This window comes from Arabidopsis lyrata (genome assembly GCF_000004255.2).
Source record: "Arabidopsis lyrata subsp. lyrata unplaced genomic scaffold ARALYscaffold_3, whole genome shotgun sequence".
Taxonomy (NCBI): Eukaryota; Viridiplantae; Streptophyta; class Magnoliopsida; order Brassicales; family Brassicaceae; genus Arabidopsis; species Arabidopsis lyrata.
The window spans coordinates 14,618,410-14,679,357 of record NW_003302553.1 but is presented as its reverse complement, the minus strand read 5'-3'; the positions used below and the strand labels follow the sequence as shown (position 1 = coordinate 14,679,357).

The 60,948-nt window shown below is 34.1% G+C and overlaps 4 protein-coding genes and 4 long non-coding RNA genes across 13 annotated transcripts in view; 6 read left to right on the top strand and 2 right to left on the bottom strand.

Annotated features, from left to right (window-relative positions):
• The first annotated feature begins 4,879 nt into the window (after positions 1 to 4,879).
• On the top strand, positions 4,880 to 6,841 carry LOC110229735. Of its 5 annotated transcripts, none has more exons than XR_002333126.1 (5): positions 4,880 to 5,247; positions 5,675 to 5,755; positions 5,831 to 6,030; positions 6,589 to 6,642; positions 6,740 to 6,841. It is a non-coding gene; the product is annotated as an uncharacterized LOC110229735 (long non-coding RNA). The 5 variants fall into 5 exon arrangements; XR_002333125.1 differs by having other exon boundaries at positions 4,880 to 5,462; XR_002333124.1 differs by having other exon boundaries at positions 4,880 to 5,477.
• Positions 6,842 to 11,373: 4,532 nt separating this feature from the next.
• On the top strand, positions 11,374 to 12,290 carry LOC110229703. The gene is made up of 2 exons (XR_002333087.1): positions 11,374 to 11,863; positions 12,000 to 12,290. It is a non-coding gene; the product is annotated as an uncharacterized LOC110229703 (long non-coding RNA).
• A 3,452-nt stretch (positions 12,291 to 15,742) lies between these two features.
• Positions 15,743 to 16,882, bottom strand: LOC110230017. The gene is made up of 2 exons (XR_002333273.1): positions 16,431 to 16,882; positions 15,743 to 16,164 (listed from the first exon to the last, which is right to left on the bottom strand). It is a non-coding gene; the product is annotated as an uncharacterized LOC110230017 (long non-coding RNA).
• Positions 16,883 to 17,025: 143 nt separating this feature from the next.
• LOC9319802 (protein CTR9 homolog) lies at positions 17,026 to 25,052 on the top strand. The gene is made up of 24 exons (XM_021031572.1): positions 17,026 to 17,284; positions 17,411 to 17,477; positions 17,588 to 17,782; positions 17,864 to 17,964; positions 18,204 to 18,257; positions 18,370 to 18,486; positions 18,584 to 18,647; positions 18,754 to 18,968; positions 19,259 to 19,346; positions 19,633 to 19,733; positions 19,834 to 19,926; positions 20,267 to 20,335; positions 20,456 to 20,548; positions 20,622 to 20,882; positions 21,350 to 21,430; positions 21,518 to 21,676; positions 22,133 to 22,228; positions 22,657 to 22,758; positions 22,836 to 22,943; positions 23,039 to 23,263; positions 23,633 to 23,899; positions 23,991 to 24,062; positions 24,249 to 24,581; positions 24,668 to 25,052. Exons 1-24 carry the CDS (start codon positions 17,144 to 17,146, stop codon positions 24,821 to 24,823), a joined length of 3,258 nt encoding a protein of 1,085 aa, XP_020887231.1. The 5' UTR covers positions 17,026 to 17,143; the 3' UTR covers positions 24,824 to 25,052.
• A 962-nt stretch (positions 25,053 to 26,014) lies between these two features.
• Positions 26,015 to 27,251, bottom strand: LOC9321884 (growth-regulating factor 6). Of its 2 annotated transcripts, none has more exons than XM_021031575.1 (3): positions 26,861 to 27,251; positions 26,531 to 26,771; positions 26,015 to 26,436 (listed from the first exon to the last, which is right to left on the bottom strand). In XM_021031575.1, the coding sequence occupies exons 1-3, from the start codon at positions 27,189 to 27,191 to the stop codon at positions 26,112 to 26,114; spliced, it is 897 nt and encodes a 298-aa protein (XP_020887234.1). In that variant the 5' UTR covers positions 27,192 to 27,251; the 3' UTR covers positions 26,015 to 26,111. The 2 variants fall into 2 exon arrangements, with proteins under 2 accessions (XP_020887234.1, XP_020887233.1); XM_021031574.1 differs by having other exon boundaries at positions 26,015 to 26,448; positions 26,861 to 27,248.
• Positions 27,252 to 40,171: 12,920 nt separating this feature from the next.
• Positions 40,172 to 40,855, top strand: LOC9321883 (S-protein homolog 7). Its single transcript, XM_002885771.2, has one exon. The coding sequence runs from the start codon at positions 40,203 to 40,205 to the stop codon at positions 40,608 to 40,610; it is 408 nt and encodes a 135-aa protein (XP_002885817.1). The 5' UTR covers positions 40,172 to 40,202; the 3' UTR covers positions 40,611 to 40,855.
• Positions 40,856 to 48,706: 7,851 nt separating this feature from the next.
• On the top strand, positions 48,707 to 49,141 carry LOC9321882 (S-protein homolog 7). Its single transcript, XM_002885770.2, has one exon. The coding sequence runs from the start codon at positions 48,731 to 48,733 to the stop codon at positions 49,139 to 49,141; it is 411 nt and encodes a 136-aa protein (XP_002885816.1). The 5' UTR covers positions 48,707 to 48,730.
• A 10,842-nt stretch (positions 49,142 to 59,983) lies between these two features.
• Positions 59,984 to 60,948, top strand: part of LOC110229849 — a 1,213-nt gene continuing 248 nt past the window's right edge. The window contains exons 1-2 of the long non-coding RNA XR_002333209.1: positions 59,984 to 60,877; positions 60,913 to 60,948. The exon at positions 60,913 to 60,948 is cut by the window's right edge and continues 248 nt beyond it. This is a non-coding gene — a long non-coding RNA (uncharacterized LOC110229849). The remainder of the gene's footprint in view (positions 60,878 to 60,912) is intronic.

Here is a 60,948-nt window from a genome sequence, read left to right as displayed (position 1 = left end):
TAATATTGAGTACTGTTTGAGGAATGCAGCTGCAATTTGATCAAAATTGTCGATCGAATTACCTTCGAGACTCGTGAACCATTCTAAGGCGTGGCCTACAAGGTTTTCTGCGAAGAAACGACAGTGTCCTGCTTCGCTTTCCTCATCAGTCAGATATGCTCTCGTTATGGCTAAGCGGAAAGCTCTCAGGTTAGCTTTAGGGTCGGTCGTACCATCATATTCTGGGAAGCGGAGCTTCCCGGCGTAGCGTATACGGAAGTGAGCGATTCTATCCGTGAACGGAGTTCGTCTCGTCTCTTCTATCACGCGATCTATGTCGGGAGCGTAGCTCACCGCCATGTGCACCTTAGAGTGCATTTGGGCGGGCATTTGGTTTCGTATCCACATGTATCTGGGTGGCGAGTAGCCTCGTGGTAACAGTGGTGGACATGGTTCCTAGGAAAGGCAGTTGTGATTCGCGCCTCTGCTCCCGCGGATGCGTTTCCTAGAGAGGAGGGTACTGGAGCAGATGAGTGCGAATGCGACCTGTCGGTTTATGCGAGGAGTTACCTCTATTCCTGTGAAGTCGAGATGAGTTCGGGGAGTTGACTCCGAGAGAGTAGCGCCACTAGGGCGAACGGAGGTCGATACGGGATCGGGGGTTATCTGGGGGGTTGCTCCACTTCGGATAATGCGTTGGTGAGCCCGTGCTCCTGTTGTTCCATTCGCGCGACTGAGATTCGGTTTAGGATCTCTTGTGTTTGGCTTCTTTCAACCAACATTAAGATCATTTTGCGGAGCTCAGCTAGCTCGTGAGCGGATCGCCTGGCGATCTGCTCAGTGAGGCTGATTTGATTGTGCGGTGGTCGTTCGATCTGATTGGGAGATCGCAACGCGTTGCGATTCTCTCTTCCCTCGACCTGAGAGGGTGAAGGAGGTTGCTCTCGACTGGATGAGGCCGATTGTTGAGGTAGATTTTCCGTGTTATTTTCATGGAAGTTTGCGATTTGGATTTCTGAGGGGAGATCCGTAGGGGGACGTTACTCCTGGTTGACGATGTTTGAGGTCTGAGCCAAGGAGTCAGATCTCATGGAATCGGTGGATTTGGGATCCATTTTCGTTGTTTCGAAACGGAGGTGTTAGCTTCGGAGTAAGAAAAATCTATTTCTTCCCCACAGACGGCGCCAAAATGTGGGTGATAAAATCCACACTAGAAATTTGTTCTTAGATTTATGGGTAAAGAGGGCTAGATTTTCAATGATGGTTTGAGAGGTGAATTGCCAAAAGAACGAATGGATTTATTGATGTGAATCAACAGTTTACAAGTGAGAAGTATGAAAATACAAATGCTTGTAAGTATTAGGTCAAATAGTATGTAGGCGATCCCCTTTCCAAGTCGTCCTTCTTCTCTTTATATAGGTCTTCAAGCTAGGTCAGCTACCTCTGAAATCCACGTCGCCGTTCCTAGGAATCAGGTATGTTCCGAAAATATAGTTGACCTAATCAATCATTCTTATCAGGTCGCATCGCTCCTCTTCTCTCATACTAGGCTAGGCTTGTTGTGATGAAGGCCCATTAATATTTTGCTGATGGATTTGCAGGTGCGAAATCCAGGTCCAACACCAGTCACCACTTTTTCTCAAACTAGTTGCCGTTTTTTGTTTTCCAATTAAAACTTGGTCGCTTGATTGTGTTGCTAACGACGACACAGTAACGAACACATTTGGGGTTCTTCCTCTATTTAACTTTAGAGGTTCACCCATTCTTCTTTATCTCTTTGTTCTCTTTAATGCTTTGTATCCCTCACTCACTTTAACATAAGCACAAAGAGAACCTTGTTCTCTCATTCTCTCAAGTCTTTGGTTAGTTTCTTGTTTTAACACAAAGACATAAGCGTTTAGTAAGAAAGAAGAGAGAAAACATTAATTGTCTACATTTTGTTTATTGGATCAAAGGATAGTTTTCTTACAAGACACACACATAGATATAGTGGTTTTTCTACTTACCACACACACTTGCACCCATACTTCTACTTAGACCTAAACCTTACTTCTAGACATCATTACACTACGGTAAATCCAAGCTTACAAGCAAGGATTACCAACAACTCTTACACAACTACAACAACTATTATACTTAGTCCTTAGCTATGCTTTGTAGACTAACAACAACACTCTTTCTCTTTTGGGCCTAACTTAACTAATTGCCGAATACTAACATTATTACAAAACACACAAAGCCCAACTCTTTCTTCTTGTTGCAAAATATATCTACTTGTGTCTTTTTTCTTGTGTCGTTGACTTCTCTTCACGATATCTTCTTCTTCCTTCAATCACGAGCTTTTGCTTCTTTTTCTTGTTGTTCTCTTTGAAACTTTCTTTGTGCAGGTTCAAACAAGGAAGTCAACTTCAACACGAACAAGTAGATATATTTATGTCAAACACTCATACTATTTGTCTTAAAAATCCATCTGTATAAAAATGTTTAATAACACTAAATTTCGTTGCTCTTGAAAGATTAGTTATGTGATTTTGTTTGCGACCATGCATTATTTGTTATATACTTATATGTCCGGTAAAAATTTGTTAAGTTAGAGAAAATTGCAAAAATACTTGTTAACTTTCACTTTTATACATTTAATATACGAAAATACTATAGTATCATTCACCTCTTGAAAAACCCTCTAATATAATTTCTAACGTCAACAAACTGTATAACACAAAGTATAGATTACGAACAACATTGTTTTGAACAAAAAAAGAATTAAAACAACATATATAACAAAGAGAGAATCCACTCCTTAATTTTACTGATTTATACACATAAACATTACATATGTGTAAGGATTTTGGATGAAATTACAAACAAATATATCACACGAACATCACCTCTACTCTCACCACGACCGCTACTACAGCCTACAGTCGTCTTTCTCATTGCAGTGATAGTAACTATTGAAAGGTTTATATTCCACAAAGAGGACTCCGTCAAGAAGATTTACTATCTCCGTATTTTATGTATGGTGGCCCTTATTGTTTATATAAGCAAGGCATAGAGAGATAAGACGATGGCCGATTTCAAAAGGCTAGAGCTAATCTTCTATAACTCATTTCTTATTTGCATATGATAGTTTATTTTCGTACAAAACTTCAAATATCTAATGCACAATAATTATGGACTGTCTAAAACAATATATATGAGATATTTCTGGCTAACATATAAACTATTTTAAATCATTGATAACATTCTGGTAGGTAACAAAGAGGTATCGAAAGGGTCTCTAAACATAGTTCACGACAGAGAAAAATGGAAACCTACCTTAGAGATTACTTGTGAGTGATCGTATATCCGTCAGACATATTCGTTGGGGGTGTGCCAATTAACCCCACGTTTAGTTGTTTCCTGAGCACCGTATCGATCTGGTCAAACCAATCTTTCCCAGAAACATAACCTGGTGGAGAAAGACGAACAACTTTATTCTTCCTAAACTATTTTTTGTTCTTCCGATACGGATGATGCAGGGGAAGAAACCGACGATGACAATCAAACCAACATGGTTTTCTTCCATTCTTTAGCTGAAAAGTATCAGTTCGATCCATACAATATGGACACGATAATTTTCCGTGTATTGTCCACCTTGATAACATTCAATGTGCAGAGAAGTCACTAATCATCCACATTAGCACTACCCGCATATTGAAATTCTGTTTGCTCGAGTAATAAAACGTATGAACACCTTCATACCACAACTTCTCCAGCTCATGAATCAGCGGTTTCAAGAACACATCAAGCCCTCGCTTCAGATGCTTTGGCCCCGACACTAGAATACTTAAGAACATAAATTGGCTTTACATACACATATATGGAGGAAGATTGTATGGCGTCAAGATATCATGATATAGAGAATATTGTCTCCCAGACATACCGAATGGACTAAATCCATCTACACATATGCCCAGATACACATTCCTAATCTCGTTAGCAAAGTAGAATATACCGTTTGAAAGTGTTTCCACGCCTTTGCATCTGATGGGTGCATTATTTCTCCATCTATAGTTGTATGTTGTGCATGCCATCACATCTTCGCTGCAGTTCTTTCTGATTTGTATAAGCGTTTCAATCTATCTTTTATTGGCAAGTACCACATCTGCTTATATGGCACTCGCGTCCTTCCCCAGTACGCTAATATCTCGGCTTCAACAAAACTGACATTCATGCAGATTTTCACCATCTCCCCAGAAAATCATGCAATAGTCAACGCATACGCGTCAATCATTTCTAATGGTAACCCAAGACTCGAAACCAATTTATGTATTTCTTAGTAACTCTCAGCCGATATATTATTCGGTGGCAAATATTTCTTAAATAGTTCTGCCCATGAATCCATGTAATTTTCACTTAAGTTATTATTAGTTTTAATTGTCATCATCCTAGATGCCAAAGATAACTTAGATTACTCTTCTCTACATCCCTCGTAGAATGGTTGATTTGTAGCATCTTACATATCATAATAGTGTTGTGCATCTACGTTGGGTTCTTCATTAATATTTTCAGCAAATGCAGCAGTAGTTTCATGAAATGCTTTTGTAACCATATTGTGATATCTATTTTCCTAGTTATACTCATAACCAAATCACTACAAAAAAAGTGTGCATCGATAGCATATTAGGATAGCACGGATTTTGCAAATGCTATTAAAGATGATATCGAGAGATTTGTAACTATGTCATAGCATTTTTTAAATGCTAAGCCCTATAATAGCAAAGCGGAAACGTAGAATCACAGTTATAACTTATAACCGCCAAAACTTACCAAATATTTCACAAAAACCGCTCAACACTTAGAGAAAATTAAAAATAAAAGCTTTTATTAATAGACAACCCTAATTTCTATCTTCTTCTTCTTCTTCATCATCGGTCTCTCCTCCTATAACTCTCTATTCCTCGATTATTCTTTTCTCCTATCTCTTACTCTCTTCCTCTGATTATGATTTTATCAATTTCGCTTCAGATTCCAGATTTATTATCTCTTTATCACCCTCGCTTTCATCCCCAGATTTATCTTCTCCTTCTTCGATTTGATAAAATCTTCAGCCTCCATCTTCGTTGAGATAGCCCTAAACCATAGATTTGATTTTGGTGGCTGAAACGTAGGTGAAACCCAAACCATCTTCGTCGCTTGGTTCTTCGTAGCTGAAAGGTTTCTCGATTCAATTGCTTAATCCTCCTCCCTCCGACTCGCCTCTTTCTCTTTCTCTCGGCTCCACATGTATGATTTTGTTAGGATTCACTAGATTTATTAGCAACTGTAGATGGATGTGGGTTAGATTGATTTAGCCATCTCAATTGGTTACCTTAGGGTTTTTAGATTTCTTTAATTTGGAAATTGGAAGCTTGAAAATCAATAAGGTACTCTTAATTAGGAGAAATCTGTTAACTGTAAGCTTGAAATCCAACAAGAGATATCTGGAGATAGAGCTCGGGGTGAGAAACTCATCAGTAGGTGATGTTTACTTATGTTCTTTAATTTGGTTTGATTTGGTTTTATCTCTTAACTTCAGATGATCCATTGAACTGTATTCCTAAAACTTTGTTCAGGCCATCTCACTGGATTTGGTGTTAAAAGGCAGTCTTTTTTCCAATTATGAAAGTTTTTTCTATTAAATTATCATATTGATTGCTAATTGTTGCAACAGGAGTTTGTACAACGGGTTGAGAGAGACTTGTTGAATACCTTGAGTGGTGGACAGTAAAAAAATTGTAAGATTACTTCAAGTGTAAGTTCTAACGCATGATGTGTATATTTGCTCCTCTGATTTAGTAACTTCACTTATTTGAACTTTTTTGTGTAGGTAAATGAACAAGCTACGAACGAGAATGAATTATGGATACTTATGTCCCCATGATTTGATGATGTCTTCTTCGACCTTCAGATTTCAGGGGAGGATTTTGGAAGGTACTTTCTTGTTACTGCTAGCCTTTTGTGTTTGATTTCTTGTTTTTTGCAGCTTGTATAAGGGTATTGCTCCACTATGGGGACGCCAGATTCCTTGTAAGTTCTGGCCTTTATGTATAGATATATAATAAACACACATATATATACAGTGGAGAATGCAAGTTGTTGAAATGCATAAGATATTCATGATATATAATATTCTGATGTTTAGTTGGGTCTTGTTTCTGTGTGTGTGTGTCTGTTATAACTTATAGCACTATGGTTCTCGTTGTGATAATAACTGAATTTGGCATGATATTTGATTGTGTAGTTTAGCATTCATGGCCAAAAAAATTGGAAAATGAAAAAACTTAAGATTTGAGATATGGAATAAAAATGATTCAACGTATGAATTCAAGATGGTTTTTAAAGAATAGATTTATTAGTTGATTGATACGTGGAAAGAGAAATAATTGCTTTGTATAAATCTTATGAAATTATTAATCCTTAAACCATTAATATATAAGATCATGACAGCATACGTTTATAACACTTACTGAAATTTATCTAATCATCTGTTATTTTGCCTACGTTTTATTCTCCTCATGAGAAACTCACTCTACCTTGAGATTAATTTACTTAGCACTAATTTCTTTTTTTTTTTGGGTCATGAAGCATAAGTAATTCTTTAAAGGCAAAGTGGTGAATATGCTGAAGTTTCCCTAGCTGGTATATTAATCTGCCTAATGCTATTTACTTAAGTTTTATTAGCTGCTTGCCCTTTTATTGAAAAGTATATTCTTACATTGTTAACTTTGCTACCTAGGGTGGATAATGACCAAGCAATCTTCCTCTTCCAAGCTCTTCTTCTATGAACTACAATTAATTGATCAGATTCTTGATGACTATAATGCACATCCTTACTAGGTTGATTGACACCATAATTTATACTACTACTCCCTGCGCTATCTCTACAACCTATCCCATGACGTAACCATACATAATAATTTGGCATAAATTTTCTATTATATAAATGCTTCTTCACCAGATTAAACTCCAAATATTTATCATTGAGGCATTTACGACGTGGGCAGAAGATTGTACCATTCTCATGAGCAAATGATTAGTTTGTCGCTTGATACATGAAACCGCGCAATCTTTCATAAAACTCTCTCGTCACATCACTGGTCGTCGGATATCTATGATTGTACATCCATCTTCGCAATGTGTATATCTCATGCTCTCCACCCAAAGACATTTTCTAAACTATAAGTTTTTTTTTTGTGAAGTGTTTTTTTTGTAAGTATATTGTTTTGGTTTTGAGTTATGATTTATGCATCTCTTATGTTTGGTATTTATATGCATATAATTTTTTTAGCTAGGGAATTGCTAGCTATATTTGTAGGGGAATTGCTAGGAATCATAGATTTACTAGGATTTTGTTAGGGATTTTCACCTACCAACAAAGTAGTTATGTTCATTTAAAATGTACTCACCAAACTCAAGAGTTACTCGTAAATCCATCGCAAATATTACTACGGATTTGGGCGTCGCTAATCCCTCACAATTTGCGATGGTCTTGCGAGGGATATATCGGTCATAGCAGATTCTTCGCAAAGCACTCAAAAATTTGCGACGGAGAGTTCCCTCCCAAGATTGCGAGATATTAGCGACATGGAGGACACTCCTTGCAAATGCCTCGCAAATCCATTGTAATATTGCTAAGAATATTTTCTCTCGCAAAGTTTCCTTGCAATTCAACTGTTTTCTTGTAGTGAATTAACAAATGATTTAAATACCGGACCAGACAACGATTCAGTATCGCCACTGGGCGACGCTAACAAGGAGAAGGACCAAGAAGGCTTGAAGATCGGAAGAGAAGTCAACACTACTTCCCCTTAGTTTTTAGATGTTTAGTATTTTATTGTTCTTAACAAATGGTTTGAATACCGAACCAGTTAACTATTCTGTATCACCACTGGATTGACGCCAACAAGGAGAAGGAACATGAAGGCTTGAAGATCAGAAGAAAAGTCGAAAGAAACATTGTGAGAAAAATAAGTGGTTCGAGAATTATTAATCACATCACATCATCAATATTTAGCCAAAAATCTGAGTTTTCGAAGCATGTGAAGCAGTATATGATTTTTATTTTTGTTGTTTGTTTGCTTGTAAGTTCGTATATGTGTTAAACATGTCAATTTTGTAAAATTATTGTTTAGGTTTAAAGGAGATTTCTTGAATTTTAACTAATGGGTTAAATCATGAAATATTTTGTGGAGTTTTGGTTGAAGAGTTAAACACGTTTGGAGATTTATGTACTTGAAAAAGACATATTTCGAGTGTGAAACTATGAATTTGAGGTTTTGGAGTTGTGATCATGTTCTTGAGAGAGACATGTGTTGTTGAGATCTTCTTGTGAAACACATGTGTTATTGTTGTTGTTGTGTAGTTTGTTTGTTAGTTTCTGCATTGCATTGATAGTTAAATAGTCTTTGACTATATTCCTGAGCATATAGAGTTGCGGTGATTCGACTTCCCAAGACGGTGCGTAAGTAGACCTAATAATAATTTTTGAGGACAATCCATACGTACGAGGTCCCGATTGCTAGATGGTTAGCTACCATGTTTCGGGACTGCCGGCACGACGATAGTCACTATTTATTTGAGCTATATTCTGTTCTAGAATATATAGAATATGATTAATTCTATTTTTTCCATTCATTCCTTTCAGGATCAGTCGTGGTCTTACAAACTCTACCGCGGATCTGGACGAATCCTTTTCTTCATTTATAATAGTTAGTACTGGACTGGCTGAAAATCAAAGTTTATCAGAAGCTTGGGCTAAAATTCCTGAAAAATTAGCTTTTTATGATTATATTGGTAATAATCCAGCAAAAGGGGGGTTATTCCGAGCAGGTTCAATGGACAATGGGGATGGAATAGCTGTTGGATGGTTGGGCCACCCTGTCTTTAGGAATAAAGAAGGGCGTGAACTTTTTGTACGCCGTATGCCTACTTTTTTTGAAACTTTTCCGGTTGTTTTGGTAGACGGAGATGGAATTGTTAGAGCCGACGTCCCGTTTAGAAGGGCAGAATCAAAATATAGTGTCGAACAAGTAGGTGTAACTGTTGAGTTTTATGGTGGTGAACTCAATGGAGTGAGTTATAGTGATCCCGCAACTGTGAAAAAATATGCTAGACGGGCTCAATTGGGTGAGATTTTTGAATTAGATCGTGCGACTTTGAAATCCGATGGTGTTTTTCGTAGCAGCCCAAGAGGTTGGTTTACGTTTGGACATGCTTTGTTTGCTCTACTTTTCTTCTTTGGACACATTTGGCATGGTGCTAGAACCCTCTTCAGAGATGTTTTTGCTGGTATTGATCCAGATTTGGATGCTCAAGTGAAATTTGGGGCATTCCAAAAACTTGGAGATCCAACTACAAAACGACAAGCAGTCTGATGCAACCTTGCTTTTTTTCTTCTAGTTTCTGTTTATTATTTTATTTAATAGGTAGGGTACTGTAGGAATCTTGATTTAAATCGCTGCCGTTTCTTTGAAGGTTTAAAATCCATTTCAATTTGAAATTGAAATGCTTTTTCTATTTTTTTTCTAGAATGTCTAATATCTTTTTTACATCTTCTACGTGAAAATGTTCTATTTTGATAAGGTCTTCTTGACTGTTATTCAAAAGGTCCAATAATGTATGTATATTGGACTTTTTGAGACAATTGTAGATTCTGGGAGGCAATTCTAATTGGTCAATAAAAATATATTGAAAGGCTAGTTCTTTTGTTTTTTTTTCTTAGGTTAACTAATCTATTATGAAAAGGAAAAAAAGGTAAAGTAACTTGATGCTGATTGTTCTCTAAATAGAACGTTTCTTCTTCTACATGTAGAAAAGGAATAAATAAATTAATCAAATTCCGGGAGGCTTCATGAAGTGCTTCTTTAGGAGTTAAACTTCCATTTGTCCATATTTCTAGAAAAAGAATCTCTTGTTTTTCATTCCCATTCCCATAAGAATATAGTTACAAGAATGAAGAAAATGGTGAAGAGATCATTAAATAAATAAAAAGATATTAGACATTCGAAGTATATTGATTTTTCCAATAGCATTGATTACTCTAATCGATATGAATCGCTATTGGTTTAATAATACTAATGGAAATCATTTAAAAACGGAATATATATTTATCTTTCGAATTAATATATTGTAGGAAAACGTTGTTTAATTGCTAATTCGTGTAGCCGAAGTGGCTATGAATGTAGAATTACGTTGGGTGTGTTGTGGAAAATGTTCGAGATCACAGACCATTAGGATTGTTATTGCATGCATGTTAGTTTAGTGTTGTTATTGTTTCCGCTTGCGCATAATCATTGTATTCTCGAATTGTTTGTTTGATTGCTTATTGCATGTGTGTGTTTATTGTTTTGGGGGGGGGGGTAATTTTGGGGTTGTTCAATTTCCGAGTAGGGGAACCGGGCTAACTGAGTTACTAGCACTTATGAGTATGCTATTTTTTTTTGTTGCAGGTAACCATAGTTGTGGATGTCGGATTCACACACTCAAGTATTTATTTATTTGTGAGATAAAGCTCTCAAGATCAAAATACAAGACACACAATGTTTATCAAGTAGTATGAAAATGTATGCAAAATGTAGAGAGAAAATAGTATATTGACTTTGTATCAAGATTGTTGTGAAAAGTCCGAGCAAATTAAAGGGATCCAAGAGTATAATCTTGCAGAATACAATCACAAGGTTGTTAAGCCGCAATCTAGAGAGAACACCAAAGATGCTTCTTCTGAGCTTGAGCTCGAGGATTTGTCGTGAATGTTTGTTGCTGTAAGGTGGAATCTAATTTTATGAAGAACGAACTCAATACTTAGATTCCACCGAAGTAAACTAATTTTTTCCCGAAAGTTAGAACTCCGAAAAATCTCGGCTAGAATGAAATCTGTTTTAATTTGTTCCTTTCTTACAGCCGAAGAGATGCAAATACAAATGTAACAATTTAGAAACTAGTTACTAGAAAGCTTATTTTGTGTCCTATGCGATCAATCTGAAAATCAAAGATGGGAAATACTAAAAAATGAGATGGTCGACCAGAGCCGGCCCTTGGGCCAAGCTGGTCAAGCATTGGCTTGAGGCCGATAATAATAACATTAAATTTCGGCCACATTTAGTTAAAAGTTCCTTTAATCCAGTGGTTTGCATACACTTTAAATGATACACTTTAGTCCAGTGGTTTTCATTTTTTATTTTTTTTGTGATAACAGTTCAATAAGAAAAAATTATACGCAGCCCTTTTTTTTTTTTGGCTTATAGCCTTATAAAGGTTAGCGCCGGCTCTGTGGTCGACATCAAGATAATTGTGTTGTCGTTGATTTCTCGTCGTATATATATGTGAAATGGTCATCATTTAAATATGGGTGATTTACATGTTTAGGCACTTTTCATGAAAGTTCTTACACTTTAGACACTTCTGAGAGAGAGGACACTTTTCCAACTCTTTGAGTGAAAGTATGACCAATTTGCCCCTGAATAATAAGGAAGGAAGAAAACCAACGTTTGAGTTTAGTTTGTTGTCAGTTACAAAAGAACAAACACGTGGCATATGATGAGTAGTTAAGATCTGATAAGATGAAATACACATTTTTTTTTTCCATTTTTTTTTCCTTCTTCGCAGGCCTCTTCTTTTTCTCTCTCTAATTATCTTTCTCTCTTCATCTTTACTTTCTTTCTCTCTTTCCTTGCAAAATCAAACATGAAAGAGTTTGGATTTTGTGAGTGTTGAGTGTGTGTGGTAATATAGTGTGTGTGAAGATCTTGTTGAGTATGTGTGGTGAGGGCAACAATGGAGTTTGTGTACACAACATCAACCAATTAAGAAAAAGGATCAAAGCATTGTCCAAGAGATGTAATTACGAAAATTCAAAATCAAAGTAACAGTTCATATTAGCGAACAGAATTTTAAGTTTTGTTGAATTTTGTAAATATCTTATTCATATTAGCGAAATTGTGTTTGTGAAGACAATTGCAAATCTGAACTCCCTCTTCCCTTACTCTCCTTTGTTTCAGATCTGTTGCAAGAAGACGACGAGAGAGGCGGTGATGACGTTGCACGTTTCTCTCGAAGCAGCTCCATTAATCGAAAACCAGTTGTGATTGATTCCATTTTCGTCATGAATGAAGCTTTATTGTTTATTTTTTGGTCACTGTTACAGTTTTGATGTGAATTGCTCAAATTTGTTTCTTTAGTTATTTTTTGTTAACTTTGTTTTTTCTTTGTTCATTAGCTAGAATAACATGGAAGTAATCAATTCTTTCGATTAATTCTAGCTTTTTGAACACGAGATTCTAATAAGCAAATCTTCTTTCTCTTTCTCAAGCATAAATCTGAAATCACCAATCTAGAATGAATGCGAATTGATTACATCCACGAAACTAAATCAATCGGATACTAATTTGGTCATTCAAATGTAGTTGGACAACATGGTATAAGTAGACGTGGAAGAAATCAAACTTTTGATTTAAGATATACTATTTAAGCTTGAATGCTAGAGCTTTAGATGATTCTATGACCAAATTATGTTATTGATTTAGCTCTGTTGTTAATGCTACTCAACGTTGACGGTTTGGTATTAAGCTTGTGAAATAGTAATTTGATTTATCCATTTGTGTAGAGATTATTGGTCATCATAAAATTTCATATCTTACATAGTTGCATCTAAAGATTAATTATGCAGCTAATACCTAGACAAAGAGCTCTCACCAAAGTTGACCATAAAGTTGGAGTTGTATGGATAATTATTATTTTTTTTTTATAAATCTTATCGGCTGATCCGGTTAGCTCCGGTAGAAACACATCCCGAAAGGCCACCACACTTACAATTGTCTATTTACTTAATCATAGCCAAAATTGTTTATGGATTTCGTTAGACAGAGTCGACCATTTATTGTTGCCCACGAAGTTCTGTCCACCCGATTATTATAAAACATTTAGTCATTTTAAAACATTTAGAAATTCTTAAAAAACTATACTAAACAGTAAATGTAAAATCAAAATCTTTAACAATACATTAGATATTCTAAACCCTACCCCCTACCTATTAAACCCAAACCGATAATTTTTTTTTTAAATATATGACACTAAACCCTACCCCCTACCTAGTAAACCCAAACTGATATCTAACTTCGACAATAATATAAACTTAAAACGAAATGAAAATTTGGTTTAAAGGTTTAACACTAAAACCCCTTACCTACTAAACCCAAACCGATATTTCACTTTTAAAAAAATATATAACACTAAACCTTACCACCTACCTACTATACACAAACCGATATTTAACTTTTTTTTAATATACAACACTAAACCCTATTCCCTACCTACTATACCCAAACCGATATCTAACTTTGTTAACAATATAAACTCAAACCGATATTTAACTCCTTTTAAATATATAACACTAAACCCTACTCCCTACCTACTAAACCCAAACCGATATTTAACTTCTTTTAAATATATAACACTAAACCCTATCCCTACCTAGTAAACCAAACGGATATCTAACTTCGTTAACAATATAAACCCAAACCGATATTTAACTCCTTTTAAATATATAACACTAAACTCTAGATGTTTAGGGTGTCCATTTGTCTTTTGACCATTGGTTCACTTGTACATGGATACTACTTAACTAATAAAACTGTACTTTGTTTTAATTCTTTTTTCAATGTAGATAACTATACACTAGATAATACTTAGTAAACCCAAGCAATAACCATAACTACTACTTAACTAATAAAACTGTACTTTGTTTTAATTCTTTTTTCAATGTAGATAACTATACCCTAGATAATACTTAGTAAACCCAAGCATCAGAGGAAACAATTAATCATACACTCTTTCAGTGCCACCCTGCACGGCAGATTTGGGCGCTTTCACAAATTCCTAAGGCTATGGGAATTTTTCCCACGGAATCTAATTTTGCGAATTTAGATCACTTATTTTGGAGAATACCTTCAGAATTTGATTCATCAGCTTTTCCATGGATTATTTGGTATATTTGGAAAGCAAGAAACGAAAAGATCTTTGAAAATATAGATAAAGACCCTATAGAGGTATTACGATTAGCGGAAAAAGAGGCACAATTGTGGCAAACAGCTCAAATTGAGTTCCATAATGAAAGTCATGGTTTTGTGGACTTGGTAAATCAAACTCGAGTGAGGGATACTTCACTTGAGTCGAATTATTCTGGATACCGTTGTTTTGTGGATGGATCATGGAAAGGAAGTGATAAGTTCTCCGGTACAGGATGGTTCTGTACATCGTCAAATGGAGAGCCGCCAACCATGGGAGCTGCGAACCTCCGTAGAAGTCTATCTCCACTACATGCCGAAGTCGAGGCCCTTCTCTGGGCGATGAAGTGTATGATTGGTGCAGATAATCAAGAGGTAGCATTCTTTACAGACTGTTCAGACCTGGTGAAGATGGTGTCTTCTCCAACCGAATGGCCAGCGTTTTCAGTGTATTTGGAGGAATTTCAGAGCGACAAGGAGGAGTTTTCATCTTTTTCTTTATCTTTAATTTCTCGTAGGGCTAATGTCAAAGCGGATAAACTGGCACGAAAAGTTCGTACAGAACCGCTTCATATCACATATGTAAACAACATTCCTCAGGAATGGCTCTTTTGAGCTCAAATTAATTTCGGATGACAAAAAAAAAAAACCCAAGCAATAACCATAACTACTACTTAACTAATAAAACTGTACTTTGTTTTAATTTTTTTTTCAATGTAGATAACTATACCCTAGATAATACTTAGTAAACCCAAGCAATAACTATAACTACTACTTAACTAATAAAACTGTACTTTGATTTAATTATTTTTTCAATGTAGATAACTATACCCTAGATAATACTTAGTAAACCCAATCAATAACCATAACTACTACTTAACTAATAAAACTGTACTTTGTTTTAATTCTTTTTTCAATGTAGATAACTATACCCTAGATAATACTTAGTAAACCCAAGCAATAACCATAACTACTAGTTAACTAATAAAACTGTACTTTGTTTTAATTCTCAAAACCATATATATATATATCATAACTATTAAAAAAGTGATAATTTTACCAAACGATAAAACACATTCTCATAAAATTAAAGACATAACTGTCCACTGATGAGTGCCCAAGCAGTCATGTCCACTGATGAGTGCCCAAGCAGTCATGTCCACATGGTCATCTAGTAGCTCACATAGTCCTTTTATATCAATACACAAATTTATATATGAACGATAATCGTCAATTAAAAGAACACCGTCCATTTTTCTTTAACCAATATTCACTTGTGTATGGACACTGCCATCATTATAAAATGGATCCATATCCTATTCGTAAAATATGTTTATCCAGCTATAAAACACATTAACAATAAACAAAGACAGCGTTGCCCATTGATGTTTGTCTAAGCGATATTTGACTTCTTTAAAATATAGAAAACTAGACCATATTCATACCTACTAAATCCAAACCGATATTTAACTTCTTTAAAATATAGAAAACTAAACCCTACCAATTGATGTAGATGTTCCAATTGAGATGGACGACTTTGCTTTGTACATGTGTTCAACCAAACTTTAGATTTGAAACCGTAAACAAAAATTCAAAACTATAAAATATATTATAACCATAAAAAAAATGATAATTTTACATATTGATAATTTTACCAAGAGATAAAACACATTCACAGCAAATCAAATACACAATTATCCATTAATGAGTGTCCAACCAGTCAAGTCCACATGGTCATCTAGGTAACTAACATGGTCGTTTTATATCAATACACAAATTTATACATGGTCGTCTTCATTTGTGATGAACAAACCCAGATTTTAATAAATTATTCAACCTGGTTACAAAAATTCATAAAAAGACCAATGATCAAAAATTTCTGGTCACTGTTACAAAAAACAATTGTTGACATGAACTCCACATCAAGCTCTTCTCTTCTTGTTGGATCTGGAGGAATGCTTATCATCGCCTCTCTTTTTGATGGATTTATCAAAACCACTTGTTGGCTTCTCTTTCTTGTTATCAATTTTGGTGGAGTCAATACTGATAAGATCACTTAAAGAGATCTTAGACTTTTGCAAAGCCTCAGCTTCTTTGTCCCCAATAGCAACTTATTAAGACCACCAAAGAGGCTCGTAAAGATAAGAGTACCCACCAACACCTACAAACACAGTCTGTTACCTTTCATGAACCAAAGGAAACTTAAAGGACAACATTTACACACAGTCTTGAAGCAATGTGGCTATTAAAAAAGATCTAGATTGCAAACTGAATCACAATCTTAAGGAAACCTAGGACTCGCACTCCAATTAAGCTAATTTCTTCTCTGGTTTCAGCTTGAAATTAAAAAACAAAAATTAAATTTACCATACAGATTCAAAATTAAAAGAGATCGAAATCAAATCAAACCCAGAAAGGCAAACTCACAAAAACACCAGAAATTACATGAAAATTAAACGGGAGAAGATGAAAATTAAACCGGAGAAATCGAGAATGTTATGTGTTTTTTTTTTGTGTGGATGAATTCATCCCATACAAATACAATTTCACGAACGAAATTATAGGAACAGAAGATAGATTTAGAGAGAGAAGAGAGAAAACATTTTCTTTTTGAAAATTCATGTTAATTTTTTGTCCGTGATTTTTTTTTTTTTGTCTTATTGGATTTTTCTCTGAGATAATTTAAGAGACAAAAAGAGAAGTGATTGACTGAGTGAATCGTAACGAGAGTCGAGAGAGAGTTGTAGTTAGGGGCATAATAGAGAATTCAACAAGACGAAAGTGCCTTGCACTTTAAAAGTGTCTAAAGACACAAATAAGTTGAGGAAAGTGCCTAAATATGCAATAATTCCTTTAAATATCTGAAAAAAAACGTAAATCTGAAAATAACAAAAACCCAAAAAAAAACTCTATTGCCGTAACTTTATATAATTAACATATTTGACCCTAAAACTTCTTATCGGAGCATATCAAACTAAACCAGACCAAGCTCGCAATAAAAGGAAACAGATTTGTCGTCGGGTCGTTTTACTTAGCGGTATAGTTAGTTCATCGTTCGCTTCTCTCTTTGCACACACACTATCTTATTGGAGAAATTGCGAGTGCAATTACTTCTAGGGTTTGTGGTAATCGTCGCTGCAATGGCGAGTGTGTACATACCGGTACAGAATTCGGAAGAAGAAGTTAGGGTTGTTCTTGATCAGCTCCCTCGTGACGCTTCTGATATCCTTGATATCCTTAAAGCCGAACAAGCTCCTCTCGATCTCTGGCTCATCATCGCGGTTCGTTCTTTACACTCACTATTTAGGTCTTATTTTGGGTCTATCTGGAATTGGGTTATCGAGCTTTGTTAGAGTTTTATTTTGTGATTACTATTTCTTCTGATTTTGATTTCATCTCTAATGAAGAGGGAATACTTCAAGCAAGGAAAAATTGAACAGTTTCGACAAATATTGGAGGAAGGCTCAAGTTCTGGTACGCAAATATACGATGCTGATGCTTTTTTAGTGCTGCAATCATTCAGAATTATCGATAAGCAATTTTTGGGAACTGAAGAAAACTCATGCTTGTTTCTTTTTGGCAAGACATTGACGAGTACTATGCTGATGTTAAGTACGAGAGAATAGCAATCTTGAACGCTCTAGGTGCGTATTACAGCTACTTGGGTAAAACTGAGACAAAACACAGAGAAAAAGAGGAGCAATTCATCTTGGCAACACGATATTATAACAAAGCGTCGAGAATCGATATGCATGAGCCTTCCACTTGGGTTGGGAAAGGTACTCCCAGGTTCTTATTCGTTTTATACTCCTCTATGTTTACTAGATACAGAATCCTCAAATGTAATTTTCTGCTTACAGGTCAGCTCTTACTGGCTAAGGGTGAAATAGATAATGCACTTCAGGCATTTAAGATTGTGTTAGACACTGCCCCTGATAATGTTCCTGCTCTTCTGGGTCAGGTATAATGACTTGTGATTTCATTTTCTGTCACTTAGCTTAAACTTTGTAGGTGGTTGGATTATATATACAGAATCACAATTCTTAGCCTAAGGACAGTTATCAAATATTCTTATTTTCTTGAAGCATAATTACGGTTGCCAAGTTTCTTGGAGTGTAACTGTGCTTGAGAAAGCCTGACACTGTATTAGCCTATTATTTAGTTTTCTGAAATTAATAATTTGCTCTACCACGTATACAGGCTTCTGTAGAATTTAATCGTGGACGTTTTTCTGAGTCATTAAACCTATACAAGGTATGCTTCTTCATTTGGGCTGTAAATCTCATTTCTTTGTTTAGGTGATATAGTCTAGTCCATTTATGAAACAAATTATCATATTGATTTTCTATGTGTTGACTGTCTTAAGAGGGCCTTGCAAGTATTTCCTGGGTGTCCTGCAGCTGTGAGACTGGGAATTGGTCTTTGTCGTTATAAGTTGGGGCAACTAGATAAAGCTCGGCAAGCGTTTGATCGTGTTTTGCAGGCAAGTGGGACTGGGATGTTTATCTCATATTTCTTATGACACAGCCGACTGAATGCTTCAAACAAATACTGCTATTTACCGTATTCTATATCTGCAGCTAGATCCTGATAATGTTGAGGCTCTTGTGGCACTTGGGATCATGGATTTGCAAGCAAATGATTGTAAGTATACCTCAGTTCTAAATCTTCTGATAATGCCTGTATGCTGAAGAGATTCTATTAACTAAACTTATTTTTGGCCTTTGCTGATGATACCACATATGTATAGCTATAGGAATGAGGAAAGGAATGGACAGAATGCAGCAAGCATTTGAGATTTATCCATATTGCGCATCAGCCCTAAATTATTTGGCCAATCACTTTTTTTTCACTGGCCAGCACTTTCTTGTTGAGCAGCTGACTGAAACGGCATTAGCCGTCACAACTCATGGGCCAACAAAGTCACATTCTTTTTACAATTTAGCACGGTCATATCATAGCAAGGTTTGACATTTTTATCCCCTCTCGTATATTAATTCTTACCTAGTCTTGAGAAAAGTATGGTGAGGACCTTTGTGGTATACCCTAGTATATGTTAGGGTGAAAAAACTATAAGCTTGCCAGTGTTAAGGCAGTGGAGGAAAAAATTCAGTAAAGCCTGATTAAATATTTTATTTGAGTAGAATATATCTGATGCGTTTCTTTCTTCTATGGGATGTTATAGAAGAATGCATCTTTTCTTGTTTCCTTTTTGTAATCTTCCTTTTTGATGTCTGATGATGGTCTTGTTCTAGGGGGACTATGAAAAGGCTGGGATGTACTATATGGCAGCCATCAAAGAAACTAATAATAAGCCACAAGAATTTGTATTTCCTTACTTTGGTAACTTTTCTCCAATTTCCTACTGAATTCCCCTTAATTCTTTGTATGTTACCATCTGACTCATTCGCAATGAAGATACTGCACCTTCGTCATTTCTTTCCGTTTTAATAGTAGAATATTCGATATCAGACCATCAATATTTAATTCCAGTCTGTAAAACGTATGATTATGAACAAATTTGTGTATATCAACATCTCGTGCCTCAGTTTTCAGTATAGCTCAGTTTGGATTGATGTGCAGAGCTATCCTGTATGGTCATTTAGTTTGATTTTTTGTTGTGTTGCAGGTTTGGGTCAAGTACAACTAAAGTTGGGGGAGCTGAAAGGATCTGTATTTAACTTTGAGAAAGTATTAGAAGTCTATCCCGACAACTGTGAGACTCTGAAGGTTAAATGACTACGAGATTTTTCTTTATTGATCTTACATTCTGTATTTTATCCTTTACTTTTAAAAATGTTTCATGTGCATGTTTCTGTTCCTTCTTTAGGCTCTCGGGCACTTATACACCCAGCTTGGACAAAATGATAAGGCCCTTGAGTACATGCGAAAGGCCACAAAACTTGATCCACGTGATGCCCAGGTTAGTTTGGTTTACATAATTCTTAAGCCTGATCTTTCAAAAGGTGTTGATACTTGCATGACTTCTTTGGTTGTAATCGTTATCTTCTTTACCTTACTGTGGATCACCTTCGAGTGACACATCCACTTTTGTTACCTAAATCGTAACACGAGCACACTTAGCCTAAGTAAGGAAGAAAAAACATAGTAAGAAAACATAGGTCTGCCATATATCTTGAGAATACTTTTTGGGTTTGTTTCCCCCACAGCTCATAGGTATGGTTAAAGATCTAATAAGGATAATATCAACTTTTTACTATTGCTATTACTTTTTCCTTGATATATAGTTTTGGGTTTTGTAGGCATTTGTTGGCCTTGGTGAGCTGCTGATATCATCTGACACAGGGGCTGCACTTGACGCCTTCAAAATGGTAATTCTTGTTTAAAGTGGGATCTTGATAATTATATCTCCTGTTCAAGTTCATGATACCATATTGTACATTATCAAAGAAAGACAATTGTTTCTGAGAACCATAAACGAAAACTCCCAGGCACGGACACTCATGAAAAAGGGAGGGCAAGAGGTGCCGATAGAAGTCCTGAATGACATTGGTGCTTTACATTTTGAGAGAGAAGAATTTGAGGTTTGTAATGAGGTTGTTTCTGCATGTTTGCTTTGAATTTTGGCTATTGGTTCAACACTCTTTTTCCTTGCAGTCTGCGCTTGACAATTTTAAGGAGGCTCTGGGTGATGGAATATGGATTAGCTTCCTTGATGAAAAAGAAAATTTGGAACAAACAGGTGTATCTGTTCTAGGGTACAAGGATACGGGCATTTTCCATAGGCTGATTGAAAGTGGTCACTCTGTCGATGTACCTTGGAATAAAGTCACAACTTTGTTTAACCTGGCTAGATTACTTGAGCAGTTACACAAAACAGAAGCAGCGACTTTTCTGTATCAATTGATACTTTTCAAGGTCTATATTTCCTACTACTTTATTTTGATGTTTTTTTACTGTTTCACTTTATGATGAGTTTTCTAGTGGTAGACAACTAGATGATTTCGAGTGGTTACTTGGTTTTCACAAAAAAAAAAAAAACTGTGTTAAAAACCTTCTTTTGCAGATTTTTTTTTTCTTTTTCTTTTCATGTACTAAAAAGTAAAAAAAAATGGGAACATTGATTCGGCAGCATGACTTGCTTGGTTATAATTTACTGTTTTTTGCTCTCTTGGGAAGTTCAAAGCATTGTTTGGTACATGTGTTATATAATTTTCAGCTTTATGTTTCTTCTGTTTTTATAGTTTTTGTATACACTTACCATGTCTTACATTATCTGTTTGAAGGCTCACCCTGATATATGCTTGAAATTTTGTTTCTCTTTCAAAAATCTGATGCTGACTCTTGATTTCCGTCGACTTAATCTGACTGCCTATTTGGTGCAGTATCCTGGCTACATAGATGCTTATTTGAGGCTTGCTGCGAGTGCAAAAGCTCAGAACAATCTTCCTCTGGCCATTGAACTGGTCTACCACCATTTTTAACATTAATTTTATCTTATCTGTATCAGTTGGTTTGCTCTCTCTGACCGTGTTTTCCTACTTTTCCTATAGGTGAATGAAGCTCTGAAAGTGGACGATAAAAATCCAAATGCGTTGTCTCTGCTTGGTGAATTGGAGCTTAAGAATGATGACTGGGTTAAGGCAAAGGAAACCTTTCGAGCTGCTAATGATGCGACTGATGGGAAGGACTCATATGCTATTCTCTCTCTGGTATAGATTTTTATATCCATTTCTCTTTTGCGTTTCAGAATAAATAAGAATCATCATATTAAGTTCCTTTTGGGTTGTTCAAAGCACATTGCGTGATCATATTAATGAATCAATGTTATATGAGCACCCCACATCGAAAAATGGTTGTCCCCTGCCTTTTATATGGGTCCAATTTAATCAGCTATTGCTGCGATCTGGGCTCTCTTGTACAACACTTCAGTCAATATAACGATAGGGTTCTTTTTAATACATGTATGGAAGACCAGCCCTTCATTCTGTATGGTTCCTCTACCAGCAGCCTGGGGATGGCTGGTTGTCTAGCAGATATCTAACTACCTTTGAGTGAATTCTTCTTGATAATTTAGTGTGATGTAGCCTTAGATGATTGGAACTATTATTCTACAAGCTTTTTTTTTTTTTTTTGTGTGTGTGATGTTTCTTCCTGGAATGGTTTAGGGGAACTGGAACTATTTCGCGGCAATGCGCAATGAGAAAAGAAATCCAAAATTAGAAGCTACACATCTGGAGAAGGCCAAGGAACTCTATACTAAAGTATGATGTTTATTATTTCCTTTCTCTCTTCTCATTATTAGTATTTTGGGAATATTTCCTACTAAATGTGCTTATGGGGGGTTTTTGGGTGGAGGATGGTGGACATTTCAAATTCTTCTTTGCTCATGTACTTCTTTGTTACTATCTGAACTTTGTTAAGTATGGGTTTTGGAAATGGAATTATGTGTGTGTATTTAGTTAATTATTGAGGACAGGGAGTTTTAGGATAGCACAGTGCATTAATAATAGAGTGAGATGTAACAAGTAGGTTGCTATTAATTCAGTTATCTTCTTGATAAGATGCCTGGGGAAACCGGAACCCTTTGTTGGAATTTTCTATGCTAGTAGCATTGCATGCTTAAATAGGCGATGTTCTCTTTCCATCAACGCTGATCTTCTTACTCATTGTTGATCGTTGGGATTAACAGGTCCTGACTCAACATAATTCCAACATGTATGCTGCCAACGGTTCTGGCATTGTATTGGCAGAGAAAGGCCAATTTGATATTGCCAAAGATGTTTTTACTCAGGTCAGCTTTATTATTTACTGTTCATGGTTTTGGCTAGCTACATTCTTCAATTCATTGGAACGTTGTGAATGTTTTAGGTTCAAGAAGCTGCAAGTGGAAGTGTATTTCTTCAGATGCCTGATGTATGGGTGAATCTGGCTCATGTTTACTTTGCTCAAGGGAATTTTGCCTTAGCCGTGAAAATGGTTTGTCATTTTATATAGTTTTTTTTTTAAGTTTTCTTTTGGTTGATTTCTGCTTTTTGCTTATGTATTCTGTTCATTAATTATGTTGTTGGCAGTATCAAAACTGCTTGCGGAAGTTCTTTAACAACACAGACTCTCAAATTCTTCTTTACTTAGCCCGTACCCATTACGAGGCTGAGCAGTGGCAAGAGTGCAAAAAGACACTATTAAGGGCCATTCACTTGACTCCTTCAAATTACACATTCAGATTTGATTTGGGTGCTGTAATGCAGAAATCATCGTCTTCCACACTGCAAAAGAAAAAAAGAACAGCTGATGAGGTTAATTAAAGATCCTCCTTTTCTAAGAGACTAATATTTTACCTTGCTTACTTCTGACTCTAGCCTTGTGTATCTCTTACTTAGAATTTAGAAGATAGGCAGATATTAGCATGCATCGATTGGGAGTTTTTTGGATTATGAGATTGCTTCTACAGCTTGTGTATCTAGAACTTTTCACCATGATCCTAGCATAGTATGCTAGTCATCCTTGCTAAGAAATGGCTATCCTTTAAATCCTTAGTATGCACTACAACTGATCCTAGGATTTAATGTCTTGTTTTATGAGGAGATGTTTAGACAACATTAATTCGTCTAATGGGGACTAATTGATTTCCATCTGACAAGGAAATCTGCTTGATGACTCTGCAGGTGCGCTCAACAGTTGCAGAAGCTGAGAATGCTGTTCGTGTATTCACTCAATTGTCTGCTGCTTCAGACCTCCATGTTCATGGGTTTGATAGCAAGAAGATTCAAACCCATGTTCAGTATTGCTCGCACTTGCTGGAAGCAGCAAAAGTTCACCGTGAAGCAGCTGAGCGTGAGGAGCTGCAGAACCGACAGAGATTAGAAGTTGCTCGTCAGGCTGCTTTGGCAGAAGAAGCACGCCGTAAAGCTGAAGAACAGAGGAAATATCAGGTAACCATTTGCAGCAACAAAATTATTTTGGTGATGATGATTTTATATGGAACCTTTTCTAGACAATGATATGCATTTTTCTCTTGGACAGTTGGAGAAAAGAAAACAGGAGGAAGAGCTGAGACGCCTAAAGCAAGAAGAAGAAAAAATTCAACGTATAAAGGTAGGATGTCTTGCTTTTGATTGCAATGTCTATACAGATCAGATTTCTCAACGTTGTTGTGTAGCGTCAAGGAAAAAATTACTCTTTGGTAATAATCTTTAGGGTGTGTCCCTTTGTCAGTATCTGTCTTGAGAGATGTTTAGGATGACATGCTGATTTTGTTCTGTAATATTAATAATACCCTAGGAACAATGGAAGAGCTCCACACCTGGATCTCATAAGCGGAAAGATAGAGTGGAAGATGATGACGGGGAAGGTAAGCCCAGTGAGCGGAGAAGAAAGAAAGGCGGAAAGAGAAGAAAGAAGGACAAAAGCTCAAGGGCTCGACACTACGAGGACGATGAAGAAGAAGCTGCCACTATGGATGATCATAATGAAGTGGAAGATGAAGACGCCAACACTAATTATAACAGGGAAGATGAGATGACAAATCAAGAAGCTGAGGAACCTGTGGATGATGATGCTCATGATCTTCTTGCTGCTGCTGGGCTCGAAGATCCTGATGTTTATGATGATGAGGTAATACATAAACTGCAATCCAAATTATGGAACTACACAAACACAAAAGACAATGTTTTCACAGTAAGTCTATTTGGTGGGTACAGGTACCTGCTTCGGGGGTAAGACGAAGAAGGGCGCTATCATCATCAGATGAAGAAGGTGAATTGATGGAGGAGAGTCAGCCAAATCAAAGCCCCACCAGAGAGAAAGAAGAGAGCAATGGGGAAGGAGAAGATGCTAACGTGGAGGAAGAAGACTAGAAGAGGAAGAGGAAGAGGCCAATTGAGATCGTTCATACATAACAACAGATTTCTCTTGTGTGTTTGTAACTTTAGTGACAAAGATATTCCATTGATTCAATTTTTCTAGAAGTCAGAGTGTGAGGACAAAAATTCATTCACAGGCCAAGGATAATCAGTTTGAACTTTGGGTTATTTGGATTGAGCCTTGTTTTTATTTGCTATTGTTAATGGAAAAGTAATCTTTTTTCTTTTGGTTACAACAGCTTGACTCATAGTGAATGTAATAGAGAGAAGAAATATAAAAGCAAAATAGTTAACTAAAAACTAAATAAAGAAATAAAAAATACAGAAGAGTGTTGTCAGAAGGAAGTGGAAGAGTCAGAAACGTGGGTGTGTGTGGTCTTGAAGGATTTGGTACTGTTTCTGCAGTTTCTTCTGTTCCCTTTTACTTTAAATTTTTGTGTTTTTAGGTTTCATGTTTGCTCTCTCTCTGTAGGATCTCTTTCAACTTTTCAGAACATTTTGACTATAATTATTTTATAAACAAAATTACAACACACAAAGTATAATTTGCTTTGTGTCATGTGTGTGTGTGAGTGAGAGAGAGATTGCAAAATCTAAAGAAGTAATAATAATAATAATTCAGTTTGATGAGAATGAGAAGTCGTCTTTCTCTCTCACTGAGTCAGAGCAGAAAGCTTTTTGATTGGGTGTTTGGCTTTTTCAGACCTGACCAAACTCAGTCAGGGAACAGAACTCAACTCAACTCAATTGCAAAACCTGTCTTTTTTTCTCTTTTCTTATTTTCTTTATCATTTTTTCTATATTTTTCATTTATCTTTTTAACACACATTTAAGAAAAAGATATTTACTGTTTTAACCAAAACAAAGAAACCATTTACTATCCACAGTAAATAGGTTTAATGAACACGTTTCTGACGAAAATCTATCTATCTATCTATCAAGAATAATTTATGATAGAAACATTGGTTACATCTCACATCGGTATAGATAATTTTAGTTAGCAACAGAACTATTAACAACAAAAGTTTTTATCGCTATTCACATGTGTTCATAGCTTTCTTTAGACAAGCATTAGTTTTTTGGACAAGAGATGAACATAAATAATTTAAACATTAAAATCAATCTAATATAACTAGTTTACACAAGTTAAAATATTTTATGCTAATATAATGCATGGAAAACAAATTAAAAAAATCCTAATTAATTAAACAAAAAAAAAAGTGAGAGAATTTGCTTGCATTACCAACTTAACAAGAAACAGAAGGTTAAGAACAAAAGATGATCAAATAAAGAGTGAAGTAGAAACAGAAGACTTAGAAGAAGGCCATTCATCAAGAAACCTATAAAACCTCTTGCTACCTTGCTCTTGTTCATCATCATCTCTTTGTTTCAGCTTCTCCTCAAGCATCAATGGCCTCTCACAAGTCCCCAAGTCAGTTCCAAGGATGAAGCAATGTCGATCCGGCTGCTTCTCCTCGTTAGAAAATTTGTTGATGCCCCTACATGAGCCATCATCATTATCTTCCATTGCTGAGCCAGAGCAGCTTTTGATTGACCCGGAAGGTTCTATGGAGAAGAAATCATCCATGTATCCACTTCTTCTTCTTCTTCTACTTACACTTTAAAATGTTTCAAAGATAGAAAGAGTTAATCTTTGTGTTGTCATTAGAATAAAACAGAGGAGGAAGGTGTGTTTAAAACCTGGAAGAAGATAGAGAAGAGTCGAGAAAGAGATTTGGTGTGAATTGAGTAGGAGGAGGAAGAGGAAGAGGCTTTCTTGAGGAAGAACGGTTCTTGCCTCTATGCATATGCCTCTCACAGTACTTAGAGTCAGGATAAGCTTCTTTGGAGCATCTCCATTTCTTGCCATCAGTTCTTCTACATCTTCCTGGCTCTGCATCTATCTTTCTTCCCATTCCCATCTCATACACATTCCACCCAACTGCAAAAGTCAAATTCTTTTACATCATCACCAAACCCTAAAGATAACCATCATAGAGCTCAAAAGCAAAGAAGATAAAGTTTGCTTACAGTGTGGAGAAAGAGTGGGAGAGAAGAAGCTTGAAGAGGAAGAGGAAGAAGAAGAAGAGAAGAGAAAGGGTCTTTTGATGAGGAAGAGAAGATGAGGTGGAACTGGAACATTTGAGGCTAAGTACTTGAACACAAGAGCTTGGTTTTCAAGCTCTTCCCATTGTGATTCTGTGAATGGAATCCTAGTAGCCATGAAGAGAGGAAGAGAGAGAGAAGAGAGAGATGAAGAAGAAGAAGAAGAAGAAAGATTAAAGATTAAAGATTGGGATTGTATTGGAAAATTGAAAGTGTAAGAGAGTAGTAGGTATGTTTTTATTGATAAAGTGTCCATTGGTCACCTGCAGTCTGCAGAATCTCTGTGCTTCATGTCCTCTTCTTGTTTATTATTCCTTTTTAAAAAAAATTTCTTCTGAGCTTTAGTTTTGGTTTTATCTTAAGCACCATTTCAGGTTTTTCTTTCTTAAAAGCTAGATTTTGTGACAAGGGGCATAGATAACTTATGTTTAATTTATTATGTTATTATATTCAGAAGTTTGTAACTTTCGTTTTTGTTTAGAAAAACTTTTTATTGAAAAACGAGAAAAATTGGTAACCGAAAAGAGAATCTAACAAGTCATGAAAACTAAGCGGCAAATGGTGTGTACAAATTATTAAATTAATTACAAATCAGCTCTAGTATTGATATCTCTTTGTGTTATAACTTATATCTCAAACTTTATAATACATAGGTGAGAAAGAAAAAACAATTTAAAAAATTACTTATTTGTGAAAGTAGTCTTGAATTTAACCCTACAATGTTTAAGATGTTTTTTAGCATTTATTTTCGATCCTAAATATACTCCCTCTGTTTCACATAGAATGTCATTTTAGAGTTTTGCACACAGATTAAGAAAACATTAAATTTTTTGTTTTTTCTAAACAAAAACATCATTAACTATATACCTAAACATAATCTGTCCAATAGTAAAACAATCTGCAGAATACTAATAGTCATAAAACATAAAAAATCATTAAATTTTGCATTGAAAACCTAAAACGACACTCTTTGTGAAACAAAAATAAAACTTTAAAACGACACTCTTTATGAAACGGAGGTAGTAGTAAGTAAATAGCCAAGTGAAAGTATTTATGTCCCTCTTCTATTCTTTTTAATGTTTTAACTAAAAAAAAAACATGTAAGCATATTGCAACTATTACAAAGATTATTATAAAAGAGTAACCAAACAGTCCTAGGCCTCGACATTCGGTTGGTTCGGGTTATACGGGTCTGTTTAATCGAATTTTCGGTTTATTCGGGTTAATTGAAATGCCAACAAATTAAACTGAATAAAATTTTGGTTCGGATTGGTTCGGATGTCGGTTTATTTAGTTCGGTTTCATGGTTTAAAATCAATTCTCAATTGAACCAATTTTTTATTCATTTCGGTTAATTCGGTTCATTTTTCCGGTTTAGTTGTTGAATATAAACTTTTTTACATTATCAAAAATCTAAGCCCAATACAAATTTAATAAACATTCTCTTGATCTATTCATTATAGTATTAGAAAATAAAATTAAAGAAGCCAAATTGTAATAAGTTTATAAATGATTTATACCAAATCACTATTGTTGTGTGTCAATTAATGAAACCATATCGTGTAATGTAACTAGTCATCTTTTGTTAGAAAGACGACCCGTAGCTCCAACACATCGACAGTTATAAAATTAAGTGTACACGGTCCACTTGTGTTAAAAACACTATACATGAATAATAAATTGTTTTGAATAAAAAATATGTATGAGAAAAATTATAAGAAAAAAGAAGAGAGAGGGAAAATAATGAGTGAGTCTGCAAACTCTGAAAACTTCTGCACTCTCTGCGACTCTTCCCTTTCACAGCTCTCACTCACTCCCATACACACCCATCACTCATGCCACATCTCTTTCTCTCTCTCTTATTTTTGTTTTATTTTAAATTTTTCTAAATTACTTTCTACTATTTCTCAAAAGAAAAAAAATATGATTATTTTACTTATCAATATTTAACTTTGTTCATGCATATGTAAATAATTCATTTGGACTATGAAATGAAGTTAGACCCAGTGCATTAACATATGGTGGGGTTTGTGAAAACCCCTCAGAAACTTAAGTTGTATAAAGGTTTTCTTATTTATCAAAGTGTTAAGGCAAGGCCTTATATACATACGATTAAACCTTGTTACAACAATGTAATTACCAAACTTAATACTAGGAATATGCTAATTACATAATAAGACCCTATATTCCTCAATATCTTTTTTTTTTCATATTATATATTGATATTTCAACTGTGGAAGAACCTTTACAAAAGAACTCCATTACAGTTACATGAAAAGTACAGAGAATAAGTACCAAACATCAAAAAATGACGACAAAGATTGGACTAGGAAAAGGATCAGCAGTTAGAGAAAGGTTCTCTCAACCTCAAAGAACTGATAAAGCCAACTAGGAGGACCTGAAGCAACATAAGATTGAAATCTATCCTCCTTGACAACACTTTGAGCAATTAAAGAAGCTCTCCTGTTCGCAACAATCTTTTCCTCCATAACATTCCATTCCCCAATCTTTTCCAAAAAATGAGTTAACTCTGAAACTTGATAAGCAAAAGAGGGCCAAGCAGAGGGCCTGACAAATGCAGACAATAAGTCACCTGGTTCAAAAACAAAGAGAACTCTGGTCATCTTGTGACTGTGCATACTTTCAATCGCCCACCTGACACAATGCAACATCACATCTTTTTTTCACACAAGTTACTAAAGGCCTTTCTGCTATGTAACAAAACCTCTCCAAGATCATTCCGTAAAACCCAAGCACCCCCACATAATCGTTTTTTCCCAGACCAAGCAGCCCCTATGTTGCATTTGAACCAACTAGAAGGAGGAGGATCCCATCTATCCATACCTGGATCATTGAACTTGTTTAAATCTGGATCAACATTCTGAATTTGAGATTGAGCTAGGAACCACTCATGAGTGTCTTCTTTAATCTTCTCTATGGATTTTAAATGACAGAAAATGAGACCATCGAAAAAAATGTTTCTGTTTTTCCACAGCCTCCAAAGAACCCAAGGCCATGATCTTTTTACTTGCTCTGGTACCAACAAATTCTGTTTAAGCTCAAAGAGAAACTGTATATTGGCATAGATTGAGCCATTTTGAAAGCCATTCTCAGGAGTAGGTACACCAGACAAAGCCCATACTTGACGAGCTAAGGAACATGTAAAAAGGACATGGTTTATTGACTCACCATCAGCACCACAAAAACTTACGTACCTCCATAAATACATTTCTTTAGGAAAACCTCTAATACTAAAACTAAACCTAAATAGATCATATATATATATCATGTTTTTCTATTCAAAAATAACCATATTTAAGATTGATAAAAACTATATTTGAGACGTAACGATTTAAAAATATTTAGGTAAATTTTTTGAAAGATTAGAAAAGATTAGGTTAAAGTTATAAATAAAATTTTTTTCAGATAATACATATAAATAAAGTTAATAACATCTCAATCTTTGTCTTCAATTTCTCTTTTATATACGAGAGTGATGGATTCCCATGAAAGGATTATTCAATATTGATCGGAAGCAAGACGTAAGAACACTAAACACTTTAAAGATACTGAAATTTACCTACTTTGACACAAATCTATTAAAAATAACTAGATTGACACAATTTTTGTGTTAAAAGACCAAATACCCATTTTATTTTCAATTCTATTAAAATAAAATAATTAAAATTAAATAGAAAATTAGGAAAAAGAAAACAAAATTAAAAAAAATTTGAAAAAACAAAAAATATATAAAACAAAAAAAAATAGAAAACAAAAAAAAAATATAAATTGAAAAAACATTAAAAAAAAAAACGAAAAAAAATACCAATTTAATTTTCAATTCTATTAAAATAAAATATTTAACATATAATAACTAAATTAAAAAGAAAAAAAATACAAAACGAAAAAAAATATAAAACGAAAAAAAAATACAAAACAAAAAATATTGAAATCTGTCGTAATATATAAAACATCTGTCATAACAGAAAACATTTCGGTTGCGAGTATATGTCATTCTAGCAATTTATATTTTATATAACAAATCTGCTATCACACTCTAGATTTTTGTTAAGAAAATCTAGCAGACTTTTCAAATAATTTTTTTTTCCAATATTTATTCCCCAAGTTTTTTTTAATATATCTAAGGGTAATTTAACTTTTATTTTTTGTCATGAAAATAACCTATTTAACCCCCAATTTATTTTGAGACACTAGAGCAATTAAACTCATAATTTGGATTAATCTAGTAACTTTCCCGAAAAGATATTATTTTTTTTTGTTTTTCGCCGATTACTTTTTAATTTTCAAAAAGGAACACAAACACACTTTTTTATTTAGGTAATTATGATTACCTTGTTTTCATTCATTTATATAGAACTAAAGTACAAGAGGTGGAATCATTAGTTCCTACGTGATTTTTGTGTCATCGTATTATCAAATCCTAGCATAATTAACCTGCCGAAAAACATGATTTTTTTTTCTTTAAATCTATAAATTTTGTGTTTATTATATATTTTTTTTCATTTAATTGTTGGTAATCTTGTTGAACTTTTTATTAATATATGCTATTATTGCATTTTAAATTTGAAATTTACTGGATAAAATAAAAACACCAAATTATGTAGTTAGTTAAAGATTATAAAATTCATTAATAACTCATGCCAAAAGTTATACGACTGTTTTTAATTAGAAAATTTCCATTTTCAATATATGAAGGAATTAATGGTATTTCATTAAATATAAAGAAAAACTATTCATTCTTTCATTTTTTTGGCATCATGCATTTCTTTTTGGAATTAAATTGTTTTTAGGAATGAATGCATGTACTTCTTTAAAAATTTCTTCATATTTGTTTTTAGATTAAAATACATATACATTTAAATGTTGACAGATATAAGTCGCTAGAATAGTAAATCTAATGATTTAATATATGTTACAAATTACACTTGCCTCAAACCAAGTTAAATTATAGTTTATATATATATATATATAAATTCTTAAAATGTGTGCATTCTATATTTTGAAACCGAGGGAGTGTTCTCAAGATAATAAATAATTTTTATTTATAATTTTTTTAGCTATCTTAGCAAAATTTATGATTTCTTAGATCCATCCCATGTTTAAAAAATCGCTAGGCGCTAGTCGGGCGGTGAGGATGGGCCTAGCGCCTATCAAGTAAATCAGAGATTAAACGGGGACTAGTTTTAAAGCTATTTAATATTTTAAAAACATATTAATCCATTATAAATAAGAAATTTATATAATCTTGTTTTTAAAATTGCATTAAACACATGAAAACAAGAATTTAAGGTCAAACTTATGATTTTTATACAAATTATGAACATAAGTGGGATGTTTTGAATTTTAGATCCAAAAAAAGAAAAAAAATGTAAAAATCGGATCACCGATTTTTTTTACCGATTTGGAAAAAATCGCCGCGGTCCCCATCCGATCAACGTCTAGGCAGCCGATTTTTAGAACAGGGGATCCATCTACGGGCAGAAAAAAATGATCCGTGTAAATTAAATCATGTAGTAAAGTCACTTTTTTTGTTTTAAGGAGATTGAGAGTATGTGTTCGGCTTTCCTCTGTAGCGGTTCTCCGAATATTCATTCTAAGTCTAATATAGCTTGGGAGGATGTTTGTGTCCCAAAACAGGAAGGTGGATTGGGTATTCGTCGTCTTCATGAGGTCTCGAGAGTTTTTGGGCTCAGTTTGATTTGGAAAATCCTCACTTCTTCAGGATCCTTGTGGGTAGCTTGGGTAAAACGTTATCTTATTCGTCAAGGTACTATATGGGATGTCAAAAGCTCAACTATAGGATCTTGGCAATGGAGAAAGCTGCTGAAACTACGTGAGTTTGCTGCGGGTTTTTTCCGTCATGAGATTGGGGATGGGAAAGATACATACTTCTGGCTTGATCATTGGTTTCCTATGGGACGACTGGTTGACATAGTTGGAGACAATGGAATTCGTGGCTTGGGGGTGCCGAGATTCGCCAAAGTATCTGATGTGACTTCTGGCTCTGAATGGGTTTTACGTCGCTGTCGGGATCAAACGTTGGAAGAAATAAAGAGAAAAATACGCAGTGTGGTAGTCCCGACGAGTGCTGCTGGGAAAGACACGCACTTATGGCGTCATTTTTCAGATGACTATAGACCAACCTTCTCAGCTGCAAGGACTTGGGATCAGCTTCGGGCTCGCAGCGAGGAGAAGGACTGGGCTAAGGTAATATGGTTCCCTCAAGCAGTCCCTCGATTTGCTTTCATAGCTTGGCTGGCTGTCAATGATAGGTTATACGGGGGTTCGCATGAGGCAATGGGGTGCTGTCCAACCATGTCTTTTTTGTGGTGAAAGGGAGGAGTCGCGTGACCACTTGTTCTTTGCGTGTCCTTTCTCTTACCTGGTCTGGATAGATGTTGCGGGAGGACTGCTGCTCACAGACCCGGATCGGGATTGGAACAACACTCTTCTTAGCTTGTGTACACAACAACAAGAAGGGCACCGTTACATTCTTCTTCGGATAGCTTTCCAAGCTACAATATATTGCTTATGGCGTGAACGTAATGATAGGAGGCACAACAAGAGTTCCTGTTCGCACATCCAGGTTGCAAAAATCATTGAGAAATCAGTCTGTACTCGTATTACGTTGCTGCGCTACTTTGAATCAAGGAAGCTAAGGGGATTGCTTCAAGAGTGGTTTCGGTCTAGAGTTCGCAAATAGTTTTTGTACTATATTTCTATTTCTCTTGTTGATATAACAGCTTGTAAAGATCTCTTTTATTAAGTAATCAATTTCACATTTCATCAAAAAAAAAGAGTCACTTTTCGCTGTTATACAGACCTCTTAATGGAGGACAATTATGGTTTCATATTCTTAATTCCACATCGAACTTCCTCTTATGCCAATAATTTACTTCCTCATCTTCCATTATATTACTATGCTCTTATCTACTCTTATGTATGTTTGATATGACATCAATATTTGAGGGAATTTTTTATGGGATTGTAACTTTGGATTAGTTATTGATGGATCTTGGTTAAATTGTTTTTTATTACGATTCTCATTTCAATGTGATCGTATGCATATTATTTATAATTAAGTAAATAATTAAGTCAGCAGAGGGCGACTAAATAGGTGATTTAGGTTTTTGTGGTTTCCTCTACACGCTAGGGTTTGGTGGCGGCCACCACCGGCAGGCTTCATGTCTAAGCCGGAAATCTCAGTCTCCAGTCCGGGGGAAGGGTCCACTTCTCCAATCTCATCTCCAGTCTCATCTCCAGTTAAGGAACAGTCATATGCGGCAGTGGTTAATAAGCGTCCCTCGCTTAAGAAACATGATTTTGAAGTCAGTCTAATTGATGGTGTTCCAACTATTGAAGTTCCAAATGAAGTTATCAAGGATTCCACTCCTTTTATGGGAGGATTTTCTTGTTGGTAGATTTCCATCTACTGCTCCTCACGTTGCCAAGATCCATGTTATTGTTAACAAAATATGGTCCCTCGGTGATAAATCTGTTCGTATTGATGTGTATGAGAACAATTCAACTTCAGTCAAGTTCTGTATCAGAGATCAAGCTACCAGATTAAGGGTTTTGCGTAGAGGAATGTGGAATATCGCAGGGCTGCCAATGATCCTTGCGAAGTGGTCTCCAATTCCAGAAGAAGCTCAACCAGAAGTTACGTCGATGCCATTATGGGTCACATTGACGAACGTTCCTCACACGTTATACTCATGGGAGGGTCTTGGTTTTCTAACCAGTCCAATAGGACATCCCATTCGGCTGCATCCAGAAACAGAACTATGTAGTAATTTTGAAGAGGCAAAGGTTTTTGTTGAAGTTAACTTAAAAAAGTCCCTTCCAAGTAAGTTTTGTTTTCGAATGAATAAACAAGAAGAGGTAACAGTGGAGTTTGCTTACCCGTGGCTACCTCCGAGATGTTCCCGTTGTGGTAAGTGGGGCCATACCGATGATGTTTGTGTGACAAAACCTTTGTCATCGCCCATCAAAGCAAAGGAAGTTGAAATTGAAGACGGTGAGATAGTGGCAGGTAATGACTTGACAAGAACAGAATCCTCTGTTTTGGTCGTTGAGTCAGAGAAGCAACTCCCCATTGTGGCTAATTCTGATGACATTCAAGATAACAGAGCTAGTGAAACAGTTGCAAAGCACGATACCCAACAGAATGTCATAGATAAGGAAGGATGGTCTTTGGTCTCTCCGGGGAAGGGATGTAAGAGTCATGAGAAAACTCAAATTCCTCTTGCTTTCGGGCAAGTCTCTATTCTCTCTGCTTCTCGGTTCTCTGTTCTAGAAAATGTTCAAGATTCAAAGGAAAAAGCCTCTGAGTCTTTGGAAGATGAAGACGAGCAGGATAAGCATCCGGAACAGGTGGTAGACACTAATGCTATCACGGCAAAGCTTCCCCTAGTTGTGGAGAAGGCCAGCTCAGCACGAGCAACCCGTAAGACAAAAATTCCCAAAAAGCTACCTCGGAGTCTCTTTCTCAACATGCTAAGGTTATCCCTAGCGTTTCAAGCAGAAAGAACTCCAAAAAACATCATTAATGTCTGGTTTCTTCTGGAATGTGCGCGGCTTCAACAAATTTAAAAAATATTCCATAGTTCGTGATTGGTTACAAGATGTATCTCTACAATTTGGTTGTTTGCTAGAAACTCGTGTTCAAGAAACCAAGGCTTCTCGGATCATATCTTTTGTGTTTCGAGATTGGGCGTCTATGTCAAACTATGAATTTAATCGTCGGGGCAGGATTTGGGTTGTTTGGAGGGACAATGTAAGGGTGACTCCAGTTTATAAAAGTGGTCAGCTTATAACATGTTCAGTGTTGTTGGAAGGAGCTAACTCGGAGATCTTTATTTTTTTTGTCTATGCGGCTAATCTAGCTGAGGATAGAAAAGAATTGTGGGAAGATCTTAAGTATCATCAGGATTCTCCAATGTTTCACAATAAACCATGGATAATCACAGGTGATGTTAATGAAATACTTGATGGAGAAGAACATTCAAGCTATGACATCTCTTCGTCTCTTCCCGTTGGGATGAGAGATTTTCAAGATACAATAAGGTATTGTTCTTTGGTGGATATGAGTTCACACGGTCCCCTGTTCACTTGGTGCAACAAGCGGGATGAGGGATTAATTTGCAAAAAATTGGATCGGGTTTTGGTGAATGAGGAATGGACCAGAGCTTTTCCAGAGTCTTATTGTGTTTTTGAGCCAGGGGGCTGCTCAGATCATCTTCGTTGCAGGTTCAACTTTGGAACAGAAATTCGTCGACCACGTGGACCATTCAAATTCTCGAATGTCATCACGTCACTGCCAGATTTTTTGCCTGCAGTTCAAGAATTTTGGGATAGCACACCTGTCCTTTTTCATTCTACATCTGCTATGTATCGGTTTGCAAAAAAACTCAAAGCTCTGAAGCCGATTCTGCGTTCCTTAGGCCGTAAGAAACTTCACCATCTATCGACCAGAGTTGAGACAGCACATAAGTCACTTTGTGAAAAGCAGTTGGTTACGCTTGCTAATCCAACCACTTCTTCAATGGAAGAGGAAGCAGAGGCTTACAAGATTTGGGATCATGTTGCAGAGCTAGAAGAGGGTTTTTTGCGGCAAAAATCAAAGCTCCATTGGCTTCAGGTGGGTGACAAAAACAACAAATATTTCTATAATGCAGTCAAAGCCAGAATAGCTCAAAATGCAATCCGAGAAATAAAATGTCATGATGGATCTGTAGCCACAAGTCAAGAAGATATTAAGAATGAAGCAGTCAGGTTTTTTGAGGATTTTTTAACTCAGGAACCAGTGGATTATGAGGGAGTATCCATGGATCAGATTCAAGATTTGGTGGATTTTCGCTGTTCCACTGTGGATCAAGAAGCGTTGGAGTCTCAGGTTTCAGGGGAGGAGATTCGTAAAGTGTTGTTTAAGATGCCGGGGAATAAAGCCCCTGGTCCTGATGGCTATACGGCGGAGTTTTTCAAGCAAACATGGCATATTTTGGGTTCAGACTTTGTTACAGCGATTCAGTCCTTTTTCCTTAAAGGCTTCTTACCTAAAGGAATTAATACTACTATTATGGCTTTGATCCCAAAAAAGACTGAAGCTTATGAGATGAAAAATTACAGACCTATCTCTTGCTGCAATGTCTTGTACAAGGTAATCTCCAAAATTCTTGCTAATAGATTGAAGAAAATACTTCCCTCCTCTATAGCACCAAACCAGTCTGCATTCATTAAGGATCGGCTTATGATGGAGAATTTGTTGCTAGCTTCGGAGTTGGTTAAAGATTACCACAAAGAATCTATTTCGGGTAGGTGTGCGGTGAAGATTGATATCTCAAAAGCTTTTGATTCGGTACAGTGGCCTTTCTTGCTCACAGTTCTAAAGACTATGAATCTTCCGGATAATTTTATTCATTGGATTGAGTTGTGTGTTGGTACTGCATCCTTCTCGGTTCAAGTCAATGGGGAGCTAGCGGGTTTTTTTCCGTAGCAAGAGGGGTTTGAGACAAGGCTGTTCTCTCTCACCTTACCTCTTCGTCATTTGTATGAACGTTCTGTCTCGTATGCTTGATCAAGCGGCCATGTCTAGCAAAATTGGTTATCATTCTCGTTGCAAAAACATGAGACTAACCCACTTGTGTTTTGCGGTTGATATATTGGTTTTTTCAGATGGAAGTGCACGTTCAGTTGAGGGTATCCTGAAAGTTTTTGATAAGTTTACAGCACTCTCGGGATTAAAAATCAGTCTGGAGAAGTCCACGTTGTTCTTAGCAGGTCACTCACAAGAGCATCAACAATATCTTCTTCAACGTTTTCCTTTCTCTGCGGGTACTCTCCCAGTCCGGTATCTTGGTTTACCTCTCCTCACTAGGAGTATGACCCGATCAGATTACCTTCCTCTTCTAGAGAAGATAAGATCACGAATTACAACATGGACTGGTCGTTTTTTATCTTTTGCGGGGAGGCTTCAATTGATAAAATCTGTACTATCAAGTATCACTAACTTTTGGCTCTCGGCTTTTCGTTTGCCAAGTAAGTGTATCAAAGAGCTTGACAGCCTATTCTCTGCTTTCTTATGGTCTGGTCCTGAACTAAGTACAAGAAAGGCGAAAGTTGCTTGGTGTGACGTGTGTAAACCGAGAAAGGAAGGTGGTTTGGGCTTAAGACCACTCTCTGAAACAAACACGGTGTGTATCTTGAAGCTCATATGGCGACTAATGTCTGCTAAGGACTCCCTGTGGGTCAATTGGATTCGAACAAATCTGCTCCGTCACGGTCACCTTTGGTCAGCCCGTAGCACAAGTAATGCGGGTTCATGGATGTGGAAGAAAATTTTGAAATATCGAGACATGGCTAAACCTCTTCATAAAATGGAGGTCCAATCAGGTATGCATACCTCTTTCTGGCAGGATACGTGGTGCTCTCTTGGGAGATTAGTTGATATCACTGGCCCCCGTGGTAGCATTGACATGGGAATCTCTTCCAATTCCACTGTTGCCGCAGCTCTCTCGTCGCATCGTCGCCGTAGACATCGCGCAAGTGCTTTGAACCAGATTGAGGAACAAATGGACTCTCTCCGTCTTCTTTCTTCCCATTCTGGTAATGATGTTTCTCTTTGGAAAAGAAGTAATGGTACTTTCAAGAACTCATTTAACTCACAGGAAACTTGGCAAGCGATACGGCAAACAAATCCAACATGTGACTGGTACAAGGGTGTATGGTTCCAACACTCCACACCCAAGTATTCATTCACAGCTTGGATCGCCATTCGAAATCGCCTCGCTACGGGAGACAGACTGTTGCAATGGAACAGGGCTTCAAATGGAGGATGTGTTCTCTGCCAAGAGAGAGTAGAAACAAGGGACCACTTATTCTTCTCTTGTCCCTACTCCTCTCACGTTTGGTCATCTCTAACCCGAGATATGCTTGGACTACGGTTTACAACAAGCTGGGAGTCTCTACTACCTCTCCTCACATCCTCGACAACTCCACAAATTCATTTGTTTGTGTTGCGGTATGTATTTCAACTCTCTATTCATAGTCTTTGGCGAGAACGGAATGGGAGAAGACATGGGGAGCCTCCAACACCGGCCTCGCAGTTAACAAATGTGATTGACAAGAGTATGAGAAACAGGCTAAGTACCTTGGTTTTGACTGGATCACCCGTTTTCGAAGGCGGGCTGCGATATTGGTTTAGTACCCATTGACGTGGATGATTCTTTCATGTTGTAATCTCTTCCTCAATTGTTTTGGATTTTCAGATTAACGTTGCATTTATTGTAAAACAGTCTTTTTTTGGTGAATAAATTTTACATTCATACAAAAAAAAAAAAAAAATAAATAAATAAATTGTTTTAAAAGTAAGGACATGAATACTTTCTTGCAGATTTGATTTTGTACAATATTCATTTAATTAGATCACAACATTTTGATTATTGGAATCTAGTTTCCAGTTTACAAATTAAAATTTATAGTTTAGAATTTTTCTCATAAATATTGTTGGTCTTTTTTTATTATATCGCTTTAACATATATTGCTTGGCATGATGTCTTATCCCTAACTTACTTACATGGGTTCTTGAAACAAGCTTACAAACATAGCGCCATCCATCTGAATCAAACCATAGGTCTAATGTAATTGTTTCTTTGTTATTTTTTCTAAATAGTCTTTTAAGATATCTAATGTAATAGATAAAATTTTAAACCAAAATTCACCGTAGTAAATTGTAATATTTCATTACAAATAAATTATCTTTGTAACTAATATCAACCTCTGTGATATGGTTGCTTCTTTCGAAATTAAATTACATGTAACAGAAAAATAAGTCAAGGAAGTTAAATTTGTGACCAAAGAAAAAAGAAAAGTTAGAAGCAAAAACAAAATGAATCGAATTAATATCATTTACTTTCTTTCAGTGTGATGGTTGTTGTAACGACTCTTAAATGTGCACTGAATAGTTTGGGACTTAGATATTTAATTAGGTTGTTACCAAATTAAAAGAGTAGTCAAAGATTCAGTTTTAATTTTTTTTTTTTTTTGTCGTCTTTAATAAAACCAGAACAAAATCCAGAGTTTGTAGTCAAAGATTCAGTTTTAATTAAGGTATATATTTGTGTAGTCAACCTAATTCACCCTAGTAAATATGAAAGGATATTAATTCGAAAATCTATATAAACTTCTTGGGTGAAGTAACTTTTGAAACTTATACAAAAACTTAGAATAATATATATTCTTTGAAATTATGAATAATCTTTTCGTTTTGGTCGTTGTAATTGCTTTGAGTGTGGGATTGAACAACGGTAGCAGACTCTTTCCAAAAAACCAATTATATTTTAGAAACTCTTTTAGCAGAAATACTGAAGTTCTTACGGTTCATTGCAAATCTGAAAAAGACGATCTCGGTATTCACACAGTGCAACGTTCTTACGTATATACTTTTAAGTTTGGGGATAGCTTTTTCGGTTCGACTGAGTTTGTCTGTACACTAAAGCATGGGGTTCGTTCTAAATATTCTGTAACATTTACTGCATATAAAGAGAATCCTTCTTTTTATATAAGAACCGGTGTCGTTAGAGTTTGGGAGGCTTTAGATGATGGGATCTACCTCACAGATGAAGATCATCATTTTGAGAAAATGTATGATTGGTAAAATCTATCTTTACTCTTGATGTCCATAGATTTCAAGATATAAATTATAAGAGAATATTACTTAATATATTGGATCTTCGAAATTATATGCAAATAATTCACTTCTTCATCTTCCGTTATATTACAATTTTATTCTCTACTCTAATGTATGTTTGATACGACTTCAGTATTTCAGAGAATTGTTTTATTGGATTATATAACTTTGGATTAGTTATTGATGGATCATGGTTAAGTAAGGACATGAATACTTTCTTGCAGATTTGATTTTTCACAATATATTCATTTAATTAGATCACACCGTTTTGATTATCGGAATCCAATTCCCAAATTACAAATTGTAGCTCAGAATTTTTCTGAATAATATTGTGGTTCTTTTTTATTCTATTTCTTTAACATATATTGTTTGGCATGATGTATCCCAAACTTATTTTCATGGTTTCTTGAAACAAACTGACTGACGTAAACAAACCCGTCTTAGGTTTTTCTTTTTGCTAAGTTTCATTATGAATAAGATTAATCATTGATGATGGCTTTTAAATGTAATTGTTTCTTTGTCATTTACTAAAACAATCTTTTAGGATATCTATTGTAAAAATTGAGAGTTTAAACCAAATTTTATCGTATCAAATTTTAATTTTTCAATAACAATAAATATCTTTGTAACTTTTATTCATATCAACGTTTCTGATATGGTTGTTTATTTAGAAATTAAATTACAAGGAGGTAAAATTTGTGACCAAAGAAAAAAAGAAAAGTTGGAAGCAAAAACAAAACGAATCGAATTAATATCATCTACGTTCTTTCAGTATGATGACTATTGTAACAAACCTTTAACTAGATCATGACCCGTGTTATAGCATATGTTAAATTTTATTTATTACATATTTTTAGCATTAGTAACAAATCTTTAGCATTAGTACATATTTTTATAAATTACATATTTTAGAATAAATTTTTGATATATTATAGTAGTAATTAAAATATATTTTTTTTGTCAGTCCCTATATATAATATTATAATAAATAAAATTTTCTTTTTATATAATATTCAATTATTAAATATTTTTTCTTAAGATATGAAAAACGGCAAGTAATATTATTTAGAAATAATAATATTGTTTGAACAGTGCGTTTATTTATGTTAACAACCACAAAATAAGATTGCATATTCCATTAGATCAAAAATATTATAAATTAATCGCATCTAAAATGTAGATTATTTTGAGTTAATTAAGGTAGTTAGCTATTATTTTGAGTTAATTTAGGAAGTTCTTTTTAATTTTTTTAATTCTATGGTTGTTGAAATAGAGGTTCTTGTTGTTGTTTAAATGTGTAATTCATTGATCAGAATAAGTTATCATATGTACAAAGTAGGCCTGGGCATTCGGATTTTGGTTAGGATTCGGTTGGATTTTATCGGATTCGGATAATTCGGGTAGGCATATTTATTATCCGTTTGGATTTTATGATTATTCAGTTCGGTTTCGGTTCAGATAGTGTCGGATTCGGATCGGTTTTAGAGAAAAAAAAAACTTAAGATTTGTTCAGTTTTAATAAAAATTGGTTTAATTATAATAAAATTTGGTTAAATTTCGTAAAAAAATTATATAATTTTAACAAATATAACTAAACATTTTTGGATATCTAGGTTATTTCGGATATCTAGGTTATTTCAGATATTTATTGTTATTTGGTATTTTTGGGTTTAAAATTATAACTAATATAACAAATATTGTTGGATATATAATTTTTTTTTGAGTTTTTGGATATCTTTTCGGTTTTTGGTTCGGATCGGATTCGGTTCGGGTAATTCGGGTAGGAGAATTCATTATCCGTTTGGTATAACTATTCGGTTCAGGTTCGAAACCGGATTTTTTGGTTCGGTTTCGGATCGGTTTTCGAATTTTGGATTTTATGCCCATATCCCTAGTACAAAGGTTTACAATAGAGCAATTGGAAAAACAATAAACAAGGCAAGAAAGGTTGGAAACATAGCAACACAGAGTGGGTCAAATTGCCGTGGAGGCCATCTACGGTCTGACCATTAGCCAACACTGGAAAAGGAGGCGGAGGCGGGGCATTTTCGTATAGTCAAGAGATGTGACCCTATTACAGATGGTCTTCTTAATGGAACTAATCATGTGGGCTGTCGACAAACCCCCTTGCCATGAACACGTACGTTCCTTTCACGCAAGATGGAGTAAATCGTAACTTGGAAACAAAGTCGAATGACGGTCTCCGGTAGGAGCTTGGATCGCAGCCATTGTGTCCTCCCAATCCGGGTCCATGTAATGGCGGAGTAGTTTTCCCGCATTTGAGGACCAAACTGCGAAGGAGTACGGGCAAGCAAAAAATAAGTGATCTCTCATTTCATTTACCTCGCCACACACGAAACAAGGAGGAACCTAAGGATGTGTTTGGAGCTGTCCAAAAGAAACCCCTCTTCATCAAACACATCACACAGTCTTCTCAGCCTAAAACCCCCTTCATCTTTCGATTTACATACTTCTTCCCAAGTAACCTTAGCTCCCGTCGAAGTGTTTGGGTTTCCAGACCATAGGAAAGCTGCACACATCCGGTCTATCTCATCGAAGCATCTCGCAGGTAAACGGAACGTTGAGCACCAGCAATTTGAGATACTTGAAATGACAAGGATATTAATTGCAAATGACCTGCGTAAGATAAAAACTTACTAGTCCAAGATAGCAAGCAGGACCGGATTTTGTCAACAAGAGGAGCATAGTCATGAGCTGTCATGGATTTTGTAGTAAGAGGTAAGCCCAGATAAAGGATAGGAAGAGAGTCCGTGGGTACCATGGTTAACTGCAGCCCCCATGAGTTCTTGTTTATTCCGACCACCCACATATATCGCTGATTTGTTGGCATTGATGTGTAAGCCTGATATACGAGCAAACTCTTCAAAGACATTTAAAGTTTCCTTATATGAGTCAAATTGCCTCAAGTTTACTCCCTCAAATAAAGAGATCGTCGCTAGTACTTAAGGGTCGAATTCCACAAATTCTTTTGTTAACAAAGAAAATTTTTAGTTTCGAAATCAAGCTAAACATAAATATTACAAATTAAAAACAAGGAAAGCAATTAAATCGGTTGTAAATTTAGATGGATCAAGCGTCAGGTTTAGGATATTTCTCAGGAAATATCAGAATCGTAGATCTAGCTATTAATTAAGAATTATTAAAGAATTGTTCTAGAACTTAAATCACAAAACTATAATCAACCAACTCTCATCTGAATTGACTATCTATGCCTAACAGCAGGAATTCCAACTCTCGTTTGTAAATCCCTAGACTTAAACAAGCATTAACGATCAAGTTCGATATGTTCACAAAAGTATCTAAACCAACTCTCGTCTGTATTTAGCTACTTTTGCCCACCTAAAATAGTTCCGGTAATAAGCGCACTCTCGTGTCTAACCTATTATCTTAAAATCAAGTTCTAGTTAGCTACTCTAGAACTAGCATTAAGAACAATTACAGATGAATAACTCTATAGATTTTATTCGTATAGGTTATCGATTTACTAATTCAACTAAATCCCTATTGAGAATCCCTAAACCAAACTAGAAAACTTCTTAGACATGATCATAGAAGCAGAAAACATGTTTAAATAGAATTGCATAAAGAAATCAAAAGATAATAGAGTTAAGAAAAGATCTTCTCTCTACAGGGTTTTGAAATCTTTGAAAAATAAAGCTATCTCCAATTATCTTTCAAAGGGTTCAAGCTTTGAGTGAATACAAAGTAAAAAGCAAGATAGGTCTAAACAATGATCCAAAAATCTATTTATATGTCTTTAAAAATGTCCAGGGACTTAATTGCAAATAGGGAAAACTTCTGGAGCAAATCTGGAATCTTCAAAACTTGTTTACTTGATCTGACTTCAAATTGATCTCTTCAATCTTTATTCCTAGATTTTGCTCCAAATTGCTTCATAATCTCCAAACGCATCCCGATCACGTAAACACATGAAGAGACTCTAGAAATAATTAAAAGACTCTAAAAGCAATACCTATATCATGGTTAAAAACCGTAAAATCCATGATATATCATTTCCCGTAAGGAGGTGGGAGAACCATCAGTAAAGACCATGATATCATCCGCAAAACTCAAATGAGTGACGTAGACTTGAGTACAACGAGGGTGGCGACCAATAAGACCACAAGCTGCTGCTCTATTGAGAAGACAAGAGAGAACGATCTGAACCATAACAAATAAGTATGGAGATAGGAGCATCATTGCCTGATTCCTCTACTACTCGCGAAAAAACCTTCAAACTCACCGTTGATAACCACGAAAAATGAGGCAGTAGATATGCAAGCATTGATCCATTGTATGAAAACATACGAGAAATCCAAAGCCCTGAAAATAGATAGGATTAAAGACCATTGTAGCGTGTCAAAGGCTTTCGATATATCAAACTTCATGGCACTTCTAGGAGATATGGAGTCCTAGTGATAATCTTTAACAAGTTCCGTAGCTAACAACACATTCCCGAGCAGTAATCTCCCTTGAATAAAAGCGCACTAATTTGGTTCAATAAAATCTGGGAGAAAACTCTTCAATCGATTAGGCAAAATCTTCGATACCACTTTTTATAACATGTTGCAGCAGGCAATTGGTCGACAATCCTTCATTGTAGAATAGTTTGAATCTGTTTTTTTGGGAATAAGAGCCAATAGTGTAGCATTCACCGACCGTGGCATTTGACTAAAAATGAAGAAAGACTAAACCGCATATGTGAAATCATATCCAATAACACTCCACGCGGTCACATAAATTTATTTTTGTATCCATCAGGTCCACAAGCCTTCCTTGATGGTAGAGAAAACAAATCTCGCTGAATCTCTTCACTAGAAACAGGGGAAACCAGATCAGCACAATGAGTAAGAGAACACCGATAAACCATTAAAGTAGAGAGATAATCCTGAGATACCTCCTCAAAATCAACCACTTTTTCTGAAGAATTCCCAAAAATGTTTAGCTCCGTCTACTTTAATCTCACTTAGATTGGTAATCACGTCGCCATATTTTAAGGTTAAACTGTGAATTACGTTACGAGAGATGTTCACTTGGGCTACACTATGGAAAAAGGACGTGTTTTGTTCCCCACACTTTAGCCACTGTATTCGTGATTTCTGATGTAAAAACTTCTCCTCTAAAGATGATAATGCTTTTACTGTTTTTCGTCACAAGAGTCCACTGAGACTCCTTTCCCGACTGCTGCTGGATCATCAGTTACCTTAACCACTTGCTCATACCTTACATTACTTAGCTGCAGAGACGGTGTGTTCTCCAGATCGTGTAACATGCTTTTTGTCAATTCTTGAACTGAGGTTGAGGCCCTTGTGACTTCATAGTATTTGTTGTTTGATTCTTCGAAAGAATCTTAACCTTATCAGCTATAGAGCAGTCCTTTTCCTTATGACCCCAATCAAAACACAATTGACATTTAGTTGGTAGCCACGGGTAATCAATCTATCATTCGTTATTTTTCAAAAATGCTTGCAGAATCAAATTGGAAACTTTCTTAGCTGTAAAACCTTATTTAAACCATCTCATCATATAATCTTCACTCGCCGTCTGTTATAAGGATCATTGCTTTTTTTTTTTCTTTTCTGCAAACTGTTATACTTTATTAAGTAATGAAAGAGTCTTTACAAACCAATCGTTTAAGCCACAAAGGCTGATCTACTAAGTTAGAATAGAAATCACCATGGAAACAACTAAACTTTGCTAGATTATGAGCTACACTATTGCCCGAACGTCTGATGAACATAAACTGAATAGAAGAAAACTTTGAAGACCAATAGTCAATATCCTGTAGCAGATTTGTTAACTCGCTGTGAATCGTCCTTCCATTAATTGCATTGATCAAAATTTCAGAGTCACCTTCAAACTGCAAGCTCTTGAAACCTCGTATCCATACCTGTTGCATTGCCACTAAAAGGGCTTTCGCTTCCGCTTCTAAGGGAGATGATACATTAGTCAATTTTGATGATCCCCAAGCCTTTGGATTCCCTTGATCATCTCTTATGATCCAACCGCCAGTAGTTTTATACGTTTCGACATCAAAGTCAGCATCAAAATTACATTTGACAACCGTGGGAGGAGGTCGTATCCATTTATCAGCTACAAAATGATTATTAGGTGGTATGATGGTTGATGTTTGAGATTTATTTAGACTTTTGATCCATTCTTGAACTTCTGCTTCGACTTGTAGGACTATTTTTGAGGGACTTTCCAAATATTTGTTAAAGATTTATTCCTCGCTTTCCAAATCCTCCAAAGAAGCCAAATTGAAACCAATTTTTGGTTTAAGTGAGGTTCTTGTTTTGATAAGGATCATTGCTTATCCATCATATAATACATTACATTTAACATGTCGTCTAATATAAATATTGTAAATATATATGTTTTAAAAAATTAAAATTAGAATATTTATAATTTTTAACTTTTTGATCTATCAAATATTTATGATATTCTTTTAAAATATCAAGTTAAACTATTTTTAAATGCTCCAAGTTAAAATATTTAAAAAGTTTAATGTAATATATAAAATTATACATTTTGAAAAAAAGAAATGTATGAAATTGAATATAAATATTCAAATTCCGATCCGTTACTCAGTCGAAATTTTTGATTAAAATTAAAATATTACTCAAGTCTTAATTTTTGACCCGTTACAATTTTTCTTCACATATTAAACATTTCATATTCATTTTTAAAAATTCAAATTATGGCATATGCGGAAAAATATACATTTTTTATTATATGGATGATTTGATGATTTATTTGTTGCACAAAAATAGAATCATAAAAAGATGAGAGCTAAAGTATTATGATTAATAACAAATTAATATGGTAAGTTAGAAATCAAATCTTCTATGTTCATTTTGATTGGTTATTCGTTTTTTAAAAAACAATTAGTAATGTATTTTTGTTTTTATAATTTAATTAAATTGTATAATGTAGTATTTGACTTGTTTATCCTTAATGAGATGAACTAATTGATCTTTGAAAATTTATTTCCAAGGGCATTCCTAAGTAATATTTTACAAAGGATAAGGTTAGTTTCGTTAATGTACTTCCGTAATATTAGTATAGGATGTGCACTAGATATATAGTTTGAGACAATGTTTTCATGCCCGACCCGGACCGCCCGATCCAGACTGCCCCGTCTGACTGGTTCACCCGCGACCTTGACACTTTTCCGGTTGTGGTTTAGTGCAAATATCCGTCAATTTCAAACCGGGGAACCCCATAAAAACCCACTATTAACCCACAACCCGGTGAACCGGTTGAACCGGTGGGTATGGATTTAGACTCTACTTAGTTATTTTTAGAACCTTTTTTGTAGTTTTCATCTCTTCTTAAACGACGACTCAACACATCTGACTCAAAAGTCAAATGGTATCTTAAATTGTTGATTAAACTTTTTGAATTGACTTTTAGTTATACATAACACATTGACTAAACTATGTGTTCTTGATGTTTTAGATTTTGATGAAGACTTCACAATACCGCATGAATAGAATGAATGAAATGGTGAGAGAGACAACCGAGATTAGTTGTTTTGAATTCACGATGTTTATTAGTTTATTTTCGCATTGGTGATCTCCTACTATTTTAGTATTTGTTACGGTTTTAGACTTTTTGTTGGATTTTTGAGAAATTTATTTTATTATTATTGTTAGATTTATTTTTTGTTAAACATGGTATGATTATTTTTATTTTTATATTTCTAAAACTATATAATTTTTATAAATATTAAATACATTAAAAAAAATTTAATCAATTGATCCGTGGTCGAACCCGGTTGATCCAGTGACCCGGTGACCCAAAAGGTAGTCCGGTTCACCGTCCAGATCGGATTTAAAAACATTGGTTTGAGTCAAAGATATCTAATAAAGTCTTACCTAATTAAAAGAGTCAAAGATTTGTTTTTATTAACTTCTATATTTATATTGTCTACCTAATTTACCTTAGTAAATATGCAAAGATATTAATTCGAAAATATAATATATATAAACTCCTTGGGTGAATTAGTTTTTGGAACTTATACAAAAAGTCAAAAACTAAAAAAATAGATATTCTTCGAAATTATGAATAATCTTTTCGTTTTGGTCTTTGTAATTACTTTGAGTGTTGGATCGAACAACGCTAGTAGAGTTTTTCCAAAAAATCAATTATATTTTAGAAACTCTTTTAGCAGGACTGATGAAGTTCTTACAGTTCAATGCAAATCAGATGATGATGATCTCGGTATTCACTCAGTGCAACGTTCATACGTATATACTTTTAAGTTTGGGGATAGCATTTTCGGTGAGACTAAGTTTGTTTGCACACTAAAGCATGGGGTTAATTCTCAATACTCTGTAACATTTACTGCGTATAAACAGAATCATTCTATAAGATTTGGCGCCATAAAAGTTTGGGAGGCTTTAGATGATGGGATCTACCTCACGGATGAAGATCATCATTTTTTGAAAATGTATGGTTGGGTAAAATCTTAGTTTTCAAGCTGTATTGTCTTGACTCTTATAGTCTTATCAATAGATTTAAGATATAAATTTTAAGAATATAATATTTAATATATTGAATTTTCAAAATTGTATGCAAAAGCCTAAAAACATTTGTTGGTAATCTATGTGATCTGACAAGCGTCAAATCCCAATTCACAATACATCATATTAGGCATGATCAAGGTTACGGTTATTACGGTTACAGTTGATTAACCACCGGTTACGATTATAATTTTCTTTTAACCGTAATCTTAACTACTATATATACGGTGAAAACGGTTACGCTTAAACACGGTTACGGTTACAACGATTACGGTTACGTTATTTGATGAGAAAAAGACCATTTTCAAATGTATATTTTTCATATGCTGTATCATTTACTTTTTTTGAAAATCTTTATTTGAACATTCAATATTTGTTTTTGCACTATACGGAGTTACAATTATATTTTTAAAGTTTTAACTATGCGGTTAATAGTATGGTTAACCGCACGGTTAACCGTACAGTTAACTAACGGGTTTGATGCATTTACGGTTAATCAACAGTTATGGTTAGTATATTTTTTAACAATAACTAATCTATTTTACGGTTAACGGTTACGGTTTTTAACCGATTTATACAGTCTGATTACGTTTGAGAAACGGTCCGGTTACGGTCCGAAATACGGTTACGGTTAGCTTTTGGTCATGTCTACATCATATAACCAATACAATTATTGGTTACACGTCGAGTACCTATAGAAGAGATTTTCTAATTATAATGAATTGATTTATAACCAACAAAGAAAAAATGACCATGACCTTTTTTTAGGAAAAAAGAGGAGAAAAATAGTTTGACATTAGCGAGAGAAAAAAAAAAAACGATTTTCTATATATCAAAAGAGAAATTTTTAGAGTATTATCTTGTCCCCATGATTTATTCGTGTTTTTCATCACAAATTCTTCGTTCCAATAATTATATCTTTCACAAACAGTTTTTTCTATTTAAACTTTCATGTCTTTTTAACTCTATTTATATATTTTTATTTTCTTAGAAAAGAGCTGTAAATTTATTATTTCTTTTTTTTTCATAGAAAGTTTTGCTATTTAGCATCCATGTATATACTTTGTTATCCATATTATTATTAATTATTTACTAAATAACTATCAATTTTGGTTATTTGATAATTTTTTCCCGAAGATTGTCTCTCTTTAACATAACACAATTTAAAATATTGCATCTTTTTATCATAATATTTTCATGAATATATTTATATAGTTATATTTATAACTATTTAGGAAATTAAAAAATTGCATCTACTCATTATATTTTTCTATTTAATATTTTTTTATTTATGATCGCATCTTTTCACCATAATCTACTAATTATAACAATCTCAATAAATTCTTTTTGCACTTGTGAACGGTTGTATCTTTTAATCGCAATTTTTAGTTAATTTTTTTTTAAACTAAAATATATATTTACAGTTATGTTTTTACAAAATTGCAATCCAAATGTCTTCTACGGTTGCATCTTTTTATTGTCATAAACAGTTGTAACCGTTTATTCGAATTATTGCAATATTTAGTTTATTTCTAACAATTGCAACCTTTGGTTTATATATTTAGTTTATTTCACGAACAATTGCAACCTTTGGCTTATTTTATAAATCGCTATAACATTTAATTATCTACCATCGCGTCTCTCGGTATAAATTTTCATAAATTATTATTTTTAGTTTTTAATTTTTAATTGCCAAAATATATTTAAAATGAGATTGTAACCGTTTAATTGGACCGTTGTACTTTTGATTTATTTGACAGATCATTGCAACTTTTGGTTTTGTTTTACAAACCGTTGTAATCTTTAGTTTATTTGACGAATTTGATGAACCGCTGCAACTTTTGGTACATTGCAATATTTTGTTTATTTTTTAAAACTAAAAATAGATATTTAACATTACATTTTTTTGAAAAAGTTGCAATCCAAGTAAATGTTTTCTACGGTTGCGTCTTTTTATTGTAACTTTTCATAAAACGGTTGTAACCGTTTAGTTGAACCATTGCAATATTTAGTTTATTTCACGAACAATCAAAACTTTGAGTTTATTTTTAAATCGTTATAACATTTGATCATCTACCGTCGGTGTACTTTTCATGAATTATTATTTTTAATTTTTATTTTGTAATTATTAAAATATATTTAAATGAGATTGTAACCGTTTAATTGAATTGTTGCAATATTTGGTTTATTTGACGGACCATGCCCGCAGGTTGTATATTTGTTGAGTTTTCATAGCTTGTATTCATAGATTTGTTTTCTAGTATTTTTTTAGCTGGGTTGTAGAACATATTATTTAAACATAGAGGATTTCTTGCACGAACCGAACTTAAAATTCTTGAACCAAGAATGCCCGTGGGCCGGCCCTTCAATCCGCTGGACTATGCGGGGCGGGTATGGGCTTGTGTTTGTAACCCGCGGTCGTTAGCGGGCTAGACCGTCGCGGATCAGATTTAGAAAAGGCCCATTGCGGTCGGCCTGTTTGGGCGCGGGCAGGCTCGTCTGCCATCTCCAGTGATTTGGGAAGATTTAAAAGAAAAACTTTGGCTGATTTTGGGAGATTTTTAGAACAAAAAAAAAGGAAAAAATGGATTTCACGAAGCCAATGCTTACGTAAACAGTTCTGTAACCCCAAAGAACCACATCGACAAACCAAGGCCATAACAGCTAGAAAAATGGGTCGAACACCAAATTCTTGGTCTTTTTTTTTTGCAGCCACAATCAAAATCGATAGAACAAGAGTTAATTTCACTACATAGGTTCAATTAAACTGACTAGAATTGGCTAAGAAAGGGTTATGAACATAAGTTACTGAGATGGAATCAGAACTAACAACACACCACATCTGCTATATACCTCTCTTTCCACATCTCAAAGCTGTTTTAATGGAAGACACAAAATTTGTTGGAGAAGCTAAATTTGGGTTCAATCTGAAATCGAATTCTTGTGTCCACTTTTATCTTTAAATAAAAGAGGGTTTGAGCGTTAAACCCTCTTTTCCGAGAGAGATGAACAAAATACGATGATAATATTATTTTTGCAGTTTTTCTGCTAATTGTTTTTCCTAAATCTTTTCAAATAACACCTATAGAGGTGTGATTCTTTCATTCTTACTTTTTAACTAAATAGGTATCCAAAATCTCTCAAAATCTGTTTTCAATTTTTTTTTTAAAAGGATTTGTTAAGTTTGAATAACAGTGGATTTGATATGACTTTTATAAATCATTGATTGAATAACAAGAGATTTTGAATTATTTTGAATGATTTTACATAAATGTCAAGTTGAATAAGATAGGATTTGAGAAGAGATTTTATAATCTCAATTTGAATAACATTTTTGTTCCAAAAAATCTAAATCTTTCAAAATATTTGTTCCAATACCCCTAAATCTATATATTCATTTTTTGAACACTTTTAGCAAATAAATCCTGGGGTTGGGCAGTATTTATAAAGAATGCCATTGGCTTTAATTCTAACAATTTGAAAAATTTAATAAAAGTTATTAACAATTTAGATCCTAAATTATCTCTTACAACTTATCTTTCCATACCTATATATTCACTCATTTCCTAATTGCTATTTAAAAAAAAAAAAATTAATGCTAACGTTGCTAAAAAAAAAGATGCTAATCTTTAAATTCTGTTTATTTATGCTAACGTTTATTTATTTATTTTAATTTTGTTTTTTAGATTCTGTTTTTTTTTTTAAGGAGTTTATGTATAGAAATAATTAAACAAACGATGAAATCTGATTTAATATGACTTGGAACTTTGGCTTCTCATTTAAGGGCCTGACTGGTTTAAACGCAGCGGTTGCGGTTGCGGTTGCGGGAGTTTGCGGAAGCGGGCGGTTGCGGCTTTAAGCGTTATCAAGCGTTTTGAACGACTGGTTTAGCGTTTGAAAATTAGTGCGTTTGCAGGAGTTTTATGACTGGTAAACCAGCGGGTGCGATAGCAGTTAAATAAATAAATGACCAAAATAAATAAAAAATATTTTAAAAAAAAAGAAATAAAAACACCAATATATTATGATGATAATATTAGAAAAATTGAACATGCTTAATAATTAAAACCATAAATAAAGTACTAAATAATTATTCAAAAATAAAGAAATTTTGTAACAAGATAGTACTTTATGCATCTGGTTTAACATCAAAAATTGCATCAAGTAATGGGAAAAACTGTAAATAACGTTGAATTCAATCAAAAAGCAAGTGAGTTTCTATTCGAGAAAACAAATAGAAACATATATTCAATCAAAAAGCTAAGCAATACGTAATGAAAATAAAAAAAACGATGCCATGAAAAATATTCAAAAAGTTACACATGAGGTGATGAATGAATAAAAGGATATATGATACTTACATTTGGTTATTAATTTTCATCAGTTTGGATGGAAAACATTGAGAGAATAGAGTTTCAGAATATTATTAGGGTTTCTGATGAGAACGTGATACAAAGTGATACAAAGATGAAAGATATATATAGAATTAATATATATTATAATAATTATAAGTAAATGTTTAATTTTTTTTTTTTAAATCCAACCGCTACCGCCCGCAACCGCAAACGCTTGCGGGAAGGAGCTTTTGAAATTCAGCGATTTCGAGCGGTTCGAAGCATGACGGAGCGGTTTCTATGATTGGTACCAACCGCTAACAACCGCAACCGACCGCTAGCAACCGCTAGGAGGGTGCTAGCGGGATAACCAATCAAGCCCTAAATCAATTTTTAAAGTAAAAAATAAAACAAATCTTACAGATTTAAATGTGTATATACGACTCTTTTTTTCACAAAAAAAAAACTTTTTTGTTCAAAAACTGTGTATATAAAACTTACTTGCATATATATTAGAATTAAATAAAATTTTCTACTAAATCATATTTTAGATTTTCACATAAAAGACAATCTATCTAGAGTATAAAAATCTTTGAGCACGTGAATATTCCAAATGTTGGTGCATTTAAAAGACTTTTTGTTTAATAAACAAAAATAATGATTAAAGTTTCATTTTACAATAATAAAAATTTAAAGATATTTTTAATATTAAAATAAAATCTAAAATTATACTATGTAAAACATTTATGATATCGTAGTATTGGCAATATACAAACCAATTTTTTTTTTGAACCGTTTATCTATTAAAAGTACTTATTTATAAGTACATAATAAATAACTTTAATTGGTTGAAACTTTTGAAAATAGAGTATCCTTTTTTTCAATTGTAATAGCTTTTAATAATTGAGAAAGTAAATGACACCAAATATATTTAAACAAACAATATATGATCATCTTTTATTTTAAAAATATTGTATATCATTGAAATAATAAATTATGTTTTTAATATAAAATGTTATTCAGCGGTATATCGTTATGTGGGTTAATTATTATCCACATTTAGACATATAAATAATATTAAATTCTTAAAATAATTTATAATATACATAAATTAATCATCAAAACTTAAGTTTTTTTTAATTAATATTATTTTTATTATAAATATTATTATTATATTATTATTATTAGTTATCATATTATAAATATGAAGAGTGATACCGACAAAACTTAAGTTACCATAAACTTAGGTTTTTTTTAATTAATAATAGTTTTTTTAACTTTAAATATATTTTATAAATAAGAAGAGTGATACCAACAAAAATAAATTAGAAAAATGGATTTAGTAAAATGGCCGCAAGTCTTGTGAAATCAAGCAGGGGGATGCAGGGGGATGCAAGCATACTATATACTTTTGCGGGTTTGTAGAATGGTTTTTTGCGGGTTAAAAATCTTTAAACCCGTTGTGGGACAGACCTAGCATAGCGGGTTTGAACTATCAAACCAACAATAAAACTATTAACTTATTGATTTATGTTTTGGATTTGTAATCATGGTGTGGAATTAATTAAGTTACAAATGATATCCATATTTATTCTACAAACTACAATATATTACACAAACTAACACCTTCTTACTTTTAAAACAACTACTTTTAATTGACAAATTTCTAAACAAAAATATTTAATTTGTATATGCATCAAACAAACAAAAATACACTAACCTACCATATATCTCTATATTATTCTACAAAACAGATTAAATCTAGAATTTTATATTTTATCCAATAACAAATTTAATATAATAAAATAAACAAATTTTAAGTTATAAACTATAAGTTTAAAACATAAAAAAAACATGTGTTTCGTACCACGGGTCCAAACAAAATGATAAATTAGTTAGACAAAAAATAAATAATTGAAAATTAAAAAACCAAGTAAACTGAAAATCATTATCTAAAAGTTTGTCATACGGTGTACTGCCGGTTAAATTCCGTGATTTTGATGGGTCAGGTCAAAATCTTATTCTATAAATATGTAGCCATATAAAGCTAAATAATACTATCTTTAACTATAAGAGTTACATCTTATTAAAAATCATATACGATCAATAGGTTTTATATATATAAAAATTCACATCAATAATTTTTTAAAAATATTATAGCCCCGCGGTGTACCGCGGGTTCAACTCTAGTGTACATATATAATTGTAGTTAATGCTTTGTTTAAAAGAAAAAAAAAACCTTAGTTAATGCCCTAAAAATGTATAAAAAAGGCAATGTTACAACGGTTCATCAAATAAACCAAAGGTTACAACGATTCATTAGATAAGCCAAAATATTGATTGGTTCGTCAAATAAACTAAATTTTACTATGTTCTATTAAATGGTAGCAACATATTCATTTAAAAAGTAATTACAATTTTGATGAAGAATTGTAACCGAAAGACGCGACCGTAGATATCATATATATTAAAAGTTGCAATGGTTTGTCAAATAAACTAAAGATTACAACGGTTCATAAAACAAAACTAAAAATTGCAATAATTTGTCAAATAAACCAAATGTTACAGCACTTCTATTAAACGGTTACAATTTTATTTAAAAACATTTTAGTAACTAAAATTGAAATAATGGTTTATAATAAGTTACACTGAAAGACGTGACTATTAATAATTAAATGTTATAAAAGTTTATAAAATAAACCAAGAGTTGTATTTGTTTGTGAAATAAACTAAATGTTACAATGGTTCAACCAAATGGTTGCAACCGTTTACGAAGAGTTACGATAAAAAAACGCAACCGTAAAAAATATTTATTCGGAATACGACTTTCTAAATAAATTCAACCGTAAAATATTTATTTTTGGTTTTTTTAAAAAATTAAATGTTTTAATGATTTATAAAATAAACCAAAAGTTGCAATTGTTCATTAAATAAAATAAATGTTGAAATGGTTCAACTAAACAATAGCAATTGTTTATGAGGTGTTATGATAAAAAGACGCAACCATAGAAAACATTTATTCAGATTCCAACTTTTTTTAAAAAGCAACCACGAAATATCTATTTTCGTTAAAAACCCATAATTTAAATCTATATATGAGACGTAACTTTAAATGAATAGATGCAACTATAAAAACACAACCGTAATTTGAAAAGATACAACTGTAATTGAAAAAATATAACTGTAAAAAAAAACCGTAAATATTTTAACGAAAATATGCGATAAAAAGATACAACCGAAAAATAACATTAAATATTTTAACGAAAAGATACAATAAAAGACATAACCGAAAAAAAACCCGTAAATATTTCAATGGAAAGTTGCAATAAAAAGACATAACCGTTCAGAAGTACAAAATGCATTTATTGAGATTTTTATTATTATTAGATTATATATTTTTCTTCCCAAAAAATTTTAATTTTACTATCCAAATTATATTATTTCTTCTAAATCTAAAAGCCGAACACATTTTATGATGATCAACTAGACAATTTTCAGATGACATTGTCAAATCCGTCTAATACAAAAAGTTGGAATGTTGATGAACAACTAATTCCTTCTTTTGATATCTATGATCCCAGAAACTGGAATAATCTTGAAAATAAAACAAAGGATTTATTGATTGAAAAAGGACCGAGAAGAGAGATGGATATTGTATTTCCTCTTGATGATAAAACTAAAAGGCACTTCACCTATTATTTTAGAAAGTTGTGTAATTACGAAACTAATGATAGAAACGGAGGCTTTAAGAGATAGAAAACATTTTGGTAACAAACTAAAAAAGTTATGAGAAAAGTGAAGAACGTATGGCTAAGGTGAGGATTTGGAATGACTTAAAAGTTTTATTTCAAAGAAATTGCAATGAAAAAAAACATTGGAGACAAGGTTTATACATAATAATTGATGTTGTGAAATGACTTTCAAAAAGGAATTTGGTGTTTCGAGGTTCAAGTGATTGAGATGATTGCTGAATTTGATGTGATTATACAGGATCATATTAGACTCATCCAAACTCATAAGATACTTCATCACTATCTTGGTCATAAATTTTAAATGATCTGATTTCTCTTCTCGTTTATAAGATTAGGCTTTCTCTCACCATAGTTTATTAAATAGGCAAAATACTTTTCTATTATCTTTGATTGTACACTTGATGTGAGTCATCAAGAAAAAATGAGTATAATAATACGATGCATAAATATGTCAAGTGAAATGATAAAAGTAGAAGAGTATTTCTTAGAGCTACATCTCTTGAAATCGATCTCGATTTGTCGTGTACACAAACGGAGGAGGCTGCTGGTCTCGCCGGAAGAAATCGCCGAGATGAGTGACAAGGTGGATCTGAGACATGAGAGAACTTTCTTAGAGAAGAAGAGACGATTTAACACTTAGACGAGTACTGAGATGAGTCAAGGGTTTTTATTTTTTTTTGTCTTCAACGAATTAAGGGTTATTATGACCTCAGTTTTTTTTTTCTTTTAAGTTGTGGGCGCTAAGTCTAAAATGTTGGCGGTCATAAGTGATTTTAGGTTTCCACTTAGTTAATTTTATGCATAACGTTTCTCAAACGCTATGATATATTAACCAAACTTTCAGTACTATCTTTAATAACAGTTATGAAAAATGAGCTATCGTCTTGTGCTATCAATACTCATTTTTCTTGTAGTGTTTTGAAGGTAGATGATACATCGGGACTAGACTTCTTTAAAGAATAAAAAATGCTCTTAAGTCGCCTCATCTTGATATTGAGAAAGTGAGCAGAAAGGTCCTGATAATGGTTCCAATATTAAAGAAAAGCATGGAAAAATGACCTTTTTTAATCCCTACGATTTTCAAAGTGCACTTTTTAAGTTGAACCAACGAGTAGTACTGATTTATAGCCCCATAATTGTAAATCCGGAGACTTGAACTCTCGATCTCCTCTTATTTAATCTTAGTCATAACCACTGAGCCACAAACATATGTGATACCAGAGTAATAGTTTATATATATATATATATATATATATATATATATATATATATATATATAAAATAACAAATTTGGAATTAAATTTAATTAAACGAAGTCGTTTACAATTGGGAGAAATTATGAAATCGAAGGATTTCTTCTTCTTCGTCTTCATTCAAAACATAAAACAGAGAGTGAAGAAATTGTCGTTCGTGAAATGGATGATCAAGGATTCCTAAGATATGTCAGTGTGGAGAGCATGTAGTGATGAAGATGTCAAACACTGCTGGAAACCCTGATCGATTGTTTCATGTATTTCCATTAGGAGAACTTGTAAGTGTGATATCTCAATTCTGGATATTATTGTGTTTAAGTAACTTGAAGTTTCAGATAAATGTGATAGGATAATAAGTATGACGGAAACATGTATGGTTCTAGAGATTGAAGACTTCATAGAAAAAGTAGATAACTTTGAATGAATGGTTAAATTCTTGTGAATCGGAGATTCGCACTGACAATGTCGATTTGTCATTGGTCAGCTCTCTACCACTTCGAGTGGCCTACCTTCATGGTAGAGCTCACTATCTTTAAGGTCTTTTGGCCGTTCAATCAATATTTTTTTACTAGTCTTATATTGAGAGGTTCTAGTTATAGGATAATCAAGTGTTATCACAAACAATGAAAATAAGAACATAAAACAAGTAACTTATGAAAATTTTCTCTTCATTTATTCAATAAGACAACCGTTTCTTAAATATAGAAGAAAGATGTTCAGAAATAGTCTACCAACTAAACAAATATAAAATCTGAATGAGTTGGAGATTATTCCATTAAGAGAGGAGAACACACGATGCCATATGAAACAATGGCTGGAAAGCCACTTTTGGGGAAATAAAATGCTGGAATGCCACCTTTGTATTTTCATTTTCTTTTACTATTTCTTTTTAAATCAAAATCAGAGGAAATACCCAAAAACCCTTTCAAAAGGTTAACAATTACTCTTCTCCTCTAGAGAGGCACTGAGAAGATCCGAGTCATCGACCGACCAAATCATCTCTCTTCTTCTTCTCCTCTAGAAGTTGGGCGGTGGAGACTTCCATTACCTACAAATATCAGATTCTTCTTTCCTTCGCTCGATTCCATTTCAAAATTTGTTCTTCTGGGTCTCTCTCTTCTCCTGTTACTCAAGAAGACGATTCCTGGGTTTGTCTAAAGTTTTGAGCTTTTTCTCTGTGGAGACTTCGATTACCTACAGATATCAGATTCCTCGATTCAAAATCAAACTTTATTCTTGTGGGTCTCTTCTCCTATTGCTGAAGAAGAAGATTTGTGGGTTAGTTTAAAGTCTTAAGCTTTTTTTTGTGGGTGTGTAAGCAAAATCAAATGGAGTGGGATAGTGATTCCGATCTCAGCGGTGGAGATGAAGTGGCGGAGGATGGATGGTTCGGCGGAGGTAACAGAGCGATTCCGTTTCCGGTAGGTAGTCTTCCTGGAACAGCGTCGTGTGGTTTTGTGGTCAGCGATGCTCTTGAACCTGATAACCCTATCATTTATGTTAACACTGTTTTTGAGATTGTTACTGGTTATCGAGCTGAGGAAGTTATTGGTCGAAATTGGTGAGTTTTCTCTTCTTGACTTTTACCTTAAATTTGTGGTGATGATTTTGTTACTGTAGCGAGTCTTTGTCCGTTTTGTGGTATTGGTACGATGTAACTAAGAGAGCTTGTTGAGAGCTATTTTGACAGAAAGCTTATGGTTCTTGTTGATTATATTGGCATATTGTTAGGTATTCTTAGTTGGGAAATGTCGAAATCATAGGATTTGAAATTGGTTATAGAGGAACAAGGCTATAATGTGAGAGTTAGATGTTAGTCTTTGTGATAAGACTTGGAACTTTCGTCTTTGTGATATGTTTTCTTCTCTCATGCATTGTTGAATTAGTATTTCTGATGTGTTTTCTTCTCTCATGCATTGTTAAACTGTTAATATCTTTGCTTCATCACACAAAATGTTATTGGAAATGCGTTCTGTCATATTATATGTCTGTTGAACTTATTCTTATCCTTGTAAAAGTCTTGTGTCCTTAAGGGGGAATGGATCGAAACATGGTTCTTGTATCTAGCATGATAATCATGTATCATCCATACATGCTGCTAATGCTGGTAATATCACTTTATACCATATGTGTTAGCATCTTTTACACTTTTTGTTTGTTTGTTTGCTCTAAGCTTTGTTTGTTGCTTTTGTTTAGGTCTTGTAAATGCTTTAAACTTGATTAAGGATATCAAAGAAAAATACCCTAGGTCAATGATTCATAGGTTCTGATTTGTTTAGAAAGTATGAAATTTTTTAACGTGAATCTTTTGGTTATGAATCATATTGTATGCAATCGTTTATTTAGGTACAACTGGTATATTTAGGTACAACTACGTATAGGTACAACTGGTATATTTAGGTACAACTACGTATAGG

Bases quoted from the DNA above. Each gene is read 5' to 3' on its own strand.
- LOC9321884 (XM_021031574.1), bottom strand. From the start codon at position 27,191: ATGGACACTTTATCAATAAAAACATACCTACTACTCTCTTACACTTTC. The intron at 26,772-26,860 runs GTAAGCAAACTT...TGACTTTTGCAG, and splicing joins TCCCACTCTTTCTCCACACT to TTGGGTGGAATGTGTATGAG. The intron at 26,449-26,530 runs GTTTTAAACACA...AACATTTTAAAG, and splicing joins TCTTCTCTATCTTCTTCCAG to TGTAAGTAGAAGAAGAAGAA.
- LOC9319802 (XM_021031572.1), top strand. From the start codon at position 17,144: ATGGCGAGTGTGTACATACCGGTACAGAATTCGGAAGAAGAAGTTAGG. The intron at 19,927-20,266 runs GTTAGTTTGGTT...TGGGTTTTGTAG, and splicing joins TTGATCCACGTGATGCCCAG to GCATTTGTTGGCCTTGGTGA. The intron at 20,336-20,455 runs GTAATTCTTGTT...GAAAACTCCCAG, and splicing joins CACTTGACGCCTTCAAAATG to GCACGGACACTCATGAAAAA.
- LOC9321883 (XM_002885771.2), top strand. From the start codon at position 40,203: ATGAATAATCTTTTCGTTTTGGTCGTTGTAATTGCTTTGAGTGTGGGA.
- LOC9321882 (XM_002885770.2), top strand. From the start codon at position 48,731: ATGAATAATCTTTTCGTTTTGGTCTTTGTAATTACTTTGAGTGTTGGA.